At 40.2% G+C, this 72,089-nt stretch overlaps 1 long non-coding RNA gene across 1 annotated transcript; it reads right to left on the bottom strand.

Moving 5' to 3' along the window:
• Positions 1–30,720: 30,720 nt before the first annotated feature.
• On the bottom strand, positions 30,721–60,490 carry LOC124613180. Its single transcript, XR_006979616.1, has 3 exons — positions 60,429–60,490; positions 56,001–56,156; positions 30,721–30,782 (listed from the first exon to the last, which is right to left on the bottom strand). It is a non-coding gene; the product is annotated as an uncharacterized LOC124613180 (long non-coding RNA).
• Between the last annotated feature and the right edge of the window lie 11,599 nt (positions 60,491–72,089).

Raw genomic sequence — 72,089 nt, 5'->3', positions numbered from 1 at the left:
CCCCCACACACACACACACACACGCCCCTGCCCCCCCCCTCCCCCCCCCCCTCTCCCCCCTTCCCAATCAGCTAGTTGTGTGCTGTTATCTCATGTCACACCCTAGTCTATGAGTGCCCAGCTGTCTGTCGCCTGACCCCTCTACCTGCACCCCTAGCTAACCCACAGATGGCTCCCCACTCTCCCACGAGCCACTAAATGCTGCCCTCCAAACCCCTCCCATCTCTCTCCATCCCTCACATTGCCTCAACCCACCCCATCCTACCCCACTCTAAAGCCCTACCTCACTCCAGAACACTCACCATGGGCCAGTAAAGAGCTGGCAGTTGAGCGACCACAACATAAGGAGACATGCATGTGCATGTGAGTGAGTGAGTGAGTGTGTGTGTGTGTGTGTGTGTGTGTGTGTGTGTGTGTGTGCACGCGCGCGCATGTTTTCCCTACAGCTAGAAAAAGAAAGTGCATTCTGGAAGCTCGCCAAGCAACGTACCTTTTAGCTTGGAAGGTAGAAGACGAGGTACTGGTGGAAGTAAAGCTGTGAGTACGGGTCGTGAGTCATGCATGGATAGCTCAGATGGTAGAGCACTTGCCCACAAAAGGCAAAGGTCCCAAGTTTGACTCTTAGTCCGGCACACACTTTTAATCTGCCACGAAGTTTCATATCAGTGCACACTCCACTGCACAGTGAAAATCTCATTCTACAAACCTTTTGTTCGTGTGCCTATCAATGAGACAGTGCTTCTGCCTTTTGGTGAGCCATCTGCTTTATTCCTAAATAATTCGTAATTTTCAACAGAAACTTTCCGTACGTTATTATTGCATCCTACATTACAATATGCAATTTCCACAATATGTGGTCATCTGTGAATATAATGGGGGTAACAACTGTAGGAGACCAAAAACTGACTGCAGTAAGCAAGTTCAAGTTATTGTACGCTGTAGTAGTTACGCAGAGGTGAAGAGGGTCACACAGGATAGGCTAGCATGGGCAACTCCATGAAACCAATCTTCAGATGGAAGATCACAACAATAAAAACATTTGATTCAGCATACACCAGACTCCAAACAGCGTACACAACCTGTATGCTCAGAAACACAGAAAATCATATTGGTTCCATCAGCAGGAAACTTCAACCCGTAATTGTTGTGGAACACTGTGGCGATTTTGTTCATTAATAAAACCCAAAACTGGGGAGTAATAAGAAAGTATTGTTGTAACTTCTTATCAACCTCATTACCAAAATACATATTAAGAAGACTGGTAAATTTTTATTTTAAAGGGGTCACTCCAAAGCGCCACGAAAGTATTTGAGCAATGTATAAAATTAGAGAATAGGTGCACAATATTGAAAGCCTATCTACATTATCTATATCTGCATGACTAGTCTGTAATTCACAATTGAATGCTGGCAGAGGGTTCAGAGAACCACCCTCAACCTATTTATCTACCATTCCACTCCCCTACAGCATTTGAGGAAAAACAAACACTTCAATATTTCCGTACAAGCTCTGATTTCTCTTATTTCATTACAATGATCATTTCTCCCTATGTAAGAGGGCTCTAACAAAATATTTTCACATTCGGAGGAGAAAGTTGATGATTGAAATTTTAAGAACCTGCTCCAGCAAAATGCTTTTGCTTTAATGACTGCCACCCCAATTCACATGTGATATCTGTGGCATGCACTTTCCTGTTTCCCAATAATACAAAATGAGCTGCCTTTCTTTGAACTTTTAAATGATGTCCTCTGTCAGTCCAATCTGGTAAGGATCCCACACCATGCAGAATACTCCAAAAGAGGACAGACAAGTATAGTTGTAGATAGTCTCTTTAGTAATCCTAATCTTCTAAATGTTTTACTATTAAATCACAGTCTTTTGTTTGCTTTGCCACCGCATTATCTATGTGAGCATTCCAATTTAAGTTATTTGTAAATGTAATTCCTAAGTATTCAGTAAACTTCACAGCCTTTAGATCTGTGTGAATTATCATGTAAACAAAATTTAGTAGATGCCTTTTACTACTCGTGCAGATGACATAAAAATTTTTATTATTTAAGGTCAGTTACCACTTTTTGCATCATATGGATAGGTAGCCTAAATCATTTTGCAGTTCATTTTGATCATCTGATCACTTTACAAGACAGTAAATGATTTGCGAGACTGTAAATGATAGCATCATCTAAGAGGACTGCTCAGATTCTCTCTTAAATTGTTAATGTAGATCGGCAACAGCAGGTGGTCTATAACACTTCCTTGAGGAATGTCAGATATCACTTCTGTTTTACTTGACGATTTTCCATCAATTGCTATGAACTGTGACCTTTCTGACAGGAAACCACACATCCAGTTGTACAACTCAGACAATACTCCATAGGCACACAATATGATTAGAAAATGCTTGTGAGGAACTGTTTCAAAAAGTCTTCTGGAAATCTACAAATATGGAATCAATTTGAGATCCCCAGTCGACAGCACTTATTACTTTGTGTGACTAAAGAGCTAGCTGTGTTTTAAAAGGTCGATATTTCTGAATCTATCTTAGCTATTTATCAATGAATCATTACCTTTGAGATAATTCAAAATATTCAAACACAATATATGTTCCAAAATCCTAATGCAAATCAACATTAGTGATATGAGTCTGTTATTTAGTAGATTACTCCTCTTTTCTTTCTTGAGCATTGGTGTGACCTGAGCAACTTTTCAGTCTCTAGGTATGGATCTTTATCAAATGAGCGGCTATATATGATTTCTAATGGAGCTATTGTATCAACATTCTCTGAAAGAAACATAAATGGTTTATGACACTGAGGAGAGCTACTACTAAGTTACTCACAGTTGCAGTTGTTCTTGATTTGAATACTGCAATATTTACTTTGTTGTCTTTGGTGAAGAAATTTCAGAAATCCGTGTTTAGTAACTCTACTTTAGTAGCACTGTCATCAGTAACATTACCACAGCTATTGCGCAGTGAAGGTATTGGTTGTGTCTTGCCATTGGTGTACTATACATTCAACCAGAACCTCTTTGGATTTTCTTCCAGATTTCAAAACGAAGTTTCACTATGGGAATTATTAAACACATCTTCCACTGAAACCCACCCTAAGTTTCGAGCCTCAGTAAAACATCGCTAATCTTGGAGATTTTGCATTCTTTTAAATTTTGACATGCTTTTTTTCATTGCTTCTGCAGCTGAGTTTTGACATATTTTGTGCACCACCCTTTTAATTTATTTGGTATCCATTCAATTTATTTGGTATATATCTCTTAATTGATGTCGATACTATTTCTCTGAATTTAAACCATCTCTGGTCTACACTTACATAGTCAGACTTGAAGGAGTAGAGACTTAGTAGAGACCGTCACCTTGGAAGGCATCAAGTTAATTTTTATCTGCTTTCTCATTAAATGCCCTATTGTGTACGGCTGAAAATTAATAGAGATAAGGCAAACAGAATGTGCAAAGTAAGTGGAAATTACTCGTCTCTTCCCCGATTACAGTGCAATAGAAGATACTACAAGATGTTGACAGATTGCCATATCTCGGTAGCTTTATATGTAATAATGAGGTCACAGATGCAGAAATCACCAGCAGAACTGGAAAATCAGTCCATATGGCAATTAGGTCTGTAATATGTCAACAAAGCTTTGCCTGTACTCCTTTATTGTTTATATTTGTGAGACTTGGAAAATGTCAGTAAAATCAGCACACAGTCTCCATATTTTTCACCAACAATGCTAGAGATGAATTCTGAAGATGTTAACCCGACCAAGTTACAAACGATGTAGTGCTGAGAATACGAGGTCTACACAGCCTGCACAAAATTATTGTTGAAAGAAGACTGAAGATTGCAGGTTATGTTCTACACATGTAAGGTGGAAGAATCCCAAAATCAACACTGTTGTGGAAATCAATGGACAGATACAGATGTACAGGAAGACCTTTTAACACCTGGAACTTTTGCAATGAATCTTCAATGCATGGACACAAACTTGGAGGAAGGTGAGAACTTGGCAGCTGATTGAGTGAACTCTGTGAAACCAGTTCCTTGTATGGTACACAGCAAATCTGAGTAAGTTAGTAAGTAAGTAAGTAAAGTAAGTACAACTGGGGATTTTGCAAAACTGTTGGATGATCGATATTATTGTCTAGATTTGACACTGTTGGACTTCTACCTTTTCCTTGATGTGTATTCTTCAAATTGTGAGTTTTATGAGAAAGCTGATAGGTACTTACCAATCAACCTTCCCTCACATGAACTGACATTGTCTCTTTATAAATTCTACTGTGCTAACAATTATCTACTGAGAATCCTCGACTAGGTCTCCACAGCTCAAATGAGCCAGTTTCTTTTAAATTTCTGTCTTTGGCTATAATTGTCTTCCAAGTATGGTGACACAACATCCTGTCATGAAACTTTTGCCTTTACATTTGTTTACTTTTCTGGACACTGCCTTTTTCTGCACTGTGCACCAAATACACTATGTGAGTAACGCCCAAGCTCCAACAACCAATCGTGAGCTGTAAACAGTTGTACACTCTACCAGGGCACATAACAAACAATTAACATTTGTTTTTTAGTGTTCTAAGCTGTGAGGTCATCAGCGGACAAATAATTTAGTACCTATTCCTAGGCAGCCGGAGTGGCCATGCGGTTCTAGGCGCTACAGTCTGGAACCGAGTGACCGCTACGTTCGCAGGTTCGAATCCTGCCTCGGGCATGGATGTGTGTGATGTCCTTAGGTTAGTTAGGTTTAATTAGTTCTAAGTTCTAGGCGACTGATGACCTCAGAAGTTAAGTTGCATAGTGCTCAGAGCCATTTGAACCTATTCCTGACGTGCAGTTGTTTGGAACAACGACTGACATGATCCAAAATATTACTTTCTTTTATTATAGCTTCACTTTTATTTTGTCTAATGATTACTAATTTCAGTATCAAATTCCATCATCAAGCCACTATATGATCAGAAAGCATAGTGTATCATTAAAATATTGTTTAATAAACAGATTACCATTATATCATCATTCCTTAAAGTAATGTCCAAACTGGAAGGACAGATGATTAATTTTGAGTATATACAAAAGTCAGAGTACTGAACCGGATATGAAAGAAGGAAAACCAGAAGGGCAGTGAGAGACGGGTGCCTTCTATCACCTTACTTCCTTAATATGTTCATCAAGGAAGTAATAACAACAACAAAGAAAAGATGACAAGAATCAAAAGGTAATTTCTGGAATACTCCAAGGAAATGTGATAGGGCCATTACATTTACAATGTATATAAATGATCCAGTAGAAAGTGTCAGAGGCTCCTTAATATTGTTCACAGGTATTACACTTGTCCATAAGAAAGTGTCAACAACAGAAGACAGTATCAATTTGCACAATGACCTGCAAAGGATTGGTGAATGATGCAGGCTCTGGCAGTTGACCCTGCACATAAATAAATGTAACATATCACACACACACACACACACACACACACACACAGGAAAAGAAATCCAATACTGTACAACTACACTATTAATGACAAATTGCTGGAAACAGAATCTACCACAAAATATCTAGAAGTAACTATTCAGAGCAACCTTAAAGCGGAATGATCACACAAAACAGCAATAGAAAAGCAGATGCCAGACTAACATCCACAGGAAGAATCTTAAGTGAATGTAAATTACCCCTGTGTCCTTACCCTGTACGACTGACAGAAGAGAGAAAGAAGATCCAATGAAGTGCGGAGTGTTTTGTCACAGAATCATTTAGTCACTGTGAGATCATTACAGAGATGCTCAGCAACTCCAGTGGTAGATGCCATAAGAGAGCAGTTGTGCATCACGGAAAGATTTACTACCCATGTTTCGAGAGAGTAGTTTCCGAGAAGAGTCTGACAACATAATAGTTTCTCTCATATACAATTCACGAAATGATCACGAGAAGAAAATTTGAGAAGTTAGAGATAATACAGAAGCGTACTGACAGTCATTCTTCCCAAACACTGTTCACAAGTGGAACAAGGCAGAGGGGGTCAGTTGGTGGCATGAGACGTACCCCCTGTCACACACAGTTAGGTGGTTTTTGGAGCATGATGTCGATATGGAGACTTAATTGCATGCATATACACTGCAGACTGACGACATCACAATAGTAAATCAGAATAGGAACTAAATAAAATGTTTCAGGCCTTAAATCAAGAAATGGTAAAACTAAAGCTAAAAATGAATACAAAGAAGACAAAATTTATGGCTACAGACAAGAAAGGAGGTGGAGGCAGGACTGACGCAAGAACAGGCAATGAGCAACTCAAGAAAGGAACTGAAATTCACTATCTCAGTAGCATTTTGCAAGAAAACAATCAATATTTCAAGGCATTCAAGAAAAGAATAGCACAGGTGAAGAGTTCCTTCCAAAATAAGAAGAAGCTGCAACTGAATAAACATATCAGCTCCCACATTAAGAAAATATTTGTAAAGACCTTTGTGTGGAGTGTTCTGACACACAGATGCAAAATCTGTACATTAGAAAAGCCAAAAGGAAGCTCACCTCAAACCTGCTGAAATGTGGTTCTGGAGGAGAAGTACAAGAACTAGCTGCATTGACAGAAAAATTAAAGGAAATAGGAGAGAAGAAGGAACCACTGAAAGTTATAGGCCAGAGCAAAGCAAAATACACTGGACACTTAACTGGAGATGGTAATCTTTTAAAAAACATTTCTGAAGGCAAGATCATAGGTAAGAAAACAAGGGGATGACTGAGAACATCCTACTTAAACAATATGATCAATGAATGGGATTTTCTTCACACATGGAGATGAAAACAACTGCTGAAGAGAGGAAGCTGTGGCTGCAGAGACAAGGTTTAACCTTTTGGAAGAGTAAGGACAAACTAATACAAAATATGATTCTGCATGGCAGCTACATATGGAATAAATGACAACTTCTTGTGTGCATTCATCAAGTCACTTACCCCAGTAGGTGTCTTATCTACTAAAAGTAAAGGTCACTGTTGTGCTTTCAATAGATGTGAACTGCACCCTGAAAATGGTATGTCTAGTTTGCAGTTGTACAGAAGCTTTTTATTTTGCAAAATGGTTCAAATGGCTCTAAGCACTATGGGACTTAACATCTGAGGTCATCAGTCCCCCAGACTTAGAAGTACTTAAACCTAACTAACCTAAGGACATCCCTGCCTGAGGCAGGATTCGAACCTGCGACCGTAGCAGCAGCATGGTTCTGGACTGAAGTGCCTAGAACCGCTCGGCCACAGTGGTCAGCTTTTATTTTGCAAAGAAATTTTTGATAATAAGATGAACTGATGCTGGTACTCGCTACTGAAACCAGTAGTACTTAGACACAACAAAAGTGTGACTACAGAATTAAGAATAATTTTTCCAAACAATTGAGTATTTTTTTCAAAACAACACCACAATAGAGGAAACTTATTTTAAACTAAAGACACAAAAGAAAAAAAGAGAAACTGTAAAGATCTTGAGTCTCATAAGACTCTCTTGGGAGGAAAATATAAGATATTTAATAGGTAAACTTGCAAGGCATACTTTTTTATGTTGTATAAACTACGAAACTGTTAGCATCTTCAGCTAAAATTTACTTCTTCTGTCTTAATATACCTTCCTTCACTTTCAGCTACAGTGTGGAGACAGGGGTGAGGGTGGGAGCGGGGATGGAGTCGAGGGTGAGGGCGTACTGCTTTAAAATGGTGATTCTTGTATTGATATTCTTAACAACAGATTTATATCTCTTGCTTATGAAAGTCTGCATGCGATGACAGCTGCACTAGTAATACCTTCACAGGGTCGTATTCAAGTTGCAAGGCTAGATCTATGCCAGCCATGGCACGCTCCCAGCCTTTCCTCCTCGTGATCTGGTTGTAGCATTGGGACTGCAGGGTGTCTAAGCAGATGTTCAGACCGTCAAGCCCTGCCCTCTGCAAGGCAACCAGCTGTCTTGTCAATATGAGGCCATCGGTTGTCATTAAGACACTTTCGCGATCTTTTATTTTTTTCAGGGCACCTGTGAAACAGCAAAACTGACACAAATAATTTGTAACATTTCTGCTGCATATGAAACAAAACTCCAGTTGATAAATTGAAAATACAAATTCCTTAAAAGTTAACTGTACATTTGCCCTAATACAAAGAGATAAGAAGGGTTAATAAACTGAATTGAAGAATGCAAGTTAAGATAGCAATGAAAAAATAATTAGAGGCATAAGATCACCTACTGAAACAGAGAAATGGGAATCAATATGAACCATTACCACTACTATCAACTGATTCCATGTCTCCATGCACACTGTATAAACCACTGTGGGTTTGTCCGACAAAGTACATTGTTGTACCACACATTATGGTTTTTCCCCATTCAGTGCTCATGTGGAGTGTGGGAAGAATGATTCTTTAAATGGTTCTGTGCATGCTGTAATTAATCTTGCCTTCATGGTCCCTATAGGAGTGATACATATGCGGTTATTGTATAATCCCTAAATACCTCGCTTAATACATGTTCCTGAAATTTCATAAGTTGGGTTTTGTCATATATTTGGCGTCTATCTTCACTTGTCTGGCATTTCCAATTTTTAGTAGCTTCTTCATGCTCTCCCATGCATCAAATAAATCTATGATCAATCATGCTACACTATTTTGTATACATTCAATGTCTGCCATTAGCCTTATTTGTTATGGGTCATACTTAAGCAATATTCTAGAATGGGCCACACAAGTATTCTGTAAGCAATGTCCTCTATTGACTGATTGCATTTTCCAGTATCTTACCAACGAATTGAAGTCTGCATTCTGCTTTGCCTACAAGTGAGTCTATGTCACCATTTCATTTCATCCAGATATTTGTATGAGTTGACCAATTAAAACTGTGATTATTTGATAATGTAGTCATACAATTCTGTCTTTTATTTGTTTTGTGATGTGCTCCAATTTACATTTCTGAAAACTTAAACTCAGTTGCCCATCTTTGGACCAATTTGAAATGTTATGATCTGACTCAAATTTGTACAGATCTTTTTCAGGCAATAATTCATTATAGACAACTCTATCATCCAGGAAAAGTATGAGGTTCCTTATAATATCGTCTTCCAGAACATTAAGGTACAACATTAATGTAATGGTATAAATTACTATAACTGTATAAATAAGTTTATAAGTGTGTAAAATACATTGAACTATTTGTTACAACAAAACATTGTACTGGTATACTCAGCAAGATGTTAAATCAGCAGATAGCTATATTTTATGTTCAACATTTTGTGTACAGCATATATGCTGGAAAGGATTTATACCCAAATTAAATAAATCTGAAGAAATGGTAGTGTGTCTCTGGAAAAAAAATCCATAAAAACTCATACAGTCCAATTTGCTATTATGTCACTGTTACTGAAATATAATACAAAGTAACTGAATTCGATGAACATTCTCAGAGTGCAATATGCCTCAGAGTGAAATGCACAGTAATGTCAACATTATTTTTCAAGGCTATGTTTGTGAAAATGGATGACAGCAAACCGCACATTTTGTTCTCAATCTGAGGAAGCATTATGCACTGTAAAACACTGTACTGCTGTTCTACATAAAAGCTGTCTCATTGCCAACATCTTTCCCCTGCTGGCTGTTCTACACTTCTCATCACTGATTCAACATGTTGTAAGGTATTTTATGCTGTATGACACCACAGTCCAATCTGGTAAGGATAGCATAAAAATAATATATGAATTTCAGTATTGAAACTGGAACAGCAGAACAGCTCTCATCACACTGGATATCAAATCGAGGTTGGATTACAGCCATGGGTACATTAATTCATGCTACTCAACTGTATGTCATATGTCAGAGTTCATCAACTGTAGTGGTTGGCGACTGGTGGCTGGCGACTGGTGGCATACCCATCTCTTGGCATCCTGTGAACAGATGTTCTCCACAGGTGACAGATTTGAAGAAAATGCTGGATATGGCAACAGTGGAACACTCTCTGTATCGAGGTAGCTCAGTACAGCTCAGGTGATGTGTAGTCTTGCATTATCTTGTTAAAAGATAACATCATGGAGCCCTTGAAAATACGGCACAGCGATAGGCCTTAACAAAACACAAATGCAATGGCTGCTGTCCAAATTACTGGCTATGTGAACCACAGGTTGTGACATGTATCCAGTTGCACCCCATACCATCACATCACATGCTGGACCCGCATGGGAATGACAGGTACAATCTGGCCAGGTCTGTTGGCATCAGAGCCTCCACACACAAGTACATCAATTGTGACGATGTTACAGAACCGAGACTCATCTGGTACGATGACACAGTGCCATTCCTGTGTCTGGCATTGTTGTTAGTTGCACCGCTGTCAGTTCACCTCTCTCTAGAGCTGCATTAAGGGGTTGACAGTCTGTGCTGCTCCAGATGCCATCACATTGTCTGTGTGGATACTTGTCTCACTGTATACAAGCCCACTTCCTGACTAAATGTACACAACTTCACTGCAGGATCACGTACGCATGAGCAAACACTTGTCTGCCCTCTCAGGTGCTAGTTGGGTGGCACTACTGAGGCCCTGCAAGGCATTTAGCATGGCCCTCCTGAACCTACCAATTCTATGTTCGCACAAAATGAGATTCTGAGCAATGCAAGCAGCAATATAGTGAAACAATAAACCAGAGTCTCAGCAGACCATGAGCCTGCCACTGCCAAATCTGGAATGCTGATAAACATTTCTCCTTCTTCCATTATGCTTAACACGGTCTTCGTGTAAACAATCAACACCGAAATAGAATTTCTGAATGAGAAACCTGCTCCATAAGCTTATCTTGCATACAGAATATGCGTGGGAGTGCTGAAAAGTAATGCCTCTGAATTTTTTATTCTGTTCTCAATATCGGTCGAGGTATGACACGTCACACATATTACTTGGTCAGCTTTCCCACTTCACTGACTCGTGGCACACCCCCCTCCCGCAAACAGATGGAGTCACAATAGGCAGCCCACTCTGACCAGAGATTGTGGATATATTTACGGTGCACTTCGAGGAAGAGGCCCTGATGTCATCCAAATGGAAATCCTTCTTCTTCTTCTTCTTCTTCTTCTTCTTCTTCTTCTGTTATGTGGATAACACACTTGTCATCTGGCCTCATGGAAGAGACAAACTTCTTGACTTCTTTGTACATCTGAACTCCACACGCCACAAAATCAAATTCACTATGGAGACCAAAGAAGAAGGAAGACTACCATTCCTGCACATCATAATCAGGAGAATAACGGACAGCACCCTGCGCCACAGCGTGTATCTGACTCTACAAAACACATAAACTCAGTTCTCCCTATGGCACTGTGAATAATTTCAATAACAAAAAGTGTGATGAATGTTGCAGCGTACATTTAATTTCCACTTAGGCTTTGCATTCAAGATCAGTCTTACCTGAGAGTGCAACATTACATCTTTGGTTAATTTAATTATATGTTCATTAGATTTTGGTTATAAGGCACGTTTTGGTGCCTAATGTTTCATCTCCAAATGCTGGAAACAATCCATGGAGGAAGAGGAGTATGTAAGACATTGGTGGACCAGGTTGGAAGAATCTGTGAATTTCAATACTCTGTAGAAGAGCTCAATCATTTGAAAATAACTTTCAGACCTTGTGGCTATTCTAACAGATATACATAAGGCACTACATTCTAAAATATTTGCATCTTTCACTGAAAAACAAGCAACTAGAGGAAAAGTTCTCTTGCCATTTGTAAAAACAGTCGCAGATCGCGACCTCCGAGTGCTATGAAGAGAAGGTATTGACGCAGTGCTTAAACCAAACTGAAGACCACAACAGCAGCCATACTCAAGTAAATTGCTATGCAGTAGTTTCAGTGAATTTGACAATGATGTGGCTGCTTTCATGGTGGCCCAGTCATGTTGTGGGGATAGGGAATGCCAGTGACAGGGCTGGAATTGTAGGTGACAAACTGATTTTTGGCAAAGCCTTGTATCAATACCTCCTTAATTATTGAGCTGAAAAACTGTAAAAAACATTCATACAGTAAAATCACACAAAAAAATTTCCTATTTCTGCAGGTATTGTGCCTTCTGTTTCCTTTTCATTACAAAAACATATTGATTCAAATTTATAAAGTCACAACTATGTCGCTGTGATTTGTGTAACACACATTCTGGAACATGTTCCAGGAATGTCATGAAACAGACAGCTTTAAATACTTACTCTAGCTCATCTTTCAAGACTTGCATGCCAACAACAACACCATCTATCCAATCTGTTTTTATTTCTCTTTCATGTAAAGATTTCTCCACAAAGGATATCATCTGCCATGTAGGCAGTGCAAGAGGAAATTCCACACTCGCATTTGGGTAATCAAGTAGAGTCTGTGTCTTGTCAGAACCAAGTACAATCAACCCAATTTCATCTTTCCCACTGGTAAATATCTGGAAACATATTAAATGGTAAAAATAAGTTTTGTTTATAACAAGTTGTATACCAATAAAAACATGACACACAGAGACTCTCTATAAAATTATTTAATTGGATAGATAAAAAATCTACTCGCCAAGCAGTGGCAGAACACACACATAAAAGACTGTTGTGATAGGCAAGCGTTTGGAGCCAGTGACTCCTTCTTCAGGCTAAAGGGTTGCAGGGGAAGCAAGAAGGGTGAAGGAAAAGGACTGGAGAGGTCTAAGAAAAGGGGTAGATTTTGGGAAAGTTACCCAGAACCGTGGGTCATGGGTGACTTACCGTACAGGATGAGAAGGAAAGACTAATTGTTGGGGACTGCATCGGGCAAGATTCGGAAACCTGAGAGCTTAAAGGTGGAAGACAGGGTAATATGCAAGACAGAGATTACTACTAAAACTGTACATGAGTTAATAAGAGTGAGAAGCTAAGCGTATTGTATACAACAGCTGCGGGAGGGGGTAGTGAAAATAGACGGGAAAGACAATGAAAGATGTAGAAAGCTAAAACGGAGTGAAGCAAAGAGTAATTACAGTGAAGAAAGGCTGAGACAGCAGAAATTAACGTAAATTAAAGCGAGGTGGGTGGTGAGAACCAAGGACACGTTGTAGTGCTAGTTCCCACCTGCGGAGTTCTGAGAAACTGGTGTATGGCGGAAGAATCCAGGTGGCATGTGTGGTGAAACAAGTGTCGAGGTCACGTATGCCATGTTGTAGAGCATGCCCTGCAACAGGATATTGTGAGTTTCCAGTATATACACTATGCCTATGCCCATTTATCGTAACTAATAATTTGGTGGTAGTCATGCAGATGTAGAAAGCTGAACAGTGTTTACATAATAGCTGGTATATGACATGTGTCATTTCTATTTTTCGCCTGATCCGCAGTTCTGGGTGACTTTCCCAAAATCTACACCTTTTCCTGGAACTCTCCAGGCCTTTTCCTTTACCCTTCTTTCTTCCCCTTCAATGCTTCTGTCTGGAGGAGCCACTGGCTCCGAAAGCTTGCCAATCATAACAGTCTTTTATGTGTATGTTCTGCTGCCACTTGGTGAGTAGATTTTTTATCTATTCAATTAAATAATTTTATCAATAATATATTGTTTTTGTTGTTATAGTCACTCTTTATAACCTACTTAAAATACATCACGTACCCTCCTCTCCACAATTCTTCGAACACATAGTTTTGCCTTTTGTAAAAAATCACTGCGTTTCTGTATAACATACTTGGAATCAACGTGTCCAACATCTATTACAATCATAAACAGAAGAAAGAAAGTCATTGTATTTATTGGCAGTATTACGCAATCAAATATTTTGAAAGAGTTCCAGTGGTATAAATTTACAAAATCTTACAAATAAATATATACGTTTATTCTTTAAATCAATTCTTAGCAATAACATAATAGTATAAATTGCAGAATCAATATAGCCAATTTTAATGTAATGACTGCAATACAAATACAAAATAACAGCGGTAAGGTATAACAAATGAGAGAGAGAGAGAGAGAGAGAGAGAGAGGCATTTAGACAATGTTTCATTACAGTGTGAAACTTATTAGAATTAAAATGAAGCCATAGTGAATTATTACATTCCAAAAATAATAGTTATTGTGCTCTTTCACCCCAAAATACTACCTTCATTAGGTAATATATACTTTTAATTTCAGAAATTTTTACAACAGCTCTGGACTTCACTGCCTCGATGAATTTATTACATGTGTCAATGAATGAGGGTTGATAACACTGCTTTAGTCATTCAATTGTTCATCATGTGATATTCACAATGTTCTTAATAACTTCTTATGTAAAGTTCTATCATGAAAAAGATAATCTACGTAAGTTTTAAAAGTCGCGAATCTTTAAACAACAACTTGATAATGGGTATATCAGTATTTTGTATACATTCTAGCATTGCTAGATTTACTTTTAAATTTTAAAGTATATGAGCAGATTGGCAACTTTCCATCCAGAAAATTTGCTGTTGGCAAGACCTCACTACAAAGAAAAATGGTCTTTCCGGAGTCAAATGCTAAAGAATTCATAAATACCAGCAGTGTAAGTGATACAAACAGGTATTAAGCAACGGTCATAAATATCGTTCTGCTAGACGAGAAAAAAAGTAGGTAGATGAAAGAGTAAATTGGGTGCAAGGATTGAACATAAACTCACCCAAATTACAAAGGATCTTTCTTTTTTTTTTTAAAAAAAAAAAAAAAAAAGTGTCACTGCTCAAGAATTGAGAACTGCCCCCACCCCCCTTTCTTTTACAGGCTTGCTTTCACTTCTCAGATGAGACCATGTCCCCCATATAAGAAGAAAATAGCCAATATGTAAAGAGAATTACAGTTAAAGAGTTTTCTAGAATGAGACTTTCACTCTGCAGCATAGCGTGCACTGATATGAAACTTCCTGGCAGATTAAAACTGTGTGCTGGACCAAGGCTCAAACTTGGTGATCGTAACCCCAGACCTGTGTTGCCGTTTTCGGAGGTAAATCTCGTATCTGGAAAGAGGAGATGACAGTTAGGGTACCATGGGCGAGCAGCTGCCATCAATTTTTGATGGTGCAGAACCCACAATAGTGGAACTGCTGCCTAGTCCAAAGGCACCTGTTACCAGTCTTACCCCACAATAGTGTATCGAATCCAGGCGTAATGTCGTAGCTGATAAAAAGTCATATGAGAGATTCCTGTAATCTAGGTGTGACTGCACCAATGCTGCATACAGCCATATCAAAGTAGAGTGGACCACACCGCTGAGGCATAGAAGAGCATTCAGGTGCGACCTACATGTCTGCTTTAGTTGACAAAGACGGGGAAGCCATGTCAACTAGGCATAAAAGACCGGTCCTAAAAAACACAATGGCAGAAATGCATAACGTAGGTCATGGCAGCCAAAAAATGGATGCTATGAGTGAAAGCGCAGGATTGTGCTTAGTGTATTGCTCCCTGCATTCTGCCTCCAGCAATAGCCGTCGAGGATGAACAAAAAAGATGGGGACACCATATGTCATGCAGCTGCCGCCAGATCATTGATAGCCACATAAAAGAGAGCGGCACTCAAAACAGAACCTTGTGCAAGCCCCGTCTCCTGCAGGGGGGGATGCTACAGGAGGCACCAACCTGTACCCAAAAAGTGTGACATGGAAGAAAGTTCTGGATAAAAATCATGAGTGGACCATGGAGGCCCCACTCCTTTAAGGTGGCAAGGACGTTATGGCACCATGTGGTATCATAAGATATATATGCAGATCAATGAAAACTGCAACAAGGAACTGATGCTGAGCAAAAGCTGTTCAGATAACACACTTCAAGTGGACTAAATTATCTTCAGTAGAGCGCCCTTGGCGAAAAGCACACTGGATCGAAGCCAAAAGACCCGGGGATTCAAGGACACAATACAGCCTTCGACTAACCATATGTTCAAGTAACTTGCAGGACACTGAGTAAACAATCTGGACGACAGCTGTCCGTTTGAAGAGGCAATTTATCTGATTTCAAAATTGGAATAACAGCATTTTCTCGCTACTGGGAAGAAAATTCTGCATTGCACCAGGGATGGTTAAAGAAAGGCCAGGTACACTGACGGAAAAATTTGCAACACCAAAAAATAATTAATGTAGAGTAATGAAATACCAGGAATATATTTGTTGAGACAACATATGTAAAGTGATTAATGTTGCAGGATCAGGGATCAATGTAAGTGTGAGATAAGCCACAGCAAATGTAAATGTAAATTCTGGTACGCTGTAGTACACGTGTCATGTGTCAGTTTGTGGAATGGAGTTCCATGCCTGTTGCACTTTGTTGGCCAATATAAGGACAGTTAATGATGTTTGTGGATGCGTTGAAGCTGTCATCAGATGATGTCCAATATGTGCTCGATTGGAGGTAGAGCTGGTTATCGAGCAAGCCAAGGCAATATGTTGACACACTATAGCATGTTGGCTTACAACAGCAGTATGTGAGCAAGTGTTATCCTGTAGGAAAACACCTCCAGGAATGCTGTTTGCGAATGGCAGCACAACAGGTCAAATAACCAGACGGACATACAAATTTGCAGTCAGCGTTCGTGGGATTCTACAAATGTATTGTTTAGCTTGCCAAGGCAAGTGTAATTGTGTACTTTGACCAGTGGGAAGCCAGTCGGTGTAGTGTTCTGCGTAGCGGCTGGGGTAGTGTTGTGTAGTTGAGGTGCTGCAGAATTGTTTGTATGGTCCCTCATATTACCGATGCTCGGAACTGGTGTTGGTAAAAGCACGCTGCATTTGCCGTGTGAGTCAGTAGGCTCAGTTGTTCGTGTATGTTGCTGCTGATTGCATTTTGGACCCACCAGCTTCCAAGGTCCATCTTTGTTCCACGGAGCTCACACTTCCAGCTCGAGGACTACTGCGGTGATATTGAGGGCCTCTCTAGTATATTCACTGGTGGTGTGACTGGTGTTGGTGTTGCTGTTGCTGTTGTGTTGCTTCCACCCGTCAGTTGGACAATGAGCTCATGCTGTCTCCGAGCCATTGCTTCTTGATTTGTGGCAGCAAAGTCCAGATTTAGCTGGTTCATCACTTACTGATAGGTGGCAAAGCAAGACAGAAACGTCGAAGGGAACAGATGGCACTCCTGCCTCTTGTGCTGCAGTCTTGCTACGGGGGGAGTGACGATTTGTTATTGTTTCCACCCTCCCTCGCCCAGCTTCCCTCAAAAATGCAACTCGCTAGCAACCTCACTGTTAGCATACGACAGACATCTACAATTTTAATAACAATAATAAACACACAAAAATATATTAAATTATTCAATATAATAGTAACAATACAAATAGGTGGATCAAAGAAGGAAGAAAACATAGAACAAACAAAAGAACTTCAGAAAGTGTACAAACTGACATGGACACACTATAATAAAAGAAACATTTCAGTACAAGGCAAACACATGCACTACAATACAGTTATAGTATCAGAAGCACTCTTCGCATCAGAAATGACCACAATCTGAGGACCAGGCACCACAAAGCAGAAAGAATACAATGCAAAATCCTCAGAAAATTTTTAGGAGCAGTGCACAGAGATGGTATATGAATGAAGAGATCAACCAGAGAATTATATGAACACAGAGGCAGACTCAGTCACAATCAGAAAACACCGACTAACATTCTGTGGACACATACACACAATGAATAGCGACAGATTCACAAAGGGATTTAGGATGTAGTAAATGCCTTAATCAAAAAAACCAGTTGGTTTCAAGAAATAGAAGAAGGCTACAAACAAGCAGGAATCAGAATGGAAATGATGAATGAAAGAGACAAATTCAGAAACAAAATTATGAACATAAAACTTGAAGTAAAGGAAAGGAAGAAAACAGAGAAAATATGTACATATCAAAGGAAACAAGAACACAGTCAAAGAATGAAAAGATTTTGGGAAGAGAAAAGGGAGGAGGAAAGAAGGAAAAAGCTGAACAATCACGTAACAACCAAGTTGAACTCTGTCAAAGTGTGTGCTCACCATCATTATTTCAATAAACATTATGACTGAACAGAGGTCTGCAAACACATGTGAATGAGGGGAATACTGTTTCTATCAGTGATTTCCAACTGTGTTCGGGAAGTCATTCTTTCTGTTGTTGTTGTATCGGATCTGTTGTTGACAGCTGGTATGTTCAACCCAGTGGTGTGCAGCTTTACCCAGCTGGAATGTTGTCAATCAGACCAAAAGCATGTCCTTGTGGGCAGACCCTAGCACGAGCAACTGAAAAGTGTCCTTTATTACATGTAGCTTGTCATTGCTGGAAGAACTTGGCATTTTTGACACACTTCTGTTTCCACGCTACCTCCTTCTCCAAAAGTTATGTGTGCATTTGGAAATTGGTGAAGTAAAAAATATAAAGACATCGTGTCATTCTGCCACATCTGTCTGTAGTGTGCATTTTGCAGTGCATGTACGATACAAGGCATTTAGGTATGGTGAGGTTACTTAGCCATTAGTGTTCACAATGGCTGGCATAAAGGAAACATGACAAGTATTACATTAGAAAGCAACAGCGATAGCTTTCCGACCGCATAAATTCTACTAGGCAGAGTCAGAAGCAGACGCAGTGGCCTGTGCCAGATACGAGGGTTGGAAGTGGCTGAAATGTGAGTTGTGGGACAGAGAGAAAGAGAGAGAGAGAGAGAGAGAGAGAGAGAGAGAGAGAGAGAACACACAGACAGCACCATAAAACATTCCCCATCTCTTTCTGCACAGAATGCACCACACTGCTGCCTTCTTAAGGGCACCTCAGTATAATATGTTGTTTGGGAAGTGTTTGGTAGTTATCATCATTGCTATGACCTCCACTTGTATCCACTCCTGCAAGATTGTGAAATCTACAGCCACTGAGGAGATTTATGTGAGATGTTCCTATCAACTTTATGTAATATTCATATTGCACACTTCTGCAGACAAAACAGATTTTCGACCTTAGCTTAGGAAAGAAAAGAATCATCACAGATCATTAAGGTTCAAAGAACTTGTCTTGAACACTGTAAGGGATCCGTGATCCCACAAACATAGATGCTAGTATCTGATGCCCAGGTCGATAGCGGACAGGAGTCGATTGTCGAGTGCTGCAGTAGGCAGTGAGACTAGTGCTGAGTGCGCAGTAGTATGGTAGAGTGTCGAGTGAGAAGTAGAGTGGGAAAGACGGGCAAGAATGGTGGTCGAGTGAGTTGTAAACGGTAAAATTCACTGGAGTATGACGAGTGAGCACGTCCCCCTGATCGTCGTGGGGTTGACTCTCACTAATGCCGATTCGCGAGTGATAAGAAACAGAAAGTGACAAGTGCCGAATTACGTGTTTCACGTCAACCGCGTCGGCCAGCAACAACCATGGATTGCAGTGAGGATTGTTGTGAATGCTAACCATCAGCATTGCGTGTGACAAAGTACTGAAAATCAGCAATCAGTAAAAAGAGATAACCGCAATTAGACGTGTAAGGCAAAGGTAACAACTGCCTCAGAATTTGTGTGTTAGTAGGAAATATATATCAGTTGTACATCGCAACCTTTGTGATACTTAATAATAGACAAACTTTCAATCATTAGCTATTCTGTCTCAGAACAGCCGCATTCGCAGAACAACCAATAGCCTTTCATCCATTAAGCACACGGTCATATATCATAATAATTAACTGTTTGGTGGCTTCGGTAAATTACCAAAAATCCAGTAAAGGAATTAATCGGGGGTGTTTCAACACAAATGCTTAAAAATTCTTTTGTAGTTAACCTATTTTCAGATTATGAAGAGTTCTTTGTTACAGCTTGTATTTTTGTTCCAGGTGGCACTGAACTTGATGGCTGTAGTGATGTCATGAAGGCACAGAGTTGGAAGTTGTTAAACCTTCAGAAACAAGATTTTCAAAAGTACTTCTTCTCAGACACCAACATTTTGCCCCTGTTTGTGTTGGATACACAGATGTCTCAGTTGTTGTCACATAATTTGAGTGTAGTGACTGAATCTAGAAAACAGTTTCTTTTGCTTCCCTGTACCCCAAGCATTATGTGCAATGCAGGACTCCTAACAAGACAAACACACAGAGCACAGCCCTCTGTCTTCTCTTGCCGTTTCTGCAGTTTGGGAGCACAGTCTGGAAGTCTGACTCATGTTGACCGGACCGGCAGGGCGAAAATGGTCAACGTGGGTTCGAAGCTGGTGACAGAACGGACTGCTACAGCATGAGCAAAGGTTTTTGTGGGACCCGAACTGATGAAACTCGTACGAGAAAATGGCCTGAAGAAAGGTGACGTACTTAGCGTTGCTCGCCTGGCGGGAATTGTGGGGTCCAAGCAGACGTCCAGTTTTATCCCTCTGTGTCATAATATATCTTTCTCCTCTGTGGCTGTGGACATTGAACTGGACTCTGCTCTCAACTGTGTGATTATAACTGGCACAGCAAAGTGTAGAGGGCAGACAGGCGTGGAGATGGAAGCTCTCACTGCTGTATCGGTGTCTGCCTTAACAGTGTACGATATGTGCAAAGCTGTGAGTCATGACATTGTGATATCTGAAATAATGCTTCTGACCAAAAGTGGGGGAACTAGAGGAGACTTCCACCGGACATGAGCATCTGTGTGGGTCAGTGAAATAAGTTAAGTATACCTGGTGTGACGTAGGCAAATTTCAAAGTCTGTTCGTAGTTATCATAAATTATACACACATCGAATTGGCCTGAATATAAGTTGCACCTTTAATTTCGAAAAAGAGAGAAACTTAATTAAAAATAATTTGTCAAGTTGCCCATTTACAAAAGCTTTTCAAAATGTGATTTACCCTTAACCACTTTTTTTTGTAGTACACTGTAGATAAATTACACACCAAAACAAAGCTTTCAGTTGCAGTTTTCATGTAAGACACTCTTAACTTCACTAACATTCATTGTTTTGTCACTGTCAGTATTTTTGTCACTCTCCTCCCAAAGTACAGTGCCGTCGCTACAATCCCGGGCATTGCATGTGCAGCATTTCTTGAACCGTACCTTTAAAAAGCACATCTGTTAGATGAATAACTGTGAGTTTGAAATTTGCAACGTAACTGTACGGAATTCCAAAATTTTCTCTCAATGTTGTGCTTCATTGGTGAAGAATAAATTATATTCTTTAGTTAGAGAAAAACTGTGCCTGTCCCATTGTCTAAAATAGTGAAACTGTGAGAATGGTAATACAGAGGGGTCCAGAAAAATGTAGACTCTCTTTGATAGTCAATATTGATGGAACAAAATGGCATAGTGTCAAAATTCTTGCATGGGAGGAAGATCATTTTGTGTGTTCAAAGTGACACCTGTTAGCAGCCAAGCAACATCAATGTTGCTGAATTGTTGACTGAAGTACAGCTGTCAGTGTTGCCAGTGTGGTAGCTGCACAGAATGTCTTGATGGTTTCTCATATCTCATTCAGTGTAGCTGGGTTCTGTTGGTAAACTTTGTTTGTCGAGGTCCCCCATTGGTAGAAGTCGAGAATTGTAAGGTCCCGTGACCTTGGTGGGCACTTGACAGCTCCTCTTCGACTTATCCGTCACCCACGTAGATTTTCATCTAAGTAGAATCTGATATCTCTGTGGTGGTGAGGCGGAGTACAGTCTTGTAGGTAAAAATCTTTTGTTTCCAAACACCTCTTGGATGGCTAATAAAATCAATGTTTGCAGCATATGATACACCTCACCAGTTATGTACCTTCAAAGAAGAATGGGTCAGAGAAACAATACTATGACGGACCGCACCACACATTAACACCATGTGAAGTAACATGTTTGTCCATGTGAACATGAGGATTTTCAGCAGCCCAATACATGCAGCTATGACAGTTTACATTACCATTCAGGTTGAATTGTGCCTCATTAGGCCAGATAACCTTCCCTGCAAACCATCATCTTCGTGAAGCATGCCTTCAGACCACTCGTAGTGCTCCATCCTTCGATTCGGGTTGTCCTCATTCATAGTGTGAAATAATCTTGGAATGTACACTTTCCACTTTGCAGTCTTCAGAATTTATCATGCACTTGATCAGCTTACCCCACTTCCCCATAGATCCTGCTTCATAGATTTTTGAGATGATCTAGAAAAATGTTGCAATACAGCAGTGCTGGAACCTGGAGGTTGATGTTCTTGTTCGGAGGACCTTTCCTTGTGCACATTTTAAACAGTATTGTCTGCTTAAAATTTATACCAAATACAATAAATTGTTGTTTCAGTACATCCTTGCATTGCTCAAACAATAGTTGTATTTCATTCAGTGCTGCATTGTCATCTGCTGGAAACCCACACGACAAGATCTGTTGGGAAAACAGTGGTTTATGCTACCACTCAAAATTGCAGCCATATAACACTTTGTTCCAAAGGTAATAACAATCAGAAAATGTCTACACTTCTCTGGATCCCTCTGTAGTCACTACCTAAATGGGATAGCAACAAAGAGAATGTTTGCATTGCTACCTCATACACAACAATTGATTTACAAACTGTAGTGATATTTTTGTTTCATTTCAAACTTAAGAAAAAGCACTACAGTTGAGGTTTCTATGATTCATAAAAGTCCCAGTTTTTATGGGAGAGTTTTTGTAGAAATGGTGTATCTTATATTCAGGCCAGTATGGTACCCGTTTCCATCCTGTTTTAAGTCTTAATTCAAAATATTTATCTTTCTTTTTCCAATACCTGATCAGTTTGAGAGAGATATTTAAAACAAAAAATAAGCACTAGCAAGTACGTTAATTTGCTATTGTTAAAAACTTTTTCTCGTGCATGTTCTCTACAATTTTGATATGACACCACCTGCACTCTTATCTTGTTGCCAGTAAAAAGTGAGTAAGTAGGTCATTAAACTCTCTCTCTCTCTCTCTGTGCCCTCCCCCAGCTGTGTGGTAGTGTCCTCTGTGTTGCTCTATTGTTTCAATTTTTGATGGTCCCGTGCTGTGAAAAGTTGAGGTGAAGTGTTCATTCTTAAATAAATAGTGTGTATCAGCTCTTTTCTCCTAGGATCAGGTTGTCATTGCTGTGTTCATTGATGTAAAATGACACTTTTTTAACAGTTCCTAAAAGGTGCACCACTTCATTGACATTTTTGCTCAGATGTAGAGCATATTGGCCAGACCAATTTACATGTTTCAGCTTTACACTGTATGGTATCCTCTTTTTTAAAGGCCTATTATCTTTCTTGTGTGTGACTTGTCCAGAGATTGAAAATGTTTTATTTTGTAAGTTACCAATCCAGAACAGGTTTCTGTCAATTTAATTCTTCAGGTTTTTCCAGAAGTTTGCTGAAATTCCTGAGTTGTCCTTTGCACAGTCGGACATCATTGTCTTCCTCGCATATTTCGGTGACATTAGTTGTTGCTTTTACAAAGTGCTACTTGAGACTGACCGTCAGATGGAGCAGGTCTGTAATTTGTTCCCTCTGCCTTCGTGCTTCATCTGCAATCTGCTCTGACAGACACCATCCTCGGGTATCCGTGTTGCGTGATATTCCGAGTGTCATCTACACTCACGGGCACGATTCTTGTGTGTTATGTTTTCAGTCCAAGCTGGTTGGTAGAATTCTGTTTGCGGGCTGTCCCCGTTTGGGGACAAGGATCGGCAGGGCATGAAACCCTAATCTTTCATCTTTCAGTTAACTCAAATGTCGAGTGTCACTTTTTTCATGTACTGTGATTACAAATATAAGAAAATACAAAATGAAAATTTCTCAACATAGTCATGTTTCTTTTCAGTATGTTTCTCAGATCAGTACACTGCAATGTAAATATTCCATTAAAAGAATATATTTTTGATTGTTTCTTCAGTCAAAGATGCATTGCCTTTCTGACTTAACAATCAATGTCAAATCATTGTCCCTCAAACAATCCTGCAGGGGTTTGACAACGTGAGACCATGGCTTTATGGAGCATGACGTTGACCTCCACCTGTCCAATGGCCAACTTCACACGTCCGTCCACATCAAACCCACCAACAAGCAACAGTACCTCCATTATGACAGATGCCACCCATTCCACATCAAACGGTCCCTTCCCTACAGCCTAGGTCTTCGTGGCAAACGAATCTGCTCCAGTCCGGAATCCCTGAATCATTACACCAACAACCTGAAAACAGCTTTCGCATCCCGCAACTACCCTCCCGACCTGGTACAGAAGCAAATAACCAGAGCCACTTCCTCGTCCCCTCAAACCCAGAATCCCCCACAGAAGAACCACAAAAGTGCCCCACTTGTGACAGGATACTTTCCGGGACTGGACCAGACTCTGAATGTGGCTCTCCAGCAGGGATACGACTTCCTCAAATCCTGCCCTGAAATGAGATCCATCCTTCATGAAATCCTCCCCACTCCGCCAAGAGTGTCTTTCCGCCGTCCACCTAACCTTCGTAACCTGTTAGTTCATCCCTATGAAATAACCAAACCACCTTCCCTACCCTCTGGCTCCTATCCTTGTAACCGCCCCCGATGCAAAACCTGTCCCATGCACCCTCCCACCACCACCTACTCCAGTCCTGTAACCCGGAAGGTGTACACGATCAAAGGCAGAGCCACGTGTGAAAGCACCCACGTGATTTACCAACTGACCTGCCTACACTGTGACGCATTCTATGTGGGAATGACCAGCAACAAACTGTCCATTCGCATGAATGGACACAGGCAGACAGTGTTTGTTGGTAATGAGGATCACCCTGTGGCTAAACATGCCTTGGTGCACGGCCAGCACATCTTGGCACAGTGTTACACCATCCGGGTTATCTGGATACTTCCCACCAACACCAACCTATCCGAACTCCGGAGATGGGAACTTGCCCTTCAGTATATCCTCTCTTCTCGTCATCCGCCAGGCCTCAATCTCCGCTAATTTCAAGTTGCCGCCACTCATACCTCACCTGTCTTTCAACAACTTCTTTGCCTCTACACTTCTGCCTCGACTGACATCTCTGCCCAAACTCTTTGTCTTTAAATATGTCTGCTTGTGTCTGTATGTGTGGATGGATATGTGCGTGTGTGCGAGTGTATACCTGTCCTTTTTTCACCCTAAGGTAAGTCTTTCCGCTCCCGGGATTGGAATGACTCCTTACCCTCTCCTTTAAAACCCACTTCCTTTCGTCTTCCCCTCTCCTTCCCTCTTTCCTGATGAGGCAACAATTTGTTGCGAAAGCTTGAATTTTGTGTGTATGTTTGTGTTTGTTTGTGTGTCTATCGACCTGCCAGCGTTTTTGTTCGGTAAGTCACCTCATCTTTGTTTTTATATATAATTTTTCCCACGTGGAATGTTTCCTTCCATTGTATTGATACAATGTAGTCCAATTTTTTGCTAATACAGAAATAACATTTTGTGATTTATGTTGTGTACTCTTCAAAAGATCTAATGATGTCCTCATTCCTTTCTTATAAACAAAACAAGAAAAAACTGACAGTAATTGTCGTTAAAATAAAACACAGAACAGTGTCTCCATAGCATCAATGAGCACATCCTTTCAGCACCTTTGACCCAGGCAGTGAACACAGCAGCGGTCAGTCTATGACTTGCAGCAGGTGAATCCCAGTCAGCTGCATTGTTCATGCACCCCACATAAATAATAATAAACAAAATCTAACAATACACATAACCAAGGCTTGATTTGTGACAGTATACCGCTGATGACGAAAAAAATTGGACCCAAAGATTTTGAGATGTGGTACAATAGAACTTTTGCTCTAGTTGAAGTGGTAAGATGCAAATGTTGTATTCACACTTTTAAAAAGCTCAGAAAAGTGTTATAACTTTTTCAGAAGTCTAAATCAAACTACGGAAACTCTCGGTAGGAACTTAGAAATATAGGAAATGATAGAGTGCTACTTACCATAAATACATGTTAAGAAGTCTATTTTTTTTCTTTTAACAAATCTAGCACTGCATATTACTGCCAAATTAGTCATTACCTGTGATTGCCCCAGTGGCAGACGTATGTATAATAATGTCAAAACGTTTGTGACACTACACACTAGGAGAAGCTCAAGTTTCAGATACACATTGATTGCGTTCTTGATGATGCTATCCACATGTTCATCCACACTCTGCAAACCACTATGAAGAGTATGACAGAGGGTACATCTCACTGTACGAGATATTAAAGCTTGTTCATGTTTCAAGACCATTTAAATCTTTCTCTGCATGCTGTAATTAATCTAATATTGTCCTCATAGTTCCTATGGGAGCAATAGTTACAAGGTTGTAGCTTATTCCTAGCGTCGTCTTTTGGTAAGCATACTTTCTTAGGATAGTGTACATCTTATCCTGAAGCGTCTGCCAATTCAGTTATTTCAGCATCTCTGTGACACTCTCCCTTGGGTCAAACAAACCTGTGACCATTTGATCTGCCCTTCTCTGCATGCGTTCAATTCCCCATTAATCCATTTTGATACAGGTCCCACACATTTGAGCAATATTCTAGGATGGATCATACAAACGATTTGTAGAATGACTGCATTTCTATGGTATTCTACAAAAAAAAATCTCACTCTTTCGCCTGCCTTACCACTGAGTAGGCCCATATGACTGTTCATTTCATATCCCTACAAAGTGCTTCACCCAGGTAATTGTACGAATAGACTTAATCCAAGCAAGACACCCTGATACTGTAGTCATACCACACTGCGTTTTCTTCACTTTGCAAAATGCACGATTTTACATGTCTGAACATTTAAAAGAAAGTTTGAAATTATCAAGATCTGACGAATGTTTGTACAATTTCTTTCAGACTGCACTTTATTCTAGATAAATGCACTATTTGTGAAAAGAGTGCTTTACTATTAATATTGTCTGCAAAGTCATTAATGTACATGAACATGAACAGCAATGGTCACAACATACCTCTCTATGACACATCTGAGGTTACTTCTACATCAGATGATGACTCCCCAGCCAAGATAACATGTAAGTCATTCCTACCAAAATATCCTCAATTACAGTGACAAATTTCACTCGATACCCCTCACGGTAGCAATTTTGATAATAAGCATCAATCTGGCACTAAGTCAAAAGCTGTTCAGAAATCGAGAAATACTGCCTGCACCTGTCGAGTCAGGAAGACGAAAGTTTGAAGGTCAGGTTGACAAAACAGATTTTTAATACTCTTGGAAAGAACCCTAAAGTTTCTGACATAGTTCAGGGGAATGACAAAGGGATCTTTGACAGGCTGGATTAAATCTAGGCGGCGTCTCAGACCGACCAGAGTTACAACTTTAAAGGCTTCTACGCTGAGCAAATACAACGGGCTGTTGGAGGAAGAATGCAAAGCCAGCTTCTAGTAATGTGCAATTGCTATTCTGCGTGGTCTTTAATGGCCGTTATCAAATTTTAAAAAATTAAGAATAACAATAACAGTACACAACAGGAAGGGTACAGCGGACTTTTCCTGATTGTTCCTTACATTACCTTTCCTTGATTTTTTTTTTTTTTTTTTTAATGATAATGTTTCTAAGTCTTTCCTGGTTTCCATTGAAAGGTTTGGATTGTTTCAAAGATTAATTTACACATTTTTTAATATTTTAATGTATTCTAGGACAGGAACTCAAAGAGCACAAGTATAAAAAAACTGCATGTAGGACATTCATGTAAAGCTTCCCATTTTTAACTGCAAGGTAATGGCAGTCTATTTTGTTACAAGAAAATGAATCGGGACTTAGTTCTCCAGAGCTGATACTATTATAAGGAGTTGTGATGGAAGAACATGAGTTCCAAACAATGGATGCCTTGGATCTGTTTGCTGCTGCTTCTTTTTAATCTCTGCTGCTAATCCCATGAGTGAAAGATCTCTACCAATGAAAAAGTAGATTTGAATGACATCAAGTTTCTTCTCTTGTCAATAGTTGTTTCTACTGAAGAGAAATGAGTCTGGTCATCTTTGTCCATTTGCAGTAATTCAAAGGTGTCGTGGCACCTGACATGTATGCTTGAAAATAACAAACGATCAATATTGTAATTAAGAAAAGTATTGACAGCAGTAAGCTGTATTTATCACATCCAAAAAGTTTGTAAAAGCTGTGGACCCTTGTTTTATCATGTCAATCCATTTGTGCCAATGGCTAACAGAGTACCATTCACCATCATGTCAAGTGGCAATAACAGTTTGCTTGCATCATAAATATTGAGTGTCAAAAGTTAATTCCAACAATATGAAATAGGACAGATTGCTACTAACCAGTTAGAGCAGGCAATGGGCAGCAGACAAGCATACTGAAAAAAAAAAAACTGTCAGATACTATATACTCAAAAAAAACACTTAGGTACTGAAGGAATTATCCAAATACCAAATAGGGCTGAAATCAGTAAATGTGACATACATGTGAAGACAGAAAAATAATTACAGTTTCAGAAAAAACTGGATGATTTATTCAAGAGAAAGAGCATCACAAATTGGATGAGATGGTCCACCTCTGGCCCTTATACAAGCTTGGCTCTGGCTGATAGAGTTGTTGGATGTCCAACAGAGGGACATCATGCCAAATTCTATTCAAATGTCACGGTAGATAGTCAAAATCCCGAGGTGGTCTAATGGCCCTGCCCATAATGCTCCTTACATTCTCAATTGGGGAGAGATCCAGCAACTTTGCTGGCCAAGCTAGGGTTTGGCAAGCACGAGGACAAGCTGTGTGCGGACAGGCATTATCTTGCTGAAATGTAAGCAATGTATGGCTTGCCAAGAAGGGAAACAAAATAGGATGTACAGTATTGTCAACAGACGACTATGCTGTAGGGGGGGCATCCATGTCACCCCTACAGCATAGTCGTCTGTTGACCAAAAGGGATCTGTTAGGAAAAGAAATCGCACCCCAGATCATCAGTCCTGGTAGTTGGACCATATGGGATGTGACATTCACGGTGGCATCCCACCGTCTGGGGCGTCTTCAGACACATCTGTGCTGATCATTGGGGCTCAGTTCATAGTGGGATTCATCACTGAAGCCAATTATATTCCAGTCAATGCAATTCCAGACCAGGGACGTGCCTGGGGGCACACCAGATAGCAGTGCGATACCAACCTGGCTGCTGGCTGCCATACAGCCAAACGAGGACTGATGGTCTACTGTGCCATTTCTTTTCATAACAGGACCCCTTTGGTTGTCATCTGTGTCACCATTACAACACAGACATCTGTTGACGATATTATAAACCCCATTTTGTTTCTCTTCATGACAAGCCATCATTTGCTTACATTTCAGCAAGATAATGCCTGCCCACACACAATTCGTCTTCATACTTGCCACACCTTATCTTTGCCAGCAAGGTCACGGGATCTCTCCCCAACTGAGTATGTCTGGGGCATTATGGGCAGGGCCACCCAACCAGCTCATGATTTAGACAATACAATGCGCCACTTGGATAGAATTTGGCTTGATGTCCCTCAGTAGGACATCCAACAAATCTATCAATGCCAAGCTTGCTCAAGAGTCAGAGGTGAACCAACTTGCTCAATTTGTGAAGCTCTTTATCTTGAATTAATCAATCAATTTTTCTGACATTGTAATTTTTATTTTATTTTATTTTTTTTTTTTTTTTGTCTGTGCACGTACATCACATCTACATATTTCCATCCCACACAGATAATTCTTTCATGCTGCATAATGTTTATTTTTATCTTACGAGTGTAATCTAATGGACAGAGCCCACCTCAGCATAGGGAGTCTCTGCTGGTTGGGAGTGTGGAGGTGGACAGACAGAGAGAAGTGTACTAGGGGGACAGTAACAGTGTGTGAGATTGGAATGGGAGCAGGGGAGGGCATTGAGGTGTGGGGCCACAGGAACGAAACCTAGACACTTTAGCTGTGGCATATTCTTCACTCCTGTAAACCCCGTTATGTAAACCTTTGCTAGTCTCTCTGTCTCACCTGTCCTTTACCTGCTCCCACCCCAGCCTCACACCACCACACCTGCTTGATGAGGGCTGTCCCATACTTTCTAATATCTAAAAATCTTCCATCAATGTGCCAGTCTGCCACTCAGTGTCTTCTCTAGGTGGGGAGCAGAAAGCTATCCTATTTCATATTATTGTTATTCCATCCCAGATTTCCCAATGTTTAAAAATTAATTTTACGCTTGCCGTAAAGTATTACACAAACACTAAGTGGTGAGTGAAAATCTCATTCTGGAAACTAAGTGGTTATTTTTTCTGATATTCAAATTATATTTTACTCTCATTTTTGTCCCTTTACCTAATCAACTTTGCAGTGTGACATTTCTGACGAAAGTACGAGTTATTCAGAAAGTAGGTAAAAAGTAGTGAATTCTTCCTTTGAATCACTCTCACTTTGTCTCAGGCGCGAGCAAATGTGTGTACCCGTATATGCATTTAGCTGTATCAAATTATCTTCCCCAACACACAAAATGGGGGTCATTATTCAATTTATCTTGAAAGTATGTGTGAAACGCACTTTCCACAAAAAGGCTCAGATGTATAACTCTCAAAATATGTGTTTGCACAATAGGTCTGGAATTTTTAAAGACAAGGCGAAGAAACCATTGGATTGTATAATTTTTTTATTAATCACAAAGAACCAACATGATTCAAAGACATCAACAACAGCAATGGACGTTCAAGTAAAAATGGAAATGTCGTGTGGCTAGGGCCTCCCGTCGGGTAGACCGTTCGCCTGGTGCAGGTCTTTCGATTTGACGCCACTTCGGTGACCTGCGCGTCGAGACGTTCAAGTGAATTGTCTGCCTCCAATTCAGATCACAGAGAAACACTCCAATAGGAGAGAGGGCACAACATCCTGCTCCATTTTCAAAAGCTGCAATGTCAAATATTACAACCTGTAACAAAAAAAGGTCATGTGATAATTATTGTTTACATACCGATTACAGTAACAGAGGCATATATGATCTAATAGGAAGGGGGAACAGAAGGGCAGGACATGGGGAACAATGAACAGATGAGATGTGAAACCATGGTAAGTTAATAGTGGCGATAATGCCAGTTAATTACATGTGTGGGAAAAGCAACCACTCTTGCAACTCAGAGCTACTCTTGTTTCTGCAACTGATCTTCCGTTCTTTCACTGTTCCTATTTTTCTCATATTAATAATTCTAGTTATAGAAGGTTTTCTAACTAAAAGCTTATTAGCATTTTGTAATGAAACCGATAAACAATACAGTCTCATTCTCTAATGGAAGAACACAGTACATCGCGTTCGTAAATAACTTGATCCAACAAAACTTTTTATATGAGTATCTGGACATTCATTACATGACATTTAATTTTAATTATCAATACAAACACTTACATAAAACATTATTTACACTCAAAACCCATTATTCAAAACTGATGTCCATATGTGTAACTGTTTACAGCAGCAATTATTAATATAGTTACTATTGCTAGCTTTAATATGGATTGTTAAAAAGTTTAGAAATGTTAACTAAAAAATGAACTGTAAGCAAAATCTTTTCTGTTAAAAAGTTAATGTTGAAACCACTGGAGAAACATTATAATGTATTATTGTAGTCATCATGTACACTGCAAAAAAAAAAAAATTTGCAACACCAAAAAGTAATTAACGTAGAGTAATGAAATTTCAGGAACATATATGTCTAAGTAACTTATTTAAGTGATTAATGTTGCAAGATCACAGGATAATATAAGTGCGAGATACACCATTGCAAATGTGATACACTAATACATTGAAATCCAGTGTAACTGCCCAAATGTAAGCATGCAAACATGCATGCATTGTGCTGGATATGAGTTTGTGGGATGAAGTTCCATGCCTGTTTCACATTGTCATCGAAACAGGGATGGTTAATGCTGTTTTTGGGAGACACTGGAGTTGTTCGATGATGTCCCGTGTGCACTGAATTGGAGCCAGACCTGGTGATCAAACAGGTCAAGGCAACATGTTGACATACTGTAGAGTATACACCCATGCCTCCATCTTTGCTACCCTCCCTGTTTACCTCTACCCTGTTGCTTCATAACCTGGGTTGTGAGTAACTGAATCCACTTTCTCTTCTTCCCCTTCTTTCCCCTCTCTCCTCCCTGATGAAGGAACAAAGTTCCAAAAGCTACGATACGTAAATTTTCTGTTATGTTTTGTGTATCTATTGGCTGTACTGGCCAGCCCCTCTATCTCTTTGTTAGTATTTGTTTCACATCTTTATATGACACTTTCCATCATCACAATAATGTTAGTTTATAATTTATGGACAGCCTAATCCATTATTTCCTGTCAAGGTTTGAAACTTTAGTAACTCATAATTTTTGTCTTGGTAAAATAAAGGTGATTAGATGTTTCCCTCATGCACATGTAAGAGACTGTCAGTTCACATCTACGTTTGTAATCTGCAATCCACCAGGAGGTGCATGGTACAGGGTAAGTCCCATTGTACCAGTTATCAGGGTTTCTTGCTGTTTCATTCATGTATGGAGCGTGGAAGAATGATTGTCTGAATTTGTCTGAATGCCTCTGTGTGAGCAGTAATCATCCTAATCTTATCTTCACGACCCCTGTGAGAGCAATATGTGGGGGGGGGGGGGGGGGGGGGGGGGGGGGGTTGTGGTATATCCCTAGAGTAATCATTTAAAGACAGTTCTTGAAACTTTGCTAATACACTTTCTTGGGATAGTTTACACCTGTCTTCAACAGTCTGCCATTTCAGTTCCTTCAGTATCTCTGTGACACTCTCCCATGGATTAAGCAAACCTGTGACCATGCTGCCTTTCTTTGTATACATTCAATGTCTCCTGCTAGTCTTATCTGGTACAAGTCCCACACATTGTAGCAATAGTCTAGGGCAAGGTCTACAACCTGCTTTACTCACAACTGAACCTATGTGATCATGCCATTTCATATTTCTACAAAGTGTTACACACAGGTATTTGTACGAGTTGGCAGATTCCGACAGTGACTCACCAATATTATAGTCACAGGATACTAAGTTTATACATTTCTAAACATTCAGAGCAAGTTGCCAATCACTGCACTATGTTGAAATCTCATCAAGATCTGACTGAATATTTATGCAGCTTCTCTGAAATAGCACTTCATTACAGATAACTGCATCATCTGCAAAAATCCTGATTTACAGCAAGGTCATTAATGGACAAGAACTGCAAGGGCCCCAACACACTTCCCTGGGGCACACCTGAAGTTACTTCTACATCTGATGATGACTCTCCATCCAAGGTAACATGCTGTGTCCTTCCTATCAAAAAGTCCTCAATCCAGTTATGAATTTCACTTGATACCCCATATGATCGTACTTTTCACAGTCAGTGTAGGTGTGGAACAGAGTCAAATACTGTTAGGAAATCAAAAAACACTATCTACCTGTTGCCTTGATCCAATGCTTTCAGCAAGTTATGTGAGAAAAGTGAGAGTTGGATTTCATATCATCTATGTTTTTGAAAACCATGCTGGTTGATATTGAGAAGGTAGTTCCGTTCGAGATACCTCATTATGTTTGAGCTCAAAATATTTTCTAAGAATCTACAACAAATCGATGTCAAGGCTACTGGATGGTAGTTTTGTCACTCCTACAACCCTTCTTGTAGACGGGTGTGATCTGTAACTTTTTCCAAAAACTGGGTAAGGTTTTTTGGATAGATTACAGTGAGAAGAGAGGATAGCTCAGCCACAAATTCAATATAGAATCTGACTGCGATTCCATCGGGGTCTGGAGCTTTGTTTAATGATTTCAACTGTTTCTCAACACAACTGACACTAATACCTATTTCGTTCATTTTTTCAGTGTACGAGGATTGAATTGGAGCAGTTCTCCTGGGTTTTTATTTGCAAAGGAACATTTGAAAATCGAGTTCAGAATTTCAGCTTTTACTTTGCTACCCTCAATTTCAGTTCCTGTCTCACTTGCTAGGGACTGGACACTAACTTTTGTGCCACTAACAGCCCTTACATACGACCAGAATTTATTTGGATTTTGTGAAATGTCATTTGACAATATTCTGCTACAGTAGCCATTGAAGGCTTCATGCATTGCTCTCTTGACAGCCAAACATGTTTCATCCAGCGTCTCTCAATCTATAATCCTACACTTTGTTTTACACCTATTATGCAGTAATCTCTGTTCCTTTAGACGTTTTCTTTACAGTGACTGTATACCACGGAGGTTCCATCCCATTATGAACTGTTCTACTAGGAACCTATCTACTCAGTGTGTGGTCAACTGTTCTTTTCAAGTAGAGGAAGAGCACCTCTACATGCTCCTGACCTGTCCTGAAAGTTTCAAGTTCCTCACTGAGATAAGATATTACTAATTTCTACTTAGTTAACTGAACGCATAATAAGAGGATCCTCACGACACAGTAAATAACTGTGCGTCAGTCGGGTGTGGCCAATGTGGAGCCGACAAACGACGACTGAGTCCCTGCGGGTGGCTCGCAGGGATGACCGCCAAACAGTCGTCATCTCCTTGATACGACGGAGTTTGTTTGGCACGGGCAGGTTGCGCCATTCAGTGTCCCAGAATTCGAAAACTTTGCGGCGTAATAGTGCCCGCGAATCAGTCGCCGGGAGGCCAATCTCCAGAGGTGGTTTACTGATGGCCTCTTTCACCAGGCGGTCAACATTCTCATTGCCGGGGATCCCAACATGGCCTGGGGTCCACACAAAGACCACAGAGCGGCCGTTACGTGCAAGAGTATGCAGGGACTCATGGACAGCCATCACCAGACGAGAACGAGGGAAATACTGGTCGAGAGCTCGTAAACTGCTCAGGGAATTGCTACAGATAACAAAGGACTCACCTGAGCAGAAGCGGATATACTCTAGGGCACAAAAGATGGCGACCAGCTCAGCTGTGTAAACGCTGCAGCCATCCAGCAAGGAACGTTGTTCAGAATGGTCCCCTAGAGTAAGCGCATATCCGACACGACCAGCAACCATTGAACCGTCAGTGTATACAATGCCAGAGCCCTGATACGTGGTCAAGATGGAATAAAAACGGCAGCGGAAGGCCTCTGGAGGGACGGAGTCCTTCGGGCCCTGTGCCATGTCGAGCCGAAGGCAAGGGTGAGGAACACACAATGGGGGTGTCCGCAAAGTGGCCCGGAAAGGAGGTGGAACTGTAAAAACCGTAAGCCCAGAGAGAAGCTCTTTGACGCGGACCGCGATCGTACAACCTGACCGGGGCCGACGTTCAGGAAGATGGACGACCGATTGTGGGAACAGGAGACGATAGTTTGGATGCCCAGGCAAGCTAAAAACATGGGCAGCATAAGCGGCCAGTAAATGTTGGAGCCTCAATCGCAGTGGAGGTACACCTGCCTCCACAAGTATGCTGTCCACAGGGCTGGTGCGGAATGCTCCTGTCACCTGTCGAACCCCACAGTGGTGAACGGGGTGCAGCAGTTGCAATGCTGAGGGCGACGCTGAGACATACGCCACACTCCCATAATCAAGCCGGGACAGCACAAGGGCTTTGTAGAGCTGCAGCAGCGTATTACGATTGGCACCCCAAGTTGTGTTGCTGAGGCAGCGAAGGGCATTCAGATGCTGCCAGCACTGACGCTTGAGCTGATGAATATGTCGAAGCCAAGTAAGCCGGGCATCGAACAGCAATCCCAGAAAACGGTAAGTGTCAACAACCTTGAGAATGGCATCCTGAAGATAGAGCTCAGGGTGGGGATGGACAGTTCGGCACCGACAAAAGTGCATAAAAAAAGTCTTTGCAGGATAAAATTGAAACCCATGAGATAGGGCCCATGCCTGCGCCTTGCGTATGGCTCCCTGCAACCCACGTTCTGCAACACTAATGGTGGAGGAGCTGAACAAGATGCAGAAATCGTCAGCATATAACGTGGGTGAGACAGACGACCCAACTGCTGCTGCAAGGCCATTTATGGCCACAAGGAAAAGGGGCACACTCAATACTGAGCCCTGTGGAACGCCATTCTCCTGGATATGAAGTGAACTATGGGATGTGCCAATTAAAACGCGGAATGTCCGAACAGATAAAAAATTCTGAATAAAAATGGGGAGAGAGCCCCGGAGACCCCATCCGTGCAACGTGGCGAGTATATGGTGCCGCCACGTCATGTCATATGCTCTGGAGAGGTCGAAAAAGAGGGAGACAAGGTGTTGGCGCCTGTAGAAAGCAGTGCGGATTGCAGACTCAAGAAAGACCAAAGTATAGGCGGTGGAACGGCCCTGACGGAAGCCGCTCTGGCACTGAGCCAGAAGACCCCGAGACTCGAGCAGCCAACACAGCCGTCGACTCACCATACGTTCCAGTAGCTTGCACAGAGTATTTATCAAGCTGATGGGTCGATAGCTATCCACAGTAAGCGGGTCCTTACCAGGCTTCAGCACCGGAATGATGGTACTTTCTCGCCACTGCGACGGAAAGACACCATCACCCCATATGCGGTTGAAGACGGCAAGAACACATCGCTGACAGACCGGGGACAGGTGTTTGAGCATCTGATTGTTGATGCCATCTGGCCCAGAGGCCGTATCGGGGCACTGTGCCAGGGCGCTTTGGAGTTCCCACAAACTAAATGGGGCGTTATACGTCTCAGGGTGGCGAGAAGCAAAAGAAAGCCGTTTGCCTTCCTCCTGGCGTTTAAGCGCGCGAATCGCAGGCGGGTAATTCCCCGACGCAGAGGCCCGAACATACTGCTGTGCGAAATGCTCGGCGATTGCATCAGCATCGGTGGATACCGCCCCGTTGATGGTAAGCCCTGGGACACCTGTAGAGTGCTGCACTCCAAAGATGCGCCGAATCTTCATCCACACCTGGGAGGGTGAAGTACGGGAACCAATGGTGGAAACGTACCTCTCCCAGCGCTCCTGTTTCCGACTCTTGATGAGCCGCCGTGCCTGAGCACGGAGACATTTGAAGAAAATGAGGTTCTCCAAAGACGGGTGCCACTTATGTCGCTGAAGAGCCCGCCGACGTTCTTTAATGGATTCAGCGACCTCCGGAGACCACCAAGGCACTGCCTTTCGCCGGGGGCACCCTAACGAACGAGGAATGGTACGTTCTGCAGCGGAAACAATCGCTGCAGTCAGTGTCTCAACCACCACATCGATGGTACTGTGGGGGAGAGATGCAACAGTGGCAGCAGAGGAGAATGTTTCCCAGTTTGCCTTGCTAAATGCCCACCTAGGCAGGCGTTCATGGGATCGACGCTGGGGTAGTGAAAGGAAGATGGGAAAATGGTCACTACCACACAAGTCATCATGGACTCTCCAGTGGACCGATGGTAAAAGCCCTGGGCTGCACAACAACAGATCTATGGCCGAGAACGTGCCATGCGCCACACTGAAATGCGTGGCAGCGCCAGTGTTTAAGAGGCAGAGATCAAGTTGGGAGATGAGATTCTCGCCATCTCTGCCTTGGCCAGTAATCTTCGATCCACCCCACAGGGGATTGTGGGCGTTAAAATCCCCAAGGAGAAGAAAAGGCGTGGCAAGTTGGGCGACAAGTGCAGCCAATTCGGTCAGGGAGACTGTACCACCTGGAGGGAGATAGACACTGCAGACGTTTATGTCCTGGGTAGTCCTTACGCGGACAGCCACAGCTTCCAAAGATGTTTGAAGGGGCACAGGAGCACTATATACAGAGGTAAGGACATACACGCAGGCTCCACCTGACACACTATTGTAAGTGCTTCGGTTGCAGTAATAACCCCTGTATCCACGGAGGACAGGGGTCCGCATTGCCGGGAACCAGGTTTCCTGGAGAGCAATGCATAAAGCAGGTGTCAAGCTTACAAGCTGACGCAGCTCAGGTAGATGGCTAAAATAACCGCCACAATTCCACTGGAGGATTGTACAAAGCGTGTCCTGTAGAGGCATTCAGGCACTGAAAAGGCAAATTACTGGGCAGGGTCACATGCTGCCACCGACTGAGTGACGGACATCGCTACGGCCATCGTTTCTGAGGAGACGGCGAGATCCAGGTCATCAGGGGACGCAAAGAGCTCGACCTCATCCTCAGAGGCTGAGCTGACAGGAAGCGTTGGTGCAGGAACCACTGGGTCCTTATCCTTCTTGGAGAGCTTCCTCTTCTCTCTCTTGTCTTTCGGAGGAGGGTTGGCATGCTGGGAGGGCTTTCCTGACGCATTATCAGGAACAGAGGAAGAGCGTGAAGCCCTTCGACCAGCAGCTGGTGGCTTCTTCAGCCACTGGCTAGTGTCTTGTGAGACACTGGGGAAGTCCTTGGAAGGGACTCCCCCAAGGGATCCCTTCCGAACAAGTGAGGCCAGAGGAGGCTGTTGCGTCTCCGGCTGAGCAGCCGGAGAGAGCTGTCGCTTCCCCGGCTGAGGAGCCAGAGAGGGCTGTCGCCGCTCCGGCTGAGAGGTGGGGACCGACGTCCTCGGTTGCTTGGGGCGCACTGCTCCCGAACTGTGTGTTTTGGGAGCAGTGGAAGAGAGAGTGGCCCCCACCGGTGGTGGGGCAGGCGAAACATGACTGTTCGGTGGGCCAACTGTCAAAGGAGTCTTTGCAGGAACTGGTGGCTGCAGTGTTACAGCAGCATAACTCCTCAACATAGGTGTGGGGTTGAGCCATTCTAATTTCTTCCTCGCCTCTTGGTAAGTTAAACGGTCCAGGGTCTTAATTACTTGTATCTTCCGCTCTCGTTGGTAGACTGCACAATCTGGCGAGCAGGGAGAATGATGCTCCCCACAGTTAACGCAGGTGGGAGGTGGAGCACACGGAGCATTTGGATGCGAAGGTCGTCCACAATCGCGACATGTGGGGCTGGCAGTGCATCTGGAGGACACGTGCCCGAATTTCCAGCACTGGAAGCATCGCATAGGGGGCGGGACATAGGGCTTGAAATCGCACCGGTAGATCATGACCTTGACCTTCTCAGGCAAGCAGTTGCCCTCAAAGGCCAGGATGAAAGCACCGGAAGCGATCCTATTATCCTTGGGTCCCCTAAAGACACGACGAACGAAGTGTGCACCTCGTCGTGCCAGGTTCTCCCGTAGCTCGTCATCAGACGGTAGCAGAAGATCTTTATGAAAGATAATCCCCTGGACCAAATTTAGTGACTTATGGGGAGTGACGTTAACAGGTATGTCACCAAGCTTCTCACAGGCGAGCAACGCCCTTGACTGTGCAGAGGAAGGTGCTTGTATCAAAATGGCCCCGCTCCGCATTTTGGAAAGAGGGGCCACTTCCCCGAACTTATATTCAAGATGGGTCACAAAGAACAGAGGCTTAGTCCCCAAAAATGAATCCCCATCAGTTCTGCTGCACACAAGATATCGCGGTGAATATGGTTCCTGTCTGTCCGCAGCCCTGCGTCCCTCCCAGGGCGTGGCTAGGGAAGGGGACGATTTGGGGTTATATGCCACAGCGTTAAAGTCTACTTTATTGCGCTTAGAGACGTTGGTGGTCGTGCGACCACCGGATTGAGATTGTACCCATTTCATTGCGGGGTATCCGCCCCGATGCCACCCACTCCGACCAGGGGCTCTCCCCACGGGTGGCACCCAGCCACAGCAAAGGCCACCTAGCAGGATGGCCGTTGCCGGGAATCCTGATGCCCCGGAGAGACGGGCATCTACTCCTAGGCTTACGTGGGGAGGCGGCAGTTCAGGCATCGGCAGTACGATCCCTGTGTTGTCAGGGGGCTACAACCTAGAGGGTACATGACGACCCCACCACAACGGGCTGGCTACCGTGCTGGATTTTGGGTGCCATGGGTAGTCCATAGTGATCGTGGGTGCAGATGATGATGCACTAAGGGCGTAACTTACACAATCCATCAGGTGTGTGTGCCCAAAATGAGGGATGGAGGGTGCAGTTACGACACCCAGACGATAAAGAGTGCCAAGGTCTTAGGGCACAGAGGACTGATGGTGCACCACATAAGGGGTCCTTCCCCAAAAGGCTCTTACTTCTGTTGAATTTGGAAAAATGGAGGTCAAACCCTAATGGGGACCATCACATTAAAGGCCGAAACAGTTGAGACTCCTATTAGTCGCCTCTTACGACAGGCAGGAATACCGCGGGCCTATTCTAACCCCCGAACCCGCAGGGGGGAAATGGACACAGGCAGACAGTGTTTGTTGGTAATGAGGATCACCCTGTGGCTAAACTTGCCTTGGTGCACGGCCAGCACATCTTGGCACAGTGTTACACCGTCCGGGTTATCTGGATACTTCCCACTAACACCAACCTGTCAGAACTCCGGAGATGGGAACTTGCCCTTCAGTATATCCTCTCTTCTCGTTATCCGCCAGGCCTCAACCTCCGCTAATTTCAAGTTGCCGCCACTCGTACCTCACCTGTCTTTCAACATCATTTTTGCCTCTGTACTTCTGCCTTGACTGACATCTCTGCCGAATCTCTTTGCCTTTACAAATGTCTGCTTGTGTCTGTGTATGTGTGGTTGGATATGGGTGTGTGTGCAAGTGTATACCTGTTCTTTTTTCCCCCTAAGGTAAGTCTTTCCGCTCCGGGGATTGGAATGACTCCTTACCCTCTCCCTTAAAACACACATCCTTTCGTGTGTGTGTGTGTGTGTGTGTGTGTGTGTGTGTGTGTATATATATATATATATATATATATATATATATATATATACACACACAAATGTCTGCTTGTGTCTGTGTATGTGTGGATGGATATGTGTGTGTGTGCGAGTGTATACCTGTCCTTTTTTCCCCCTAAGGTAAGTCTTTCCGCTCCCGGGATTGGAATGACTCCTTACCCTCTCCCTTAAAACCCATATCCTTTTGTCTTTCCTTCTCCTTCCCTCTTTCCTGACGAGGCAACCATTGGTTGCGAAAGCTAGAATTTTGTGTGTATGTTTGTGTGTCTATCGACCTGCCAGCGCTTTTGTTTGGTAAGTTTCATCATCTTTCTTTTTAGATATATTTTTCCCACGTGGAATGTTTCCCTCTATTTTTTTAATATATATATATATATAAAAAATCATTTATTTATTGTTGATGTGCCCTATTCTTGTATACACATAATATACAGAGAAGAATTGCATTTTATGTTCTTTATATCTGCTTTTTTCATATTCTATTCGAATTTTACGATTCCAACAGGACAAAAACATGCCACGTGAACTTACATTTGAAGAAATTCTAGCAGAACTAGAGAACCATCAAGAGAGTGACGATGAAAATGATATACAGAATTGGCAATTATTCCACCCAATGCAGATGTAATAACAGATGAAGAAGACACTGACGAAAATGTACTGTTGTACAAGATGACGCCGGTACTTTAGAGCTCACAACCAGCTGAGATGAAGTTAATGCTACAGTTGTACATCCAGAAGCCAAAAGAAGGAAAGCGTTGGGAGGTGGAGGAGAAAGTGGTATGTTATCTACAAAAAAATATATACACTCCTGGAAATTGAAATAAGAACACCGTGAATTCATTGTCCCAGGAAGGGGAAACTTTATTGACACATTCCTGGGGTCAGATACATCACATGATCACACTGACAGAACCACAGGCACATAGACACAGGCAACAGAGCATGCACAATGTCGGCATCAGTACAGTGTATATCCACCTTTCGCAGCAATGCAGGCTGCTATTCTCCCATGGAGACGGAGACGATCGTAGAGATGCTGGATGTAGTCCTGTGGAACGGCTTGCCATGCCATTTCCACCTGGCGCCTCAGCTGGACCAGCATTCGTGCTGGACGTGCAGACCGCGTGAGACGACGCTTCATCCAGTCCCAAACATGCTCAATGGGGGACAGATCCGGAGATCTTGCTGGCCAGGGTAGTTGACTTACACCTTCTAGAGCACGTTGGGTGGCACGGGATACATGCGGACGTGCATTGTCCTGTTGGAACAGCAAGTTCCCTTGCCGGTCTAGGAATGTAGAACGATGGGTTCGATGACGGTTTGGATGTACCGTGCACTATTCAGTGTCCCCTCGACGATCACCAGTGGTGTACGGCCAGTGTAGGAGATCGCTCCCCACACCATGATGCCGGGTGTTGGCCCTGTGTGCCTCGGTCGTATGCAGTCCTGATTGTGGCGCTCACCTGCACGGCGCCAAACACGCATACGACCATCATTGGCACCAAGGCAGAAGCGACTCTCATCGCTGAAGACGACACGTCTCCATTCGTCCCTCCATTCACGCCTGTCGCGACACCACTGGAGGCGGGCTGCACGATGTTGGGGCGTGAGCGGAAGACGGCCTAACGGTGTGCGGGACCGTAGCCCAGCTTCATGGAGACGGTTGCGAATGGTCCTTGCCGATGCCCCAGAAGCAACAGTGTCCCTAATTTGCTGGGAAGTGGCGGTGCGGTCCCCTACGGCACTGCGTAGGATCCTACGGTCTTGGCGTGCATCCGTGCGTCGCTGCGGTCCGGTCCCAGGTCGACGGGCACGTGCAGCTTCCGCCGACCACTGGCGACAACATCGATGTACTGTGGAGACCTCACGCCCCACGTGTTGAGCAATTCGGCGGTACGTCCACCCGGCCTCCCGCATGCCCACTATACGCCCTCGCTCAAAGTCCGTCAACTGCACATACGGTTCACGTCCACACTGTCGCGGCATGCTACCAGTGTTAAAGACTGCGATGGAGCTCCGTATGCCACGGCAAACTGGCTGACACTGACGGCGGCGGTGCACAAATGCTGCGCAGCTAGCGCCATTCGACGGCCAACACCGCGGCTCCTGGTGTGTCCGCTGTGCCGTGCGTGTGATCATTGCTTGTACAGCCCTCTCGCAGTGTCCGGAGCAAGTATGGTGGGTCTGACACACCGGTGTCAATGTGTTCTTTTTTCCATTTCCAGGAGTGTATGTAAGTGGTATAAATGTCAACCAACGTACACAAACAATAGTGAACCAGGGAAGAGCAACAAACATTATGATGCGGAATGTCTAGCAAATAACACAGTGCCCCAGGTGTTTGAGGATTTTTTTTTCTAAGAAACTAATGGATACTATTATTGAACAAAGCGAAATTTATGCTTGCCAACATAACAGAATAAATTTTCTGCTAACCAAAGAAGAACTAAAATTATTTATTGGCGTACTACTTCTGAGTGGTTATCATAAGCTTCCCCACAAGAATAAGTACTGGGAACAGGCTCCTGACGTCGGTGTTCCTTTAGTCTTCAACTCCGTGTCAAGAAATAGGTTTTGGGAAATAAAGAGATTCATTCATCTCAATGACAACTCCAAAATAGACAGAAACGACAAGATGTACAAACTGAGGTTATAATTTGAAATGCTGAAATAGGAATTTGGTAAATTTGGCGTATTTCATTCAGAACTCTCAACTGATGAAATAATGGTACATTATTATGGCAAACATTCAGCTAAAATGTTTCTGAGGGAAAAGCCTATCAAATTTGGATATAAAATTTGGTGTCTTACAAGTTCCAATGGCTTTCTTTATAATTTTTCACCATACTGTAGCAAGACTGACAACAAACAGGAGCCTTTAGGTGCAAGGGTAATAAATGAACTAAAAACCATTATTCCAGAATCAGAGTATCCGAATTATAAGCTTTTCTTTGACAACTTTTTCACCAGTGTTGACACACTGATCACACTCGGAAAGAGTAAAATGAAAGCTGCAGGAACAATAACAGAGATCCGAACTAATGCATGTCCTTTGATTGACTCGAAAAGAATGGCAAAAGGAAGGAACGAGGATTCTATGACTACATATTTGACAAAGAGAATGAAGTTCTGGTTGTGAAATGGAGTGACAACAAACCAGTATGTGTAGTGACAAATAACAGTACTATTATTCCTTGAGTTCTACTAAAATATATTCACGGGCAAAATAAAGGAAATATCTGTTACACTGCCACATATCATTGAAGAATACAATGCCCACATGGGTGCCATATATCTACTGGACAAGCAGATATCACTTTATAGGACGAGGATAAGGTCAAAGAAATGGTGGTGGCCATTATTCACACAGATGATATATATCTGCATAGTAAACACATGGCGTGCATACCAAATTGCTAACTCTAATGAGAAGCTCTTACTTTTGGATGTCCGACAGAGAATAGTGATGTTTTTTCTATCAAAGGAAAAAGGATCAGTACCAAAACAAAGAGGAGCACAAGGAAGCAAATTGATGGGAGGATGGGTGAGCACAGATGTACGACTAGATCCAGGAAATCATTTCTTTGTGCCAAGTAAAACACAGAAGAAATGTGCTTACTGCAAGAAAAAAAACAACAAAAATTTGTGATAGGTGCAATGTTGGTGGACATGACAAGTGTTTTGCTTCATTTCATACTGAATATTGTAATGTAATTAACTGTCAGAGATAAAGTTTATCTCATGCGAAAAGTACGATGCCCACAGTAGAGAGTTAAGGTAACTTCATTATGTTGCCATACAATGTGTTTAATTTATTTATTTATGAATATTTTCTTTTATGATAAATAATGGATTTGTTTGAGATGATAAATGTGGTATATTTATAGGTATTTATTTATATGTGTCTTTGGAGTGTATTAAGGTCAGAAGACCAAAGAATCTGGAATGCAGGAATGTCTGCAACTTCCGGGCACATGTTGGCTTGCACGCCACTTCTTTGTCGGTATTGGAGGGAGATGGACATGTTTAAGTGACCAGTACAGTATAATGCATTTTTAGGGTATCAATGTTCGAAGAGAATATATTGTAGTTACTAAACAAAGAGTACGAATAAATATTATTTTTAGCCGAAAGTAATTCGAACCCGGTAGTGTTTATTTCAAACAAGAAGAAAACCCAGGCCAGGCTTGTTAGAGTAATGTTTTGCAGACAAAACCCCTAGACAAACGAGATCTGCAGTGTGTAATCTATCGGCAGCTACTAATAAATAAGCCTTGCTGAAATTGTGCTGGAACTACTCGTATTATTATCAATTACAAACACGTTGTGCGAAAGTGGTCCTACCACAATATACCGCGTAAGATTCCACATCATTCAGTTATCAAGAAACGAGATAGGTAACAACCAGTACAATATGGTGGCGTCGTCCGGGATTATTGAAAATGTTACCGAAATGAACTACCACCGAGATTGCGAAGAAAACGACAGAATTCGTACATCCTGGCTGAAAATGTTAAAGGAAGTCAAATGCTGATACCTTCAAGACAAAGGAAGTCGAATGCTGATACCTTCAAGACAACGGGATGCAGTTACTGGAGCAAGAATAACGGCGCAATAAGTCACGAAAGAAGAAAAAAGTGTAAAGTGTTGTGCAACCAAAAAAGCAATATTCATATAAGTGTAGTGTTTCAGTGTTGTGAATTCCATCACGCACCAATCAACAAAGAAGACCTTATAAGAAAATAAGTAAACTGTGAGTAAAATAGTTTAGTTTCCTTTAGAAAAGATAAATTTGTTGTGTTTTGTTTATTCCTGTGTAAAAAGATGACTATTGTAAAAGAGGAAGGTATTGACGACGGTGTCGCCAACGCTAGTACAGATGTGAATTTATCATACGAAAGTGAATGCAACAGTAATAGTCCGAATCCTGTAGACAAAGTTGAAACTCATACGGAAAGACAGAATGAAGTTAAAGACATGCTATCAAAAATAATGAATTATATGGAGGGAAAATTTAAGGCAATTGATGACACTAACAGACAAAACGGACAGTGGTTAGGAAATATTAAAGACAGACTCGATGCTAATGAGATTCGTTTGGATCAAATGGAGCAAAACAATGCTGCTCAGTTAGACCAGACTCTCAAGCTCATGAGTGATAAATTTGAAAAACAATTCAAAGAATATGAAAAGAAAAATGACAATCACTTTCAAAAAGTAGAAGCAAAAATTTCCAGTTTGAGTCGTAATATGGTTAAGATCACGGGTAAGGTCAATTATGTCGGGAGAAAAGTTAAAAATGTAGATGCAAAAGTAAAAAATCTGAAAACTGAAGCAAGTACAGGTAGAGAGAAAATCCATAATGCGTTTAAAGTTGTGCATTCAGATATCAAACATGTAGAAGAAACAGTATCTGAGCGTATTTCTCTTGTAGACGATAAAATTGTTAAAGTAGAAAGCAAATTTGAACAAAAGATAGGAATTATTACTGAAAAAATAGATGTAAATAATCAGATAAACAAAAATGAAGTCAAGAGTTTAGAAAGTAGTATTAATGACATCACTAAGAAACTTGAAAGTGTTAGTAGCAATATGGTCAGCAATAGTTTGCCGAACAATATTGGCACTTTGTGGTACAATATTCCAGTACAAAACTTTTCAGATGAGAGCAGTATGCATCCGGTAGATTTCCCGCAGCATTGCAAGGATATCTTTTTTCCAAATATGAATGATAATTTGAAAATTAAATTTGTGAAAAGATTTCTAGAAGGTGAAGCATTGTCATGGACTAATCATTATTGTACTGAGGGAATGTCTTTTGCAGAGTTCGAGGAGAGGTTCTTAAGTAAATTCTGGTCAGAGACAGAACAGGCAAGAATAAAAAGCGAATTCTTGAATGGACCTGTTTATAAACATGAATTTCGTAGCATGAAGCAATTTTGCAGAAATCAGTTAAGGAAACTCACTCGCCTAAGCAAACCTTTTGATGAACTCACTCAAATTGATGCACTCAAAAGGAGGCTACCATGTGAACTACAGTGGGAGTTAGCTTATGGTCCAGATGACACAATAGATCAGTTTTTGAAATATGTTGACAAACTAGACAGAATTATTGAGAAAACGGGTAAACCACCACACCATAGTCAAAACCATTTTCAAAGGACAGGGCATACAAATTGGGGAAACACACAACATGATAAAAAGGAAACACACAATTTTGGAAGTAGTGATTCTCATCAGAGAAATCACCAGTACAACTTCAAGGGATCACAAGGACACAATTTCCATTACAAAGGTCAGTATGGAAATAATCATAACCAATCTGGTAACAGACACTTTGGAAATAAACCAAAGGAGTGGAATAGTCATAATGGTATGGGGAGAACTGAACAGGAGTTAAAAAACTGAATGAGGCTCCATTGGCGGTCCGCAAGGTAGGAGCTACTTATACACAAATGGAAAGGGCCAACCCAAACTGTCTAACTAAACAGAAAGATACCTGTGACATAATGAGTAATTATTTCAAAGAGGAGTGTTATCCCATTAATGTAGTATCTGTTACAAATAATATATGACATACAAATAAACCAGAAACAAAAGGTAAGTTATTTAAAGACACTGATTGCTTAGAAAACTGTGAAGACTTAAACTTAGATTCATTCTATGAGTGGGCTGAGAGGAGCACCTTGCTGGAAAATAGTTGTTCAAATGATCAAAGTGTATTAGGAATTAGAGAACTTATGGAAGAGTCTGGTGGGCTAGGAATGAAAAGAGCACCTAGTAAGGATGATTTAAATGTGTATCTGCATACTGAAGGTAAGAGTGTAGAGGATAAAGATGATAATTTTTGTGATGTTGATTGGGAAGAAAAGGAAATTGAGGATAGTAGTGAAGATAGATGTTTTATTGGTGTAAGTGAGGAGTTGGAAGCTTTAGGGATTACTAATATAAAAGAGGATAGTAATGAAATTAGCGAGGTACACATGAACACAGTTGACAATTTCAATGATAAGGATGCCAGAATTTCAGCCAATGAGTTATTTGATCTTAATACATGGAAGAAAAATGAGAAGGAATTGACAGCAGGTAATCTTAACAGCATTAGGGGAGTAGATGATGAAATGTCAGATAGTGAGCAATTTTTGTTTAACTTATGGGTTAACAGTAGTGCCATTAAGGATGATGAAAATTTCAGAAAGGTAACACTTGATATATGTGAAACTTTGTATCCAGACTGGTGGCATAGAATTAAGTATCACATTGCACAAATGTTAAGACAGAAATATAAAGGAGAGACACACAATAGCACAAATGAATGTAGTTGGCTTAATGAAATATTCAGAAATAGTAATCAGGCCAAAGAAAATGCAATTAGGGTAATAACAGCATATAACTCTGGTAGTAATGATACAGGTAAGGATACTGGAAAGGGATATGGATTCAGTGAAATTGAAGATGACTTATTACATGAGAATATTAACAAAAAATTTGACTTTGATGTAAGCAGTCCGTTTATTGATGTGCAGATAGGATCATGGAAAGGAAAGTGTTTAGTAGACACAGGAAGTCAAGTATCTGGGATATCAGAATCATTAAGTAAAAAACTGAAAACTAATAAGGATTATGTCGAGTTACCTGTGGTAGGAATTAAAATAAGAGGTGCTACCGGGAAGCACAGTAAATCAATAAGGTGTCAGGCTTTTATTACTTTTGAAATTGAAGGAGTATCATGGTCACATGGGTGTCTCGTCATTCCTGATCTCACAGAGGATTTTATCCTAGGCATGTCTTGGATAACAAAAGTAAGTGCAGCATTTGATTGGGCAGGGCAGAAATTAATGATGACTCTACCAAGTGGTGAAGTCATCACTACGAAACTTCTTCAATCAAATGTGTTTTGTATGAATAAGACTGTGAACAGTATTGAATTTACAAAAGAAGGTGAGTACATTGAAAGCCATGTCACAGATTTCGATACAGATGAGATAGAGTTTGAAAAGTTAGTAAATGAAAAAGTAGTCGAGGCTAGAGAACTAACTGAGAACCAAAAACAAGATTTGAAATTATTTTTGTGGGAATATAGTGATGTATTTAGCAATATACCAGGTAAAGTAATTGGATACCAATGTACTTTACAGTTGAAGCCACATGAACCTTTCTTTACAAAACCATACAGTATTCCAATCTCGAAAAGGGTAGCAGTGGAGAAAGAATTGCAAAAGATGGAAGTGTGTGAAATAATTGAGAGGAGTATAAGCCCTTATAATAATCCCTTAGTCACTGTAAATAAACCTAATGGACAAGTCAGATTAGTACTAGATTCCAGACAGTTAAACAAATGTTTATACAGAGAAACTGACCACCCAGAGAACATCGATGAGTTGTTATATAAATTTAAAAATATCCAAATTATGTCAAGCCTTGACCTAACTTCAGGTTTTCATCAAGTACCTCTTGCAATTAGTTCTAGAAAGTACACTGCTTTCTTATACAATGGGAGATGTTACCAGTATTGTGTAGTGCCTTTCGGATTAAACTCATCAGTCGCCGAATTTATAAGGGCACTAGACTATGTACTTGGCCAAGAAGTTGTGTCAGAATTAACAATTTATGTAGACGATATATTAGTTTCAAATCAAAGTTGGGAGGATCATTTGAAGTTATTGAAGAAGGTGTGTGAGAAACTCAGAAGAGGTGGTATGACATTAAAACTGGAAAAATGTAAATTTGGTGTGTCAGAACTAAAATTTTTAGGTCATGTCATTACTAAGGAAGGGATAAGTGCAGATCCGGAGAAAATAAAATCTATCGTAAACTTTCCATCTCCTAGAAACCGGAAACAATTAAAGTCTTTCTACGGACTCTGTGGATTCTATCGAAAATATGTAAATGGACAATGCCTTAATGTAACATGTTTAAGCAACTTACTTAAAAAAATACTCCATGGAATTGGTCTGAAGAGTGCCAGAAAGCATTTGATAAAATTAAGAATGAACTTTGTAAGAACAGTCTTTTACACAGACCAGATTTTAGTTTGCCATTTTGTCTTCACACTGACAGTAGTGATTATGGACTAGGAGCAGAACTATTTCAGGAGAAAATTGTGAATGAAAAAAATCTTCATTGTACAATTGCATTTGCCAGCAGAATGTTACTTAAACATGAGAGAACGTACACTGTCACAGAAAAAGAATTACTCGCAGTACACTGGGCGTTTACAAAATTTAAAACATACCTGTTAGGACACAAGATAAAAGTCTATTCAGACCACAAAGCTTTAAGTTACTTGCAGGAGTGTAGATTATATCACAGTAGATTAACCAGGTGGGCAATGTTCATGCAACAGTTTGATTACGAAATTGTGTATATTAAGGGATCAGAAAACGTAGTAGCTGATGCTTTATCCAGGTTACCAGTAGGAGGAGATCAGGAAATGTTTGATCAAGAGGAAGAAAAGGAATTTAAAATAAGATACATGAAGGGAATCCAGGATGAAAAGCTCATAAAGACACTTTGCAATAACATCAGGAGGGGACAGAATAACGATCCTAATTGGAAATTGGTTAAGGACTGTTTAGGCAAAAGAGGGTATGATAAACTTGACAAGTACTATAAGGTCTTTAAGGGAACACTCTTTAGAAGAACAGATGTGGACTCTGACAATTGGAAGCTACGTTGGCCAGAGTGTGAGGCAGACAAATTAATGAAGTACACCCATGAGAGTTATGGTCACTGTGGAATACAGAAATGTGTAAAAAAAGTTACAAGAAAATATCTACTTTTATAACATGGTAAAGAAGGTGAGGAACGAAATATCAACATGTGACAAATGTCAAAGAGTAAAAGTAAGCAACAGAACATGTCAGGGAGAAATGCAGAACATCATTCCAGATAAACCATTAGATTTAGTAGCTGTAGACTTTTATGGACCTTTACCTAAAAGCAAAGGTGGCCATTGTTTTATATTCGTCATGGTTGATGTATTTTCCAAACTAATTAAACTTTATTCTGTGCAAAAAGCTACAAGTAAAGATATCATTGCAAAAATTGAGAGAGATTACTTCAAGAGTGTAGGGAAACCTAAAGCTATACTATCTGATAATGGTTCACAATTTGTTTCAAAAAACTGGAAAGCATTCATGGAAAAAAACTAACACAAAACATATCTTGATATCCGTGTACAACCCATCTTCAAACCCAGCAGAAAGGTACATGAGAGAAATAGGGAGACTTTGTAGGACATATTGTAGTCACAAACATCCTAGTTGGTCCGACCATGTAAACAACTTCGAGGATATCATGAACAGCTTGCAGCATAGCTCTACTGGGTTTTCACCATATGAAATTATGTTTCACCTCAGACCAGCAAATCTTATTTCTGAATTAATAGACTTTCCACAATGTAGCTTAATATCAATGAAAGAACGTGAAGAGATTGTAAAGAAAACCATGAAGAAACTAGGTGAAGCTAGGAAAAACAGACGTAATAGGAAAATAAAGGCTACCACATTCAGAGTAGGTGACCATGTCTTAGTGAAATCCCACGAACGATCAAAGTTACTAACAGCAGAACTCAAGAAGTTCTTTGACATTTACATTGGGCCATTTGAGATTATTGAGAACCCCATCCAAATGCGTACCGATTAGTATATCCCAAGTCGAGAAAGCTGTTTGGTCTTAGGAATGTTTCTTTGAAGCCGTATATTGAGAAAAGAGCAAACTGAGCCTAAAAACATGCCTTTATCTGGAAAGAATTTTACTGGAAGTAAAGAAAGAAAGAAAAAAAATGCAGTCACCATACTATGCCATGTAACACATCTCATGCAAAACGATGTTGTATCTAGACTGATTGTCACGTAATTATATTATAAGATTAGATTTCATGATTCCTATGTGTTTTTTAAAGTAATTTTACAGTATTTAATGAATTGCAAAATATGTAAACTTGATAAATAAGGGATTTTATTTTATTGATGATGCTAGGAGACAAGACATGTCACCCACCCTCACAGTTTGAGAATAGCAAATCTCATAAATTTTGAAATTTGTTCATTCACTTAAATAGACCATAATGCTAAAAAAAAAATTGAATAGTTAATAGAATATATTTTCTTGTATATGCAAGTGTGCCTTTGTTTTACATCATGCTCACCATAACTGGTTTTATTCAGCTCTGTTTATAACCCCATAAAGATACTTTGTTGGCTTATTTTGCCTCTTAATTTTGATATAACATAATTCACAAGGCTCATGAGAGAATAGTGTTGTTGAACTGAAATACTTTTGCAAACTCACTGATGATATAGGAGTTAGTACTATGTTTGTTCTAATATGAGAAAATGTTTTAACTTTAGTATTATTTTATAGTAAATTTCTGGGCAACAAATCGACATATGTATTTATGTTGTGAGACAAAGGAGGAAGTCAATGGTTGATGAAAGAATAAACAGTTTACTACAGTTGTGATAAAAAGTTGTATACAAGCTAAGACAATGATGCAATTTCTGTATCGGACTGACAAGTGGACCAAGGTACACTTGCAAGTCCTGGTGGGCTATTGTAATGTAATTAACTGTCAGAGATAAAGTTTATCTCATGCGAAAAGTACGATGCCCACAGTAGAGAGTTAAGGTAACTTCATTATGTTGCCATACAATGTGTTTAATTTATTTATTTATGAATATTTTCTTTTATGATAAATAATGGATTTGTTTGAGATGATAAATGTGGTATATTTATATGTATTTATTTATATGTGTCTTTGGAGTGTATTAAGGTCAGAAGACCAAAGAATCTGGAATGCAGGAATGTCTGCAACTTCCGGGCACATGTTGGCTTGCACGCCAATTCTTTGTCGGTATTGGAGGGAGATGGACGTGTTTAAGTGACCAGTACAGTATAATGCATTTTTAGGGTATCAATGTTCGAAGTGAAAATATTGTAGTTACTAAACAAAGAGTACGAATAAATATTATTTTTAGCCGAAAGTAATTCAAACCCGGTAGTGTTTATTTCAAACAAGAAGAAAACCCAGGCCAGGCTCGTTAGAGTAATGTTTTGCAGACAAAACCCCTAGACAAACGAGATCTGCAGTGTGTAATCTTTCAGCAGCTACTAATAAATAAGCCTTGCTGAAATTGTGCTGGAACTACTCATATTATTATCAATTACAAACACGTGGTGCGAATGTGGTCCTACCACAATATACCGCGTAAGATTCCACATCATTCAGTTATCAAGAAACGAGATAGGTAACAACCAGTACAATATACATTCCATAACATTACAATATTCTTTATTTAATGTTTGTGTTGCTTCTTACAATATTATGCATGGAGAATAAGATTGTGAATTTGGATAGCGCATTTGGCCAATGTCCCAAAAATGAGGACTTCTGTAGTTTTTGTTCTAATAAACTGAAACTTTTCAAAACAACTTTTTATTCAATTTATCACTCAATGTAACATATTTATGTATAAAAGTTTGCAAAAAAAAAAGATCCAATAGAGTTTTGGCCAGTAAAGGGTTAAGGGAAAACCAGATGTAACACAAAATGTCTGGCAGAAAATCTGCTACAGGAACTACATCACAAACCCCGACTGCTCACAGATTATGCAAAGGACAATGGTAACTTCCGAAAATTCTCAAAAATACACATTTATTTGCATTGATATACAATGAAATTCAGGGGTGATGTATACTTTGGCTGAGCTGTGAACCACAAAGCATTGATTTGCTACGTAAATTACGTATACAAAACACTGGTAGCACTAACTTACAAAGTATAGTTTTGCAGGCATCTCAAAATTCTGAAACTAAACTATTTCTCACATAATTGGACAACAAAATAAGAGACAGAATATTTTGAATGAGGATGATAGGCATACTGTTCTAAAAATTTTTGAAAGAACACAGTTTAGTTTAAGCCTACAATTGACGGTAATAGTACTGGTTTATCACTGGATTCTCAAATGTTTGAAATTTCACAACATATCAGAATTCAAACAAGTATCGATACAATCAATGAAAAATTACGCAGAAGTGACATGAACAGCAAAATATACAAATATAGAACTTCAAACAGACACATTATCTAGTACAAACAGTCCCCACATAAGGGAAAATTCCTAAGTCAGCTTTATTTAAATGGGCAAATAAAATAAATAACAAAACTGGAAATTGTCCCTCCTCTTGCAATGAATTGCTACTGGACAACTGCTTTTGTACATTAAATGGAGAGTACAGTACACATCTAATTAACACCAATGGATATCTGTTCACAGAATAACAATCTTTGGATACTGTACTGCATAGTGTGGGAATTCTGAGACATTCTGGGTTGCTGCAGAGTGATTCATTTTTTAAAATAGACAATGTGTAGTGGTGTACACTGTTAACACACTAGGCATATTACACGGGCCACTTGTTCACTCCTTTTGTACACACATCAGTTAGACTGAGGTAGCAATGGAGTTTAAAAGCAAACATTCATACATGGCACTGAATTTAAGATAGAAGTGAATTTAAAGCAGTATTTGGAATCTCTTCATGCAATAAACCAACAGTCTGCTGCTGATTTAATGATTTCTGAGACACACTCTTGAAGACTGAAGTCAATAATGACAGCCACTACTGAAAGAAACTAGCTTCACCTCTGGATAATGATGACTGAAGAGGACAGCTCCCCACTGTCTCTACCAACAAAATGAATGCAGTCTTTGAATCAGATCAGAACTAGTTTGTTGAGTTCCTGCATGGCAATCTTCAGATCAGAAAAATAGTTGTGAAGATCAGAAAAATAGTTGTTAGATACAACACCTTTTAACACTTGAGTAAAAAAACTTGCTGCTAAATCCTGATATTAAACAGTTGAAAAATTTGATTCTCAGTGGTCAAAAGCAGCATACAATAACTAATGACAGAAAACAACTGTACCAATCTTAGAAACAAACATGTGATAGACCTTCTCAGAACACACCCATATGGCAAAAGTGAAAAAGAGGACACAAAAATTATTAATGTCATTGGATGAAAATGATATTTTTCAGCTTAAGATAATAGAGTTACTAAAAATATTTTTAATTAAGCAACTAGTTTCAGCTCGAAAAGCCATTTTTCGGTTTACACACATAGCGAGGTCCCACAGAAATAAAAAGGCAGCAAACTCACACTATGTGCTACTGTTCATCATGGCTTACAAATTACAGTAGAAATGCTACTGTTTGTTGTACTTTAAAAACATTTAAAATGACTTTTTGGGCCAGAACTAACTGTACAGGGTGATTCAAAAAGAATACCACAACTTTAAAAATGTGTATTTAATGAAAGAAACATAATATAACCTTCTGTTATACATCATTACAAAGAGTATTTAAAAAGGTTTTTTTCACTCAAAAACAAGTTCAGAGATGTTCAATATGGCCCCCTCCAGACACTCGAGCAATATCAACCCGATACTCCAACTCGTTCCACACTCTCTGTAGCATATCAGGCGTAACAGTTTGGATAGCTGCTGTTATTTCTCATTTCAAATCATCAATGGTGGCTGGGAGAGGTGGCCGAAACACCATATCCTTAACATACCCCCATAAGAAAAAATCGCAGGGGGTAAGATCAGGGCTTCTTGGAGGCCAGTGACGAAGTGCTCTGTCACGGGCTGCCTGGCGGCCGATCCATCGCCTGGGGTAGTTGACGTTCAGGTAGTTACAGACAGATAAGTGCCAATGTGGTGGCGCTCCATCCTGCTGAAATACGAATTATTGTGCTTCTTGTTCGAGCTGAGGGAACAGCCAATTCTCTAAGATCTCCAGATACTGTAGTCCAGTTACAGTAGCACCTTCGAAGAAAAAGGGACCAAAATCTTTATTGGCTGAAATGGCACAGAAAACGTTCACCTTAGGCGAGTCATGTTCATACTGAGTTGTTTCCCGCGGATTCTCAGTGCCCCATACACAGACATTGTGACGGTTGACTTTCCCGTTAGTGTGGAAAGTTGCTTCATCACTAAACACAATCTTTGAAATGAAAGATTCATCTGTTTCCATTTGAGCAAGGATAAAATCACAGAAATCGATTCTTTTAATCTTAAGCTGTTGATATTTTTTTTTATGATGCAACCAGTTTTGGTCAAAGACCATTTTTGAGGACCTGTTGTACCCACAGCATGGAAACAGGAAAAATTCAGGCAAAATGGATACTTCAAAATTGTAGTAACAATACATACAATGCTTGTGGATATTTAATTTATATTTCTGACATTGTATTCTTTTGATATATATAGTTTTTGCTGGTAATCAAATTCTGTAAGTGTTGCTTGTATTGTTACTATAATTTTCAAACATTCTTTTCATCCCAAATTTTCCCGTATCCACGATGTATATACAACAGGTGCCTGAAAATGGTCTTCAACTGAAACCAGTCACACAGTAAAAAATTAAGTTGAATAACAGCTCAAGATGACACATACTGTCATTTCTACAACTCACTGCTTTTGGTATCACCTGTGAGTAGCTGTACGCTTTGATGACGTTGGCACTGGGGTCGTGCGGTATTCTACCACCACCAGTGCACTCGGTATCAACGCCGAGGCCTTTCACCCTGTCCATCGTCTCATCGTAGACGTCCGAATGGAAGCCAACTCACTTGTATCCTCGCACCTAGTAGCAGGAACCATAGTCAAACTTTCAACAAAATGTATCAAGAGTACTAAGCAAGAAGAAAACACAAAAGTAGCAACGTGAGTGGAAATTGTGGCATCAAAAATAATCTGAAAACATAACTTAAAGGAGCTGTTGTTATATCCACTATCTATAGGAAACACAAACAGGGGCTTCTGTTTTTTTTTTTTTTTTTTTTTTTTTTATTTTTATTCCATACCTACTGCAAATGCAAACGAAAGCTTTTGTATATTCGGACATGTGTTCTCTCGGAAAACACTGAACATAACGTAAATCATCTAGCTGACAAGGTAGTTGGCAACATCAGCACATGGCTTTTGGAGAACGGATTAATACTTCACTGCCAACAACTGAACTCTTGTAAAATAGAAATAGTCTTGTCCTGAGCTGGTCGAACAGACATTTTAAATTCTTAAGACTGAAGATAGATGAAAAGCTCTCTCAGAAGTATCATGTTCAACACCTTAAGCAGAAAATGAACACTTCTGTCTTCACTATACACTATGTCTTGGACACAAACACAAAAGCTTGTTTACTTTTGCTCTGTTATCTCATATGGTGTTATAGTTTGGGGCAATTCTGTGCACTTGGCAAGAATATTCTCATCCCTGAAAAATGCAGTCAGCAAGGTCTGCAGTGCCAGCTTGTGAACATTCAGGGTTGCCGCAAGTTTCCCCAAGTGACGTTCCCTGATTTCCAGCAAGTTTTAGCATTTTTCCCTGACAAATTTCGAGGTCTCAAGGGCAAGTAAAGACATAAGTTCACAAAAAAAATGTAAGGACTTCTGTATTTCTTCCCCTCATGAGCAAAAATCTTAAGTACTAATGTCAGCATCTTTTGTAATGAACAGTTTTTAGATGGAGAAAGAAAGACAATGGTATATAATATTCCATGAAGAGCACTGATGTTATTTTATTTCAATAAAACTAAACATATTTGGTGACACAAATACGCATTTCCTTGGAGTCGCAAGACAGATTTAAAATACCTACACTGATTTCAGAAATAACCTCAGAAAAAAGTATGCCTATTGAAAGTAGTATATAAGGCAGGCCAAAATATACAGGTACATAGCATACAAACCGCCTGTGACTGCCACAAGTTGTTCTTCCTATCGCTCATACTTTCTAATATACAGGGTGTACATTACATCTGGGAACACTTTCAATTATTTATTGCACAAGAACCAAACATAGCACAGATATCACACATATGTCTTTTTGAAGGAAACCCTGAAAGTTCTTTTTCATGTATACCACCGCAGCATACTTTGGTGATTTGCCGATAACACCAGTCATAAACATTGCAAGTTCAGGTGCGGAGCGAGCTTTCTGCGTGTTGGAGTTCGACAAACAAAGTGTTTGCTACAGCTGTTCAATGGATGTTTAGAACAAAGTACGGTAAGAAACCACCAATAAGGAAGGCACAACAAATTTATTATGACGGGTTGCTTGTGCCCAGCACAGAGAAGCAGACATCCCAGTGTGAGTGAAGTGAATTTGGATTGCATATGAGAGACATTCATAAGGAGTCCAAAGAAATTGGTGCGTCGTGCATCCCATGAACTCGAAATGGCTCCACTGACTGTGGCAAGTCATGCGACAGAAGTTGTCTATGAAACCATTCAGATTGGAGCTAGGGTAGAAGGTCAATAACAACGACAAAGACAAGTGTTTTGAGTTTTGTTCACAGTTGCAACAATTGAATAAGGACGGGGATGGAATTTTTGATCGCTTAAGTTTTAGCAATGAAGCCACTTTTCACACTAATGGGAAAGTGTACAGGCATAATTGTCGAATCTGGGGTGCAAAGCATCCACACGAATGCATTGAATTTGGGTGTGATTCGCTAAATGTAAATGTTTTTTGTGCTTTGTTGTGTCGAAAACTGTACGGGCCATTCTTCTTCGCCAAGAGAACTGTCACTGGATATTCCTACTCGGATTTGTTGCAGCAATGGCTGATGCTTCAGATGCAATTGGGCTCTCCGTTCATCTTTCAGCAGGATGGGGCTCCCCCCCATTTTCATCGTGAAGTTTGCGGGTACCTGAACACGGAGCTGCCGCATCGATGAACTGGCCGTGCTACAGAAGGGAACAGCTGTTTCATGAAATGGCCTCCCTGATCACCAGACCTCACTCTGTGTGACTTTTTTTCTGTGGGGACACATTTAAGATCCGGTGTATGTATGGTCTCTACCACGTGATGTAGCGGAGCTCCGGGAGAGAATACGAGAAACAAATATCACAATCGACGATGCCATGCTGGGACAGGTATGGCACGAATTCGATTATTGTATTGATGTCTGCCGGGTCACTCATGATTCGCGTACTGAATGTTTGTAAAAAAAAAAAAGATATGTACATCCTGTATAAATTATTTTCTAAGCCCCAAAATGTACTAGAATAAATAAAATGTTTATAAAAAAATGTACCGCACACTGTACTTGCAGTGAGAAAGTCACAATTCCTGAACTCCATCGCCCGTGGCCTCTGGCCTGCCGAGGAGCACCACAGTCCTGAGTCCTCATATAAATCACGAAAACCCACTGCATTATACCACACACAAACAAAGCCGGCCTGGGAGCAGATCGGCGAGACTAGATCCGATGGGCAGGGCTTGCACATTATTGGGAAACGATGGGCTTCAAATCGGCAGACCCAATCAGTTAGAGAGACCCACAGAAATGGCCTGTGGTTTTGGCCCATCATGGAAGTCCATTCATGTGGCCAGCTTTACACAAGTCACTGACATTATGTTGACAAAATGAGATGGTGGTGATAAATCCATCAATTTGTGCAAATACTCTGAGAATTAATGCTAATGAAGATAGGTAGCAACTCAACGTAAAGATGATAGCTGAACCATGGACAGACACGTAGAAAAGACAATCACACTCTCACAACTAAATTTTTGGCCATAACCTTTCTTGGAAAATAACACACACACACACACACATATTCACACAATCACTCAGACACAACTCGTGCACATATGACCGTTGTCTCCAGCCACTGGGTCAACAATCTCCAAGAATCATATCAAAACAAACCACCCCTCACGCCACCCATCGGCAGCTACTAGGCTAGTGGCAAGAAGTGGTGGCAGCACTGACTGCAAGCTGAGGGGAGTGGTAGGAAGTGGAGAAGCAGTAAGAATGAGGGAGTAGGGAAGCGGTGCATGTATTAAGCTGCACCCAGCCAGCGACGATGCAGGAAATCCCAGTAAACAAACTGTTTCATCTACTGAGACAAAAAACAAGATTTCTCCAGGGTTTGTTTTCCAAATTTCCCAGCAGGGCAGAAAAAAAGAGTGATACACCTAAGTATTCAAATCCACACACAAAGGTTACCTTGTGGTATGCTAGAATTCCACACAGGAGACCCTCACAATACATGAGAACTTCTCTATGCAACATGTAATTTATCCTAATTTCTCTTAATTTCATATTTTATTAATTCTGTAATTTTTTGTTTATAAATTATATATTCAGCTTTCTGTAAACTAGGTACCACCTCATCCCATGAGCTTTGGCTCAAAGTCTCAAGATACGCGATAAAAAAATAAATGTCAATCCCAAAACCTCACACGCCAATATAATGATCTGCATGCAATCATTCTGTTGATAATGGCACATTAAATTTGGAAAAAAAAATGCATTCAGCCCCCTCACATCATTACATCATCAGTGCAAACCAGACGATATTTCTCGTGTAAATCTACACAGCTATCTGGCAGTTCACACTTAAGGATACACGGCATTTTTCCAGCTCAATATTATGTAAAAATCAACACCTATTTCTTTCAGGCACTGTTTATAATGTATATGTTTTAAGATTTTTTGTTGATATCAGGTAATAGATCACACTTTCTAAACAAATTAGAAGTATTTTGAATATTTTTGAACCTGCTTAGAGTTATTTAAAAAAAGTAACAAGGAAATTCTTCCTCAAACTGAGGTACCATTTGATCCAATGTTATACATTTGAAGGAGACCAAATTTTTACCAGACATGCATGACATGGCTGAGGTACTAGACCTATTTAATTCCACCTATTACGTATATTACAAGGATAAAAAAGTATCACATCTTACATTTAATATTTATAATTTTTTCCTAATAAAAATGTTATTTTTTCTATGATTTAGCTGATTCTGCAATAAAGCTTAGGTCTACTACATAAGTATGGACTACCGAAAGTTACAGAAAAAATGAGAGCAATGCTTTATAAACTTTAGGAAATATTTGTACCTGAATTCTGAAGAAAACAACTAGCGGGAAATTGCGAATGAACATATGAGTCCAATTAAACTGTGCCTCAGAACATTCCTGAAGCATAGTCTACATCCTGCAGCCTTTCTTCATCTTCAAGCTTCCTCTTGGCATTCCTTTTAGCACTTCTTGCTTCTTTGGTAACTTGAAGAGCGAATCTCTCAGCTTCATGCACCCGTTGTCTGTCACACAGAAGAAATTGATCTTTCATATTAGAGCCACATTTTATGCCTAAATTTCTCAGGACTTCCTACCTTCCTATCACTCCATCATTGAAACATAGCACACCATCTAGTACACCAACTATTAATGTATTTATTCCTACAAAAACATTCTTGAGTAATCTTTCCCGTATGGAATGGTTGAAACTTTCATTTGTATTCTGAGTGCCCCCATGAAGACATTTACCGTATTTACTCGAATCTGAGCCGCACTTCTTTTCCAGTTTTTGTAATCCAAAAAACCGCCTGCGGCTTAGAATTGAGTGCAAAGTAAGCGGAAGTTCTGGAAAATGTTGGTAGGTGCCGCCACAACTAACTTCTGCTGTCGAATATATGTAGCGCTACACAGGCATGCTTTGCAGGCACAAAGATAAATACTGGCGCCAAACCCTCTGCATGAGTGTATTAAAAAAAAAAAAAGAAAAAGAAAAAGGGGTGGCAGACAAGTTTTTCCTCCGCCTTCAGTTTCGACCACTGCATTTTCATACATTATCCAACGAAGTAAATACAAATTCCGTATTGTGCACCTTTGAACGTAGCAGCATTTCAATGCACTACGAAAATCCGACTGGCAAGACTGTTTGGGATGTTTGTCAATATGGCCAACTCTACGTTCTGAATTTTTTCCTAACTGTGAGAAGAGATGGTTCCTTATAGGAACTTTTATGAATTGTGAATAGCATGCAGTATTCTCTTCACATAAGAATAATTAGAATATAAACATTTTGCCATGTATTCTTTCGTGTTTGCTGCTAACTCATTTAAATCCTGTCTGCCTAATAAACTACGAAACTAGAGTGAGACAACAGCAAACACGGAAAAATATAGATATCGTCCCATATTTATATTTGTATTATTCTTATGCCTAATAGTGATACAGTCAGAAATGAAGCACGGCAATTGACTAGATTTTTAAATCGAAGATGACTAATTTCAGTGCAGAATGTAATGTACTAACGAGGTGCCTGCAAAGATTTTCAAACGGAGAAAAATTTTCGCTAAACTCCCGTTCAGAATATCTTCTATCGTACGCTGTCTATTATTTGGTTCTTGTTGATCATTCTCCAAGAAAGCAGGAGTGTAGGTAACAGTAAATAGCAGTCTCTTGCCATTGTTTCGCTAACGAAGTACGCGAAAGAGGAAGGGTACCCGTATAATATGGACGGAGCGCCTGACGCATAGTAATGGCTACCTGGTAAAGCTTAACTACTGAGCTTACGACTCGAACCAAACTACTGTAGCTGTATCGTCATTCATTTGACCTAAATTGTGTCTCATATTACAATGGACCAACTTTGTTTCGATTTGGAGGTGCGGCCTAAAACTTTTCTCTCCCCTTGAATTTCAAGTCTCAAATTTCAGGTGCGGCTTAGATTCGGGAAAATTTTTTTTCCTGGATTTCGAGTCTCATTTTTCAGGTGTGTCTTAGATTCTAGTAAATGTGGTACTAAGCAAAACAGGGTCCACTCAGGTCTCTAAAAATTGGTTTTATTTCATTCATAACAGGCTCAAGAAGAAAATGCTTATGATATTTTGATAGTATATTTGACCACTTTCTTTTGCTTTTTGGTAAGCACACCTAAGAATCTACTCCTTTAGGGCAAAGTCCATGAACAGTGTGGTCATCTGTGGACAACTTATGAAAGTAGGTGGCCCATACAGCTTTCCTCATTGCTGTATCATCATTCAGAGGTGCAGTTTGTCTAATGGCCAGTCCTTAATACCTCTGAAGGAGGTCTATTTCAGTTTTTGTCAATCTGTCTCAGCCAGACAGAGATTTTCCATCAGATAGCAATTTTCCTTTCATTTCTCTTCTTAGCTTCCTCAATCTAGCACCCATCCTCTTTTGCACATGTCCACAACACTCCAGTTTTGTTACGAAGCTATCACCATAAACATTGAACTCATTAATTTTATTGAAAGCTTTAGATTCCCCATCACCTAGGTACTTTGTATATCTAAGGTTATGAACGGGCACTGACCTCTGAAATAATTTTAGAGCTCCATCACTCTCCATACCTCTACTGTAACCATCATAATTATTATAACACTGATGTTCAATATGTCCTTCAGTGTTACTATGGCAGGTGTGGCAATAATTAGATAAGCACTCAACATCAAAAACTTTTCCATTCTCCACAGAAGTAGCACTTAAAACACCATTCAAGGAACGATGTCCTCGATGTTGCCATGTCCCATCAAGTGCAACAGCAATGTCCCTTGTTTCACTAATATTAACAGTTTTTTCTACTGCACATTTCATAGATGCTTTAGACACAACCGTCAAGGCACCTAAAAGTATTCTTATGTACTTGCTGAACCTACTGGGAGGAGGAAGATCAATCAAATGACAGAACGTTTGTGCAGCCTTTTTTTCCTTTTCCTATTGCACGCATTGCGTACACTAACTTCAAATTCACATCATATGAATTATGCACAATGTTCGAAGTCATTTTCGAGGTAGATTTATTACAGGATCTACACAGACCAACTAATTTTGGCGCTAAACCCTTCCTGCTACTTTGTTGTTCAGTTAGTTCCAGACAGCCTACACCATCACATTGTTTACATTTTTCCACTTCCTTTATCAAAGAAGATAAGATACCCACACCAACAACAACAAATCCACTACAAACAGCGTCATTTTTAACACAAAAATTTGAATCACCAGGAGGCGTGCCACATGTGAATTTCTTCACTGAAGAACTGACACGTAGGTTACTTTCAACAGTGTGGCTTGTTTTGTTTGTCAACTGGTTACCACAGAATTTCCTTTTATTGAATTTCTTGATGTGTGGCACACTAAAAAATATGTATTTCCACAAATATATGTAGCACTTGGGAAACAAACGTTTATTAACATGTGAACAAACTGCTTCAGAACACAAAAGTAAATACTTGCAAAGATAATCATTTACAGACGCTAGAAACCTGCACTGTTACCAACATATACAATGTATCATACATATAATCGCTGGAAACAGAAAGAAAGTGCACAGTTCTTTTCAAAATAATACTGGTTTCTGTAACAGAAATAAAGGGGGCATGGCAGTATACAAGGTGCGAATGTAAAGTAATGACACTGATGTGAAAAAAAATGTTGCTTACAGTTTTAGTCAATTTTCGTGTTGTCTCCTTCAAAGTTCCCTTCTGATTGCACACACTTTCTTTAGCACTTCTGCCATTGATGGTAACATTTCTGGAACTAATCTTCTGTAATATCCTCCAAGACCTTCGTCACAGCTCTTGGGACATCTTGTGTTATTTGAAAATGGTGTCCTTGACCGCCATTTTGACTCTTTCACAGAGAAAAAAGTTGCACGGAGCAATATTTGGTGAATAAGGTGGCTCTGGTAGTACCGAAATTTGTTTTGAGGTTAGAAATTACTGTACTGACAGAGCAGTATGGGATAGTGCATTATCGTGATGCAGAATCCAATTATCAGCAATGTTATTATTAGACGAACCGTTCCTCGATTGATGTGCAGTTCTCCTGCAATCATTTTCATGGATAAACTTCTATCAGATTTTACGAGTTCATGCACCCATCCGTGAGGTTGACAGTCGTCCACTGCAGTCTTCATCTTCAACATTTGTTCTGCCTTCACTAAACATTTTATGCCAATCAGAAACTTGAGCTTTTGACATAACCTCCTCTCCAAAAGCCTTCTTAAGCTTACCGTAAGTTGTCGTCGCGTTTTCACTCAATTTAACGCAAAAAGAAATGGCATACTGTTGCGCAATATTATGCAGTTCCATTTCTGTGATGAGAGACACTAACACGTGTTAACTTATTACAGCACAACTCGTGACTGAGCAGTTGCTTCAACATGCCGCTTGGACTAGAAGCGGCTTATAGACCAAGGTCACAGATATTGTGCCTACGCAAGCCTGCAGGGGTGCCACACCTCGCAAAGAAAATCAGTCTCATTACTTTATTGTCGCACCTCGTACATGACCGTAACTTTAAAATTTGGTATGTATAGGTCTTTTTTCATTTCAAACCCTACAGTGTATATATCAATGTAATCAGGAAAGACTATAGAATTTAATAAAGTCATTTAAAAAATTTTGATTTTTCCACCATTTATAAGTATCCTGTATCCTTAAGTGTTCGGCAGAGGATTCATCGAAAAGCCTTCAGACTATTTCTGTAACATTCCACTCTTCAACAGCACTGGGGAAAAATATCATTTAAATCTTTCTGTGGGAGCTCTGATTTCTCTTACTTTATCATGATAATAATTTCTCCCTATGTAGGTGGGTGCCAACAAAATATTTTGCCATTCAGAGGAAATTTCCTGAAAACATCTCATCATAACAAAAAACACCTTTGTTTTAATGACTGTCACCCCAACTTGTATATCATGTCAGGGTATACGCGGACAAGGAAAAAAAATTCCCAGTTTTCTCAGTCAAAAATACACTTTCTCCCAAGTGAAAACATACTTTTTCCCTGTTAACTGACGGTATATTTTCTCTTGGAACTGTATAACTTATAAGTCCTTTGATTATGGTTTTATACACGGGCGTAGAATGTCCTGGCGCTTTAGGGAAAAAAATAAAAAAAACACGCATTTTGGAAAGATCTTTGATGTGCAGCAACATGTATGCTGCATATTTTTGTATCAGGAAAGTATGAACTCGAATTCCACCAAACACCGCATGTTACTTTCCAAAGCATTGAAATTGAGATTGGGATGCGCTTTTGTAAGTTAGTCATAGCTCATTTCATGCGATTTCGCCAGCCGATCACAGCAGGTATTCAGAGCTTAGGACACGTGATGTAGTCAACCAACAGCAACATCACTGTTAAGTAGCGCGAACACACAAACAGAAAAAGTTAATGGTTCAAATTAATGTAAATAGTGTTGCTAAACGAAACGCAAAGCCTTCACATATAATATTGGTCTATCAGATTAATACGCTGCAAGAGAAGCTAAGCTTTCACATAAAATGTTGGTCTTTTATGCGCGTATTACAATTTAAGATGTATCACACAAAGGTGCCAGTAAAATTTTTAATAACGACATTAATGTCTGATCTTCCAGGCTCAAAATTCATCTAAATGGCTCATCATCAAAGAGTTGATTTTTAAATGAGAGTCAAACACTTTGTGATTTAAGAAATTCATCGTATATTATCTCACATAGTTCTGGTGTAACTGCTAGAATGGTACTTTGATGGTAACGATTTTCAACCCACCATTCGAAATATTTTCCCACGACCTGTTAGAAATAGGTTCATTTCTGCAGTTGCCAGAGAGCGCCAGATGACAGGCATCACTGCGCAAGCGCAGCTACGATGTCGTAGGGAGCCCGCATGTTCGTACGTGTGAAACAATAAAAGATATTACATTATGTAAGAAACAAGACATCAGAGGATACTCCAAGAGAATCAGAATTTCATGACCCATACTAAAATGTTCACATTTAAAGTGCAAATTTGTATGTCCAGAATCCCACGACCTGTTATTAAGCTTTTCTATGTGGTTTTTGGGATGTAAATTTTCTTGGAGTACCAGTACTGTCCTGTCTCATATTTGGTTCTTTATTATGGCGTAACGCCAAATAAGCTAGAAGTTGAAAATGTGCACTTGAAATGCAGCAAACACAGTGTGTGGAATTAAACACTTTGTCTAAATTATATTGTCTGCCTTAGTGGAAAAGATCAATGAAAGAAAATAACTTTGGCAAACCAACAAAAATAACTTCATTGTTCTAAGAGGCAATTAACGCTTGACTGTCAGAAAGATGGAAATAAAATAAAATCTGCTACTAATAACACAGTTTAGCCTTCCATAATTATGTGAATGTATTTTAATTCACTTGATAGCTCCCGGCCACAGAAATCTGTTTTGTCTTCATTTGACGTGGGAGCAGTAAATGAAGAGGAAACAGCAAAAACACTAAATGTAAAAATGGGTCACGTGGAGACTACACACTTCCCAACTGTAATTCAGACTGTTCTGCGCATCGGTCCCGGATCTCTAATATTTCCGAACCGGGGCAATACCCCGCCATCCCCTCGAGCGTTTGAGATAGGACGTTAAAAAAAAATTATATATATATCCCGGGAGCGGAAAGACTTACCTCAGGGGGAAAAAAGGACGGGTATACACTCGCGCACACACACATATCCATCCACACATATACAGACACAAGCAGACATATTTAAAGACCACATATACAGACACAAGCAGACATATTTAAAGACCATTTTTTTGTGGGGGTGTTGTGAGGGTGACATGGTATTAGAAGGTGGAAAGTGTAACATGAGGTTGAAATGAAAATGAAAGATAAAAAAATATGGGGAGAGATAAAGGTGAACTAGAAACTTAAAGTAGCTGCTAGCTGTGGACTGTACAACTCGCCCTTACTAGTATAGCGATCTGCCCAAAAATTTTTTGTCAAAATTTCATTTTCTTGTATACACCGAGAACGTAATACGTAATCATTCTTACCTGTTATTCGTTTATTTCCACTCCTGTAATCTGAATCTATGGATTCCGCTAGTAATTACAACAACGCTCATCATTCGCAAACACAATCAACCACACAATCAGACAGCGGTTGGCATTCATCCGTTCAGCCTTACTTCGCTCAGCTCTGTCAGATTCCACTGACAGAGGAAACATGTACACTACGCACGCATTCACAAATCAACTTACGATTCATTCAAAATCAACTTAGAATGTGTTAAAAATGTTCAAAAACCGACAGGGATGAGTTTCAACGTAATATGAATAATTGATAAACTAACAAACTAACGTGCGCTGGATGCGAGTCGCTTTGTGAAACAAGGTTTCCTCCCCCCCCTCAAGAATATGAATTTGCCCCCCCTCCCTAGATTTGGACCTCCTGCGCATGTATAAATCTGGCAGCTTGGGCGCTCCAGTAAAATTTTTCCCAGTAGCATCTAGCTGCTTGCTGCGACTGCTTACACAGCCAACAATTTCTGTAGCCAGAAGCGGGAGAAGGTACTACTCAACTGTGCATGTGCATGATCGAGCTCGTAACTGTTAAAATGAATTTAATGTAAACAGTTGTGACGTCACGCTCAGCAGAGGCAATTTGCTGTTACAAAGCATTGCACAGTCTTCCTAAGGCCTTTGACGCATTTTACTGTTGGCGGACACTTGTATGAGCACCGTTTTGTTGCTGTATATGGTGCATTTCCCTTGAAATTTAAGTTTTATTTTCGTTTTTTCTCTTGTTCATGTTTTATTGCTGCAGTATTGAGACACAGAAATATCCTTTGTTAGAGTATTGGTTCTTACCAATCAAAATTACACAAATTTAACTGAAAACAAAAACAATGAAAAATTTCCCGGGTTTTTCCCCGGCTCTTCCGGGTCGTACACACCCTGCATGTCCATGGCGCACTCCCCCTTCTTAGCAATAAAACAACATAAGTTGCTCTTCTTTGAATGCTTTTTCATGTCCTCTGTCAACACTATCTGACAAAGATACCATAGCACACAGGGCCATAACTGTAGTTCAACAGTGTTTCAGTGAAAATTTTTTGTGTGTTTTCAGTTGTATCACCATCCACCATCTCCCTTCCAATTTAACAGTAAACACTGAAACACTATGTTATGCAGATAACAACCAACCTTAGGCTACAATTCCCCATTGGAAGTCACCGACATCAAAAGAAAAATTCAACTGAGAAAATTGAAAAATGATGCTAACGACTGTCTCTCAAATAATAATGTATCACAAAGTTGACCAAATATTAGTTTACCAGTTACTGACCACTAATTTGCTCGGTTCTTTGCCATCAGGACCCTCTGGACCAAAGACACCTATTAGAACATACTTAAATGTTCCTTCTGGGTCGATATCCACATCAGGAACAGCGGCAAGCTTCTCCGCTGCTGTCATTAGTGTCCTGTTAAACAGGTGATAAAATTATTCCAGAAATATTTATATACAACAGGTGAGAGAAGAGTAGTGCTGCAGTCACAATGTAAACAATACAATTCTGCCTCTAGGATTTATACTGGAAAAAATGTTTCCTTCAGAGAAATAATGATCTAATATTTGGATTTTGAAACGTGTGCCTATTAAGTAAATACAAGCATTCTGTGGAAGATCGTACACCATCCAAACCATAAAACTATCAATTAATTGTATCCAAAGGGAAACATACTTGAGAAAGCAATAAAATTACAAAGAGAGACAACTGCATTCGCGTAGAAAGAATTCGCTGGGTGAATTCCTTCATGTTTGGTGGACTCAAAAATATTTTTTAAAAACATTTATTGGTTATCGTTTAGAAAGAGCAGCCATTTTTGTTTCAGGCTGCAAGCATTCTTACACTTTTATAAGCGTCTGTGGTTTTTTAAATTATTCGGTAATGGATTGCGCCAGACCTTTCATATAAGAGGTATTTATTTCAGCAGACACTGGACCATAAATTAAAACCATGATCACCCTGCTGAATGTATTAGGGAATACACTTTTAATGTCTCAAAGTTGTTGGTTGTAAATTTAAAAAAACCATTTTTAATACTATCTTTCCAAAGAGTAGTTTCTTAGCCTTAATACATTTTGTGGTATTACACTACTCAGTATAGATACCTTTTTTTTTTTTTTTTTTTTTTTTTTTTTTTACAGAAACAATTATGACAAGCTTATACTTAAAAACACTTTAAAAACAAATGTTTTGAATTTTTTCATTCTTTGGTCTGCAAATCTTTGTTAATGGACCAGATATAAATCTGAAAATTACACATTTAATAGACCTTTATGATATCAAACTTCTGTATAAATTTCAACCTTGAGATTCCATGGACAAAAAAATTTCAAATACGAGTCAAAAATATGTTTCTTACTGTTTGCAATATCTGGGCTGATGGAAACAGTGTATAAATTACATAATTTAAAAATATCTAGGATAACTCTTTAAAAAATGAGACAATTCATTACATTATCCCGTTCTCAACTTATTTGTTTTTACTATGTTGTTTATTGAACAACAGAGATATTTCTTCACTCATGTTGGGCACAGGGTTAAATGTTCGCCTAGTCACAGTCATAAATTCCAGGGGAGAAGACAACTCCTTTAATGATTTTTAACGGGCCTCTCGAATTCATCCTTTTCAAATTTTTTAAACGGGGTTCTTGGTGCTGGTAAAATGTAACATCCACATCTTGGTTTTGACGAGCAATGTTACCAACTTTGGCAATCCACCACTGTTCGTCATAGACACAAGCCACTATGTCCTTACTTTGAAGTGTCAGTGGTACAAGTTTTCCACAGTGATACAGTTGAGCAAGTTGTATGACTAAGGTATAAAACAATGAAAAGATCAGGTGCCTTTAACCTTCTGACAAGTTTTGAATCTTTCCTCCAAGACATTGGCATAGAGTTCTCGTATTTCCTCACATTTAATGAAACATACGTAATCCCTTTTACCTATTCTTTATACAGAATGTGAACATTTCTTGACGTGTACAGATTTGGTTCTCATAGGTCCGTTGCAGACTAGCTTTTGTGACAGCTCACTTTGTTGTACCCTTTATGCCATCACACTCACTCTTCCCAGGGCATGATGCAAAAAAGTGCTATTCTGCACCAAGCCAACGGTCTTTTTTTCTCGGAGAAAGGAGATATTAATATTTGTTTGCTTTTATATTGGCTTGCAGCACCATCAGAGAAGTTCATCAGTTTGTTTATGGAACTGTCGTGCTGTTTTACGTAGTTTGTTAACTGCAGGTGAAAAGCATGCACTGCTGTAGCTTTGTGCTCAAAGTAATCATTTGCAACACAAAAACTATGACTCTAGTTTATCTGGATCTTTATAACAGAACATAAATGGACAAACTGTGGCCTGTTTGTTTACCCAGTGGTGCCCTTGTATTTCACTTGAACAACAAAGGAATAGTTTTCAGAAAAGTCAGCAAGAACTATACATTCATCAACTGCCAAGGTTTGCTTTTGTCCTTCAGAAATTTATCCTGACTTTGGCAATTAAATGACACACTATTGAGTTTTCAAGGTTAGTAACCAACACTTAGAAAAACTATTCTCATTATTTTGAGACTCGATTGTTCAACTGCACACTTCAAGGGCTCATTATTAACTAAGTGTGAGTGAACAGATGTTGGTGGAAGGGGGATGACAACACACAGATTTGTACAGGCTTGTCTACATCTACATGGATACTCTGCAAATCACATTTAAGTGCCTAGCAGAGGGTTCATCGAACCACCTTCGCAGTTCTCTATTATTCCAATCTCGTATAGAGCGCAGAAAGAAGGAACACCTATATCTTTCCGTTCAAGCTCTGATTTCCCTTATTCTATCGTGGTGATCGTTTCTTCCTATGTAGGTCAGTGTCAACAAAATATTTTCACATTCAGAGGAGAAAGTTGGTGATTGGAATTTTATGAGAAGATTCTGTTGCAACAAAAAATGCCTTTCTTTTAATTATGTCCAGCCCAAATCCATTATCATTTCTGTGACACTCTCTCTCATATTTCACAATAATACAAAATGTGCTGCCCTTCTTTGAACTTTTTCAATGTACTCTGTCAGTCCTATGTGGCAAGGATCCCACACCGCGCAGCAGAATTCTAAAAGAGGACGGACAAGCGTAGTGTAGGCAATCTCCTTCGTACTGCCAATAAATTGCAGTCTTTGATTACACTTCCCCACAATATTTTCTGTTTGTTACTTCCAATTTAAGTTTGATATCATGAAGATCCATTAAGTGTGTAATTTTCAGACTTTTATCTGCTCTCCTTACAAAGATATTGTAGGTCAAAGAATGAAAAAATTCAAAAAATCAATTTTTTAAAATAGTGTACATTTTGTGTAAGCTTCTCACTATAAGAAGTAGTTATACTGTATAGTGAAATAGCACAATAAATATTAAGGCTGAGAAATTACTCTTACTTTGGAAAAATACAATTAGGGTAGATAAAAAATCTACTCACCAAGTGGCAGCAGAACTCGCACATAAAAGACGGAAGAGGGGTGAAGGAAGAGAACTGGAGACGTCTAGGAAAATTGGTAGATATCGGGAAAGTCACCCAGAACAGCGGGTCAGAGGAGACTTACCGTAAGTAATGTCTTTCCTTCTCATCCCGTACGGTAAGTCTCCTCTGACCCGCGGTTCTGGGTGACTTAACCAATATCTACCCCTTTTCCTAGACCTCTCCAGTCTTTCTCCTTCACTCGATTACTTCCCCTTCCACCCTTCTGCCTGAAGAAGGAGCCACTGGCTCCAAAAGATTGCTAATTACAGCTGTCTTTTATGTATGTGTTCTGCCGCTGCTTGACGAGTAGAATTTTTATCTATTCAATTAAATAGTTTAAAGAATGAGCTTTTTTAGCTTGCAATCAACAAGTTTGAGCCATTAAAAGTAGGGCCTATATTAAGGAATACATTCAGCATGGTTATCATGGT

This window comes from Schistocerca americana, chromosome 4, assembly GCF_021461395.2.
Source record: "Schistocerca americana isolate TAMUIC-IGC-003095 chromosome 4, iqSchAmer2.1, whole genome shotgun sequence".
NCBI lineage: Eukaryota > Metazoa > Arthropoda > Insecta > Orthoptera > Acrididae > Schistocerca > Schistocerca americana.
This window is presented reverse-complemented; position numbering and strand designations above follow the sequence as displayed.